The 65131-nt window shown below is 58.0% G+C and overlaps 1 protein-coding gene and 1 long non-coding RNA gene across 7 annotated transcripts; one reads left to right on the top strand and one right to left on the bottom strand.

The window, feature by feature from the left end:
• The first annotated feature begins 4494 nt into the window (after positions 1-4494).
• On the top strand, positions 4495-20909 carry LOC150010882 (uncharacterized). Its single transcript, XR_016510627.1, has 5 exons — positions 4495-4609; positions 18990-19101; positions 19430-19512; positions 19699-19775; positions 20742-20909. It is a non-coding gene; the product is annotated as an uncharacterized LOC150010882 (long non-coding RNA).
• Positions 20910-52760: 31851 nt separating this feature from the next.
• LOC150010881 (uncharacterized) lies at positions 52761-56499 on the bottom strand. 6 transcript variants are annotated; one of them, XM_090272260.1, is made up of 5 exons: positions 56003-56333; positions 55369-55517; positions 54977-55226; positions 53697-53950; positions 52761-53250 (listed from the first exon to the last, which is right to left on the bottom strand). In XM_090272260.1, exons 1-5 carry the CDS (start codon positions 56304-56306, stop codon positions 53206-53208), a joined length of 1002 nt encoding a protein of 333 aa, XP_090128386.1. In that variant the 5' UTR covers positions 56307-56333; the 3' UTR covers positions 52761-53205. The 6 variants fall into 6 exon arrangements, 3 of the variants coding, with proteins under 3 accessions (XP_090128386.1, XP_090128388.1, XP_090128385.1); XM_090272262.1 differs by having other exon boundaries at positions 52766-53504; XR_016510400.1 differs by adding an exon at positions 56434-56499 and having other exon boundaries at positions 52765-53950; positions 55314-56161.
• Between the last annotated feature and the right edge of the window lie 8632 nt (positions 56500-65131).

Genomic DNA, 65131 nt, shown 5'->3' with positions numbered 1-65131 from the left:
CACGCTGTCACTTTCCCCTCGGCCAGGCGGGTGACCTTCCTCCGATATGTCAGAGGCCCTCGCCCTGCCCCGAAGAGCAGCAGGACTGGTGTAGCCCCTGCTCTGTGGTCCTCGATTCAGCCCTGCCTCTGTGCCTTTTTCCTGCTGTTCCCCGGCTGCAATTCCTTTCCCTGTCCTTCCCACGGCCACTTATACCTTGACTCTGACCCCGACCTCCCGAGCCCTTAGGCTGGGGCGAGCCATCAAGCATGTGTGGCCTCCGCCCCCTAGATGCTTGTAACATGTGACAACCCATAGTGTCCCCAGATGTCTCATGTCCCCTGGGGGCAGAATTGGCCCTGCTTGAGGACCAGAGGTCTGAGCTATAAGGATTGGACTTCTGGGTATGCAGGAGGCAGGTTCTGTGTGTCCTCTGGTTTGGACGTCCCCAGGATGCGGCCTGGCCTGCCAGGATCTGGGACAGGGGGAGGGTCACAGCTGGGGTGCAGCCTCTGCGTCACTCTGGCTGTAGCCCAGTGACACCCCTGCTGCCCATGTCCCACTGACGCTGACCTGGCCCGTGGCCATGCCTGGGCGCAGGCCGAGCTGCTGGCTGGGACCAGCTCCCGCCGACAGGAGAGGTGGGCACACAGACCCCGCCCAGGGGAGAAGGGATAATGGCTCTTGGAGGAGAACTGGCAGCTGCTCACATCCCTTCAGGCTCCCATCCCTGCCCTGCGCCTCCCCCAACACTGCCTGACACCCCCTCACGCTGTCATTAGACTCTTACGGGCCCCTGTAGGGCTTTGATTCCACAGCTTCTGTCTGGAGGGTGCAGCCCTGGGTCCTTCTCTTAGTCCCGGGGCCTTGTGCCCACGGCCAGCTCCCCATCTTCCTGCCCAGTCACCCTGACCCACTGTATGCAGGCCCCCAGCAGACCATGCCTCTGGCTTTCACGCATGTTGCTGTTTTCTCTGCTTTAAATTTTCCTCCCGCTGTACCAGTTCGGATTTGGTTTGACTGTGTATTATAGCAAAACTCAGAACAGCAGTTGTTAAATAAGATCGATGTGTATTTTTCTTCCCCCTAAGAGATGACGAGCTATAGATAAACCAGGGCTGATATAGAGGCCCCACATGTCACCAGGGACCCAGGCTATGGCAGCTCATTGCTCTGCCCCCCAGAGCATGTGTTTCTTCCCCTCAGAGTCCAAGATGGCTGCTAGAGGTCTGCCATCACATCCACTTCCCAGGCTGCTGCGTAGAAAAAGGACCAAATAAGGGCATGTGTCTCCCCATTCCTGGGCACCCCCACTTAATTCTCATTGGCCAGGACTTGGTCACAGGCCCATACCTAGCTGCAAGGGAGGCTGGAAAATGTAATTTGTCAGCTGAGCAGAGCAACACAGCACCCAGCTAACGCTGGAGCTCTGTTACAAAGGTGGGTGAAGAGATGGAAATTGGGGCTTACGGTCACCAACTTCTCCCACCCCGTGATCTGCTCTGACGTCCCTGTCCTGGATCCACCCAGCCTGTGGGCAACTGATTATTCAGACCTCTTCTCTGGGGGCTCAGCTGGGCCCCAGCCTGCAACCAGGCCCGGAAAGGCTGTGCTGAAGGAAGAAAGGAGCAGGTAAACGCCCCAGCTCCCTGCCTCCCGTCGGCGCTGTTCATAGAAAGTGTGTCGTTGGGTCAGACCTTCTCCAGCTGAGCGGGAGAGGTGGTCGCGTCATGCAAACACTTCCTTTTCTCCGCCTCCTCACTCTGCCCTGCATTTAACTTCATGGACTTTTCATGCCTCTTAAGCCAAGTGTATTCTTTAGAAAGCAAGGCTGAGTCACTTGCCCTCCAGCCTCTCAGGGAATAACTGGCCAGCAAGTTGGGGCGGGGCGGGGGGGGGGGGCGGCTCATTTCTGAACCAGGTACTCAGTCTTCAGAAGCTGGATTAACTGTCTGAAAGGTAATTGCACCTGTGGCCATGATCCTGTTTGCCAGACTGATCCCCCAAAAGCAATGGGGCATCTGTTCTTTGTCTCAGACTCCAGGAGCCATGGCCCCAGGGCTGACAGTGCAGCGAAGCGTGGGAAGCTGCGTTCTGACCCCACACACGCGTGACCATGGACAACAAAGATTGACTCAGGGTCTAAGTGCCTGCTGGGAGCCCCTTGCTTTAGGGTGGGGAGACTGTAGCCCGGAGCAGAGGGACTGCCAGAGTCACCCAGTGGCCAAATAAGGATCGAAAGCCAAGCATGCTGGTCCCAGCCTCCGAGGGGGGCCCTCTGGGTTCCTGCCCCAAACCCTGTCCCATAGCTACAGCATCCAATGCATGGCCTGCGGTCCCCACTCCAGTCACATGGGCTTCCTTGCCTGCACCCATCCCCCACTGCAGAGGCCCAGGGAGGTGGGCTCACTGACCAGGACTCCTCGGGACCCCCTCCATGGGGCTCCTCATCTAGGCCTAAGACACAACGGCCACCAGAGGGCAGCCTCCAAGTGACAGGGGAGGCTCCAGGCCTGGCCCAGAAGATGCCTCTGGCTGGGCCTCAGCTCTGGGCCTCAGTTTGCTCAGCTGTGAAATGGGAGGTTGTCATTCACACTACCTCTCATCGGGGCAGCACCCCCATAATGGTGAGGGAAGGAGTAAATGAATGAGTGAACAAACGAGGTGATGGACCCGCCTTGGCCCCTGGGGCACTCCCTGCTGCCCACCCTTCCCCCTCCAGGCTCAGGGAGAGAACACAGGCTGGTCAGAGCCCTGTGCCCAAGCGCCCAGGGGACTCCAGGCCCTGAGAGCTGTTTGCACCGGTCTCTTCTCACGCTCCCTGTGGGGCTCAGGGAGCCTTGCCTCCCCGGGAACCTCAGCTGAGGGTTGGGGGCACTGGGGGGCTTAACTGGACGTGGTCTTCAGTACCATGTGTTGGAGCGGGCGGCAGCTCCACCGGCTGGCTTCTAGGTTCATGGTATAATCTGGGCACAGGGACCAGGGGCATCATGGTGGCTCTGTGACTCAGTCTCCCCTTGGTGAAACAGCAGCCTCCTCGCACACTGCCGGAAGCCTGACGCCCTTAGCTAGGGCCTGGCACACACCAAGTGCCAGCCAGCGGCAGCTGCACACACTAGGGCATTTCCCCGGCACTCGCAGTGTGGGAACTGCTCTGCCCCAGGATTGCCCTCTTCAGGGCAACTATGCCTACGGGAGGCAGGTGGCCGCTGGGCCTGCCCTCCTCCTCCAGGTGAGCAGCTGGGTTTCCTGCGGAGGGAGGAGGTGGATGCCGAGGGCAGTCTGGCCTCTGGGAAAGTGGGTCCTGCTGACATGTGCCCCCCCACCCCGCCCCCCCACCACCACCACAGCAGCTCCTGAGCACCTGGCTGCATTTCACTCTGTGCGTTTTTCACACCTCCTGGGCCCCCTCGGCGCCCCCTGTCCTCCCTGCCTGCCGCGATGCAAAGGTGCCGGCTCTGGAGGCCAAGTTCAACCCCCTCCCCCTTCCTTCCTTTGTGTGTGTGGGGGGAGCTTCCTCAGCCTCTCCCCAGGCACTGCAGACGACATGGGAAAGATTTTAGGGGCTGGAAATCAGCCCGGTGCAAACAAATGAGCCTCGCGCCTGCACACTCACCGACGCCCTGGCTGGGGGAAGCGTGGTCCCCTCCCAGCGCCGGGCGGGAGGGAGGAAACCGAGCCTGACGCCTGACCCAGGCGCTCCGAGCTCGGGAGTGGGTGGGCTGAAGGCCCGCCCGCTGGGCGCTGCATGGGAACGTCCTTGAATTATGTGGGCTCTTTGGCCCTGCCCAGGAGGACCCGAGGCTGCAGTCCTGGGGTGTTGTGGGGGCCCCGGGGTGGGGGAGGAATGGAAAGTTCCAGCCTCTGATCACGTGGTTGGTTCTTCCGGTGACCAACCCCCATCCCTTGGTGCTTTCCAAGTCACCCATTAACACAACAGAAGACACTGCTCACACTCTCAGCAGCGAGGAAATTCCAAGACCTGTAAGAGCCCTGTGCCAGTACCTGGGACAAAACCCAGATGTTTCCTAGGATCAGTCTCACAGTCCCAGCCTCGCAGCCCCGCCCCTCAGGCCAGGCTGCAGGGCTCAGCATCGGGGCTGGGCCGGGCAGCAGGGCAGGAAGGCCGCAGAGGCCTGGCCCTGGCTGGCAGAGCACAGTGCAGCACGGTGATGGCCCCGGCTCAGGGGGCAGAAGCAAGAGGGAGGACGTGAGTCCCTGAGGGATGCAGACAGGAGGCTGTTCTGGGCTGAGGGGCCGGGTGACACTTCCCTTCCTGGCCTATCCTTCCCAGCCGCACCGTGGGGAGAGGAACACCCTGAGAACCCAGAGGTCTGATTTGCTCTGTGCCCCGCCATACGCACCCTGCTCTGTGGGCAGGGCTCTGTCCCTGGGCAGCCCCTGGCCTCTGGCCCTTGACCTTGGGACCTGCCTGTCCAGTTCCTATAGCTCCTCCTCCGGGTCCCGGAAAACTCCCAATGTAACCACCAGAGGGCGCACGGCAGCCAGGAAAGATGTGGCCGAGGCACCAGCCAGGCGTGGGCAAGGGCGCTGGAGGGACAGACCCCGAAGGCTGTGTAACCCTGGTCCCCTTGCTTCGGCGTATCTGGGGGGCTGCAAGGAGGACACGGTGAGGACGGGGGATGTGCTTGGCCCGATGGCAGGAGGCGGGTCCTGGTGGGCTGAGTCGGGGCTGCATGACGGACCACATCCTGGGCGCCCTTCTGCCCGCGGGTGGCCGTTGTGATGGTGCTGCTGGGAGCACAGGGCAGGTCTCTGCCGGCGTCCCGCTCCCAATTCTCCTGGGGCACATTCACCCCGGGGGGGTGCAGGCCCCTAGTCTGCATTGAGCTTTTCGAGGTACCCCACGCTGTCACCCACAGCGCTGGCACCGCCGATGCTCCCACCCCAGGGTGCCCGTTTCCTCACCTCCTCACTTGCTGTTCTCCCGAGTGTTTCATTATTGCTGTGGGTATTTTTATTTTAGCCCCTGGTGGGTGGGGAGTGTATGCCATTGTACTCTGCACCTTTTTCTGGCTGAATAATCCCATGAGCCCAGTCAGGAGCCAACCTACACCCCGAGTGGGAAGGGCGGCCAGAGCAGCGGTCACAGGTGAGCCGGCCAGCAGAGCAGGTGTGGAGTCTGATGTGCTCCGGGCTGGGGACACCCAGGCAGTGGTGGACGCGTGGAGCGACCCTCTCTGATGGTGGCGGCGAGAGAGGGGGCAGGTAGGGGTGGGAGTTACACGTACACCCTGACACATGCGTACATGCACAAACATGCACGTCACATATACAGACAGAGACACAGGCGTACATGCACAAACATGCACATCACATATACAGACACACAGGCACATGCGTACATGCACAAACATGCACGTCACATATACAGACACCCAGAGACACATGCATACACCGCAGCACACACACAGACACAGGCGCACACCACAGAGACACGCGTGCACATGCGCACACACATGTGCATGACACACACACATACAGGCGCGCGCACACACCCTCTGTCTCTGAGGACCGGGGTCTGTGGTGTCATCACAGCTCGCTCGGCAGTATGTCGCCCAACAGGGGTTATTTTTTTAAAGCCTGGTTTTGCACTGAGATTTTGGAGGGACCGAGATGAGGGGTGCATCTAACATCTTCCCCTCGCAGAACAGAAACCGGAGCCAAATCTAGCAGGAGACACAGACCCTGTCAGAGTGCCCCCCCCCCCATGCCGGAGGGGGCATCAGGCTGTCCCGGTGTAGGGGTGAGGGTGAGGAACAGGCAGGATGCGCGCGGAGCTGCCACAGGTTATGGGGGTGACACTCAAAGTGCCGGCGCTGATGCTGGGCAGGAAGCAGGCCATGTGGCTGGGCTGGAGGACGTGGGGGAATGCTGTGGGCTGAGGGGGCACTGGCCTGGGGGCAGGGCCTGAGGCCTGGGCAGGAGCTGGGTCCTGGGCTGGGAAGTGGGGAGGGGGCAGGCAAGTCTGCCCCCCGCACAGGCCTGGGGCCCAGGCGGGCAGCCCCACCCTGTGGACCTCTGTGCTCTGTGCTCTGTGTGGACTTGTCGGCCCAGCACCTCCCAGTGAGCTCAGCGGGCGCCTCCTCTTCCACAGGCCACCCTGGGGTCTCCGAGGAAGGGGATGTCAGTGCTTTAACCCCAATGACTGTCCCTGGAGTGCCCAGCTCCGGCCCCCAGCTGCACCATGGGCGGGTGGTCTGTGGCGAGGAAGCAGAGGCCTGGGTCATGGGTGGCCCGCAGGCCGCTCCGCAGGGAGCTCGGCCCCGGCTGGGACAGGATGGGCTCCGGCAGTGCCCTGCCCTTCCGGGGCTGGCCAGTGGACAGCGCGTTGGCATCTGGTGTGGCAGAACAGCAGGTGGCCCAGACAGGCGGGTCCCAGCTTGTGTTGGGGACACCAGCACACAGGGGCACCGGACAGAGAGGCCTGTATTGCTAGGACGGACAGGCCGTGGTGACCATTGCAGCTGAGACCTGAAGGAGGCCCTGGTGGAGGGGCCTGGAGGGGCGGGCAGGCAAGGAGACCCCGAGGTCTGTAGTGCAAGGGCGAGGGCTGCAGGAGAGGCGCAGACGCGGGCTGAGATTTTCTAAAGGCCCCCCACCCCCACCCCCCACCAAGCAGGGTCCTAGGGCCCCTCGCCATTTTCAGGCTGAAAGGACGTTCATCAGTTTGATTCCACTGGAGGTGAACATGGCGCCCTAAACCACAGCGCTGGCGGCCGGTTCACTCCAGGACACGCCGTCTTCCTGTGTGGCTGGGCTGGAGGTGGGGGGGCCTGGCCCTGGGCCACCCCTCCCCTGCCGGCTCATTGTCTGCCCTGCTGCCGGAAGCGGCTCCTGCCCAGGACAGGCAGGGCGTGGGGAAGCCCAGGGCTCCAAGGCTGCGCAGAGGCCTCCAGGCCACAAGGCCCACCACACTCAGCCCACTGCTGGCCCGGACACCAGGGCCTGGGGACGGCCACCACCAGGGCCCCCAGGGCTGCCGCGAATGGTATGCAAGGAGGCTGGATGTGGCACGGGAGGCCTCTGCTTGCCAGCACAGCCACCCAGGCCAGGATCCCAACCCTGTCCTCCAACCCCCTCAAGGCCAAGGGGAGAAAAGCCAGGACCGAACTTACAAGTGAAAAGACTCCAGGACTGGGCGGCGCCTTCGCAGAGAAACTAGCCCAGCGTCCATGTTCCCACCAAGGCAACATCCAGAGGCCCAGCCTGGACTCCAGGGACAGACATCGGGCTTGGGGAGGGGATATGCCCTATGGCACCCGCCCTGGCCTGGGACGCCCCTGCCTGAGTCGACCCCCCACCCAGCCTCAGGGTCATGGAGCACCTTCCCCCAGAGTATCCTCGGGGACCAGTGGCTACGTCCAACTTGGGGACGTGGGCGTCACTCGTTCACAGCTGAATTTGTCCCTAGAGCTCCAGCTCTGGCAGACCCTGGTCAGCAGAAAGCCGAGTCCCCTCAGGTTCCTTTTCTCCTCCAGGGGCGTCTGACTCCTCCAGCTTCACCCCCAGGGCCTGGCCGGGGGCACCATCTGTCCAGGCAGGTGCCCACACGGTGTCCTTTTGTAAAATGTCCCTCACATGACCCCCTGCCGAGGGTGCTGTCTGCTTCCTGTGCACAGGGACCTTGCCGACCCAGAAGCCACACGGGAGAGATGTGTGCCCTGCGAGGTCAGCCCTGAGGTGGCCCGGTCTCCGCGGGGCTCCGGCCGAGGGCCAGGCACAGCCCTCTCCGGGGTGGCTTCCCCTTCCACCTCCCCCAGAGGAGCCCTGCTAGGAGAAGGCGCTGCCCAGTGCAGGGACAGGGCTGTGTGTTTTAACTCCAGAAAGACCAGGCCCCAGCGGGGGCGCCGGCGCCAACTCGGACAGCTGAATAAACAGCGCGCCCCGTCTGCAGGCCCCTGCAGCCCGGCCTCCCTGCGCTGGAGGCCATGCGAGGCCGAGAGAGGGGCTGCGCCCCCCTTCCCCGCTCCTGGTTGGCCCCATGGTGGGGAGGGTGGGGGTGGCTGGTGGACAGCAGTGGGGAGGAGGAGGGGTCAGCCCCAGATGGGACATTCAGACCCAGCAAACAGCGTTGGAGGCTCAGCTCTGCCCCTTGGCCCCGGGCCTGCCATGGGGGAAGGGACAGAAACACGCGCACCCCCGTCCCACGTGCCAGTAGTCAGCAGACAAGGCCATGGGTGTCGAAGGCAATGGGACTGGGGGCAGGGGCCGGGACCAGGCTGGGAAGACCTGAGGAGTACAGAGGAGACTTGGACTGTCCCCAAGGTGGGGGAGCCATGGCCGTCCCAAGGCAGGGCCCCATTGGAATTTTAAGAAAACTGCTTTGGGGGCCCGTGGTGGAAGGATGGGGGAGGGGAGGAAGGGAGGCCATGCAGGGCTGGGGCAGCGGTGCAGCCTGGCCTGGGGGCCGTGGCAGGCGGCCACCTGAGCTGGGGTTTGGAGGGTGGGACCCGCAGAGCCCAGGGCGGTGCCATGTGTCCTCACCACCCTGTTCCTGCTGGGCCAGACCTGGAGGCGGCATCACCCTCACATCCTGGAACTTGGGGACCCCACTTCCCAGGGCTTGGGGGGGCTCCATCCTGGGAACGTGCCCTTGAGGAGCCCCGGCTGTCACCTTGGGGAGATTGGTTTTGATTTAACCCCCCAAATAGTAACATCACAGCTTTCCTAATTGCATCTGGCCGTGCCGGCCCCAGGCGTTGTGGCAGTGGCCCTCCTGCCGCAGGGTCCCTGGCGTGGACCAGGCGCCGTGGGGACAAAGCTCCCTTGGTCCAGCCCACAGGGGCGTCAGGCCATCTGACGAGGGGACGAATGGACGGCCTTTCCAGCCACCGGCCTGAAGGCCGCTCACAGTGCTGGCTCGGACCCTGGGATCCTGCCCCCAGACCCTGGCCTCTCCTGCGCCCGCCAGCCTCCGGCCCTACCCAAGTCCCCCTGCCCTCTAAGTGTGCAGCTGGGCTTCAGCCCTGCACCCCCTACCTGGGGCGACCCACGGCTCTTCAGGGCCGAGCCCCCATCCCCAGGAATGAGCCCCTCCGTCCTGCTCCCAGCTGCCCAGGGTGACGGATGTCCGATTGGGAGACCCCCGCAAGCAGGGCCGCATCTTGTCCTCCCCAGACCCCCAGCCTGGGTCCAGCATGTCCGGAGCAACAACATGACCTAAGACCTACTCAGTGCTGCCAGGCGCTCCGGTGGCTTCTGTGGGCCAGGTCATGGCGCCCTGCCTGGGGCTGGGGGCCCTGGGTCGGGCACTGCGCCCTCCCTCCCCTGCACCCAGGAACTGGCCCCTGTCCTCCTTAGTCTCCCTCAGGTGGGTGGCCACCCCACCCCCGCACCAGAGGGAGCCCGCCTCCCCGTCTCCTCACCCCCCACAGGTGTCTGACTGCGAACTTCACGAGCCCCATGACCAAGCTCCCCGAAAGTCTGGCCCCCTGCCCCCCTGCCACCAGTCAGTCACGGTGACAGCTACCTGCGGGAGGACCGGAAAACTCGGTGCAACGATGCAGGTGGCACTCCCAGCCATGGCTCCTAGGGAGGGTGCCTACGACCTGTGGGTGGCCCCATGCGTGGGTGGTCCGGCCCTGTGGGTGCCCAGCGTTTTACAGATTGGGGCGCCGTGCACCGCTGCAGCCACCAGGGGGCAGCAGAGGGAGCAGTTCCGCGGTCGGGGGGGGTGTCGGGGGGGGGGTGTGGGGGGGTGCGGGGGGTGCAGGGCGGACGCCGAGTCTCTCCCGCCCAGAGCTGGCGCTTTGTGCAGGGGAAGCAGGCGGGGCCGGAGGAGGCCCAGCAGGGTCACTCGGGGCCAGCGCGGAGCCCGGGCTTGGATCCCGGCCTGTGCTAACTCCCGCGCGGCGGGGCCTGCCCGCCCCCGAGCAGGGGCGCTGCGCTGCGGTCCCGGGTTCCCTTCCAGCGCGGCCGGAGCGAGGCGGAGGGGCTTCCCCGCGCAGCCGCAGTCCCGGCCCGCAGACCGGGGCTCCTGGCGTCCGGCAGAGGCCCACCCCCGGCCCGCGCCTCTCGTCTGCAGATGGGGAAGTTGAGGCCCAGCCAGGAGCCGGGGCTTGGCCCATGTCCCACCGCAAATTCAAGGCGGAGGCGGGATCGGCTGGGCCTGCGGGCCCCGAGGCCTGCCCTCCTCGCTCTGCTCACCCCGGTGCCCCGGACTGCACCGCGTGCAGCGGTCCTGCTGGCCCGTCCTGGTCCTGGGGAGGCGGCCCCCCTGCAGCGCCCAGGGCCCTGTGCTTCCAGATGGCCCAGCCCGCCCTCCCGGGCTGCCGTTCCGGGGCTGCCCCAGTTGTGTGCCCCTCTGCCCACTGGTCAGTCGGGAGCTGCTGGGCCCTGCCAGTTCCCGTGTCCCTCGCGGGGCCTGGCAGGGAGCGGGGTGGGGGGCGGGGCGGGGAGGTGAGTCACCCCTTGGGACGCTTCCCGCTGAGTTCCTGGCCCTCACCAGCTTCCCCAGGCAGGTCCCTCTGCAGGGGGGCCTGGCAGGGAGCCCAGGAAGGGAGAGGTGCAGGGCTTTGCTGACTTGTTGTGGGGCCAGGAGGGCACCTGAGGGGCCCTGGGCGGGGACAGGCCGCAGGCGTGTCCTCCTGGCTGGGGCACAGGAAGGCGGCACCTGGGGGCTGTGTGGCTGGAAACCTCGTGTTCCAGGACTCCGCAGCTTGGTGGGTCGCAGCAGGCACCCCGCACGGCTCCTGACCCATCCATGCCGGGGGCCGGCCTCGCCCTCTGTCTCTGTGGGGCACTGATGCAGTCACAGGGCGGGGTCCCGAGGGTCCGTGTTATGAGTAAATGTCCAGGGCCCCCCAACTGTCCAAGGTGAGGCTGCTGTGAGCATCAGGCCAAGGCCTGCTCCCCGCCTGGCCCCCTGGCCCCCAGATCAGCAGCCACAGGGTGGGCAGGGCAGGAGGCCCGGTGGATGCCGGCCGAGCTGGGGCCTGGCCAGAGCGCTTCCCAGTGGCCGCCTCCCTTGCTCAGAGTGCATTACCTCATTGGGAAGCCATTCCGGAAAGGGGCCGCAGAGCCCCTGGGAGAGCAGGGGTGAGGAACGAATGGTCCAAGGGCCGTCCTGCCAGCCGCTGGTGCCAGACGAGGGCAGGCGTCACGCCTCTGGGTGTCTGCCTGCCCAGCAACCGCTGGGAGGGCAGCTGGCTTTTGTCAGCTTTTCGGGGTGACCAGGCTGCACTGGAGCGGGCTGGCAGTGTGGCACTGCCCGCAGCCGTCTGGCTACCAGGCGGGCAGGGGATTTATTTCAAGAGCTGGAACCGAGTGGCCGGACAGGAGGGGAAGCCAGGTGCAAGCTAATAGCACGAGCCAACCCCTCCCCTCTCTGGGCCTCAGCTTCCCCTCAGTCCAGCTCCCCTCCCCCCATAGTTCTTGCCCTCCCCCACCTTGGCCGCAAGGAGCAGTGGACATAAGTGAGCACGTGACCGCATCCCTGCTGCTTGCTGATGTAAACCAGAGGCCCAGCTGCCTGCAGCTGGCTCTGAATGGGCCTTTCTGGGCCATGTGGTCAGGGCTGAGAAGGGTGGGGTGCTGGGGGGAGAGGAAGAGCTTCTGCCCTGCCTGCGGTGGGTGTTGGGGGATGAGGATAAGAAAGCTCCCAGCCTGGCCCTGCACCCCGCCCCCCACTCCCCTGGCCCCGCTTGGATTCCAGAGAAGCCGCTTGGAACCTCAGTTTCTTCCTGTACCAAATGGGACTGACAACGCCTGCCCACCCCCCAACCCCAGGGAATGGTGGAAAGGACTCTTGAAACCATGTAAAAAAGAGAATAGGAGGCGAAGGCGGACAGGCATGAACCGGGTCTGTTTTGTGCGCGTCCCACTAAGGACCCACTGGCCCCAGGGTAAGTGGAACTCGTTCCTCCGGCCACACTGGAGGCACGTGCGGCCAGGTTCCCCAGACCTTTTTCTAAACTCTGTCTATCTGGAGAACTCCTACTCAACCTGCAAAGCTCCAGGCCAGATGCCCCGTCCTCTGAAACCTCCCGCAGGCTGGTGTGAGAACCCAGCAGGACACAAGCGTGAGCACACGGGAGCACGCTTCTGATGTGAGGAGTGTTGCGCTCATGGCTGTCCTTGTTATTGATCAGAAAGAGGTCATAGCTGAGGGCACATGGGGGCGGGGGCGGGAGGGATGCTGCGGGCTGGAGTCAGCAGGAATGTTCTCTGGCTCAGGATTGAAGCCCAGCCTTGGCAGACGGTAGAATTTTCAAAGAGGAGAGGAGGAAGCTGGAGGCGCAGAACAGTCAGTAATGCATCAGGTTTAAACATGGCTGCGAGCCCCTGGCCCCCCTCCCATGGAGAGGAGGACCCTGTCCTCTGCTCTTGGATCTGGGCAGGCTTGTGACCACGTCACCCGACTGAGTGTGACTGCGGCACTGCTAGGTACCTGCCACCGTGGAGTCTTTTCTTTCTTTAAGATTTTATTTACTTTTAGACCGAGGGGAAAGGAGGGAGAAAGGAAAGGGGAACACCAGTGTGAGAGAAACACATTGCTTAGTTGCTCTTGCACGGTCCCAAGGCGGGACCAAACCCACAACTTAGGCCTGTGCCCTGACCGCGAATCAAACTGGCGACCTTTTGCTAAGGTGGAGTCTTAAAGGCCGCACAGCCTCTGCCCTGGAGTCCTGAGTCACCTTGTAAAAGGGAAGCTCAAGGGCCCTGAGACCTCCACGCGGTGAGGAAGCCGAGGCGGCACAGAGAGGCCCCGGGGAGGCTTGCTGGCGGCCAGTCCCAGCCTCCAGGGCAGCTCCACGCAGACCCCAGCCACGTTGGCAGGGGTTGGGGGGGGGGGTGTCTCAGCAGTGGCTCTACCAGCTTCAGGGCTTGCAGCCCCTGCCATCAGAGCCCTTGCAGACGGGACGTCAGACATCACAGAGCAGGAGAGCGCGTCCCTCTGTGCCCTTTCAGGACCCCTGGCCCGCAGAACTTGCGAGCAGAATAACAGGTCGTTTTATGTTGCTGTTTGGAGGGGGTTTGTCACAGCCCTCGCTCACTAGACCATTCAAGAAGCTCAGAACTTCTAGGCCCTTCCAGCCAGCCCCGTGGCCCCGTGAAGCAAGGTGTCCTGTCCCTGGAATTCAGTCCCAGGCACAGGTCCCCCCCCACGCTCTTGGGGTTCTGCGGCCTGCTAGGCGACCAGGCCCGGGGCAGGTTCACTGAATGAATGCGCAATATCTGGTCTCTGTAGCCTGTCCGTGAGGTGTCCCTGACTCACTCCCCACACCCGGAGGGGGCCGCCCCTCCTCAGCACTCCCATGGGCCTTTGCAGCTTGAATAATCGTGGACCCAGGTCTCTGGGGCTTGTCTGTCCCTCTGTGTCTTGATGTTCGCACCCATGGAACAGGGTAATGGACTCCTAATCCGCCTGAGCGGGGGAGTTACTCACTCATGTGAGCATCCCCCCCGCCTGCCATAAAGGCGGGATCGTGACTGTGACCCCACTATTACATGCTCAGCGCCGGCCGCTGGCCTCACCCAGAGAATGGGCGGCCCTGATGTCTGGAACGAATGAATGAGGCCATGACCTCTTCCTGCGCCCGTTCATTCAGTCCATCCATGCCACACACTCCCAGCCAGGATCCCTACGGCAACTCCAGGAAGCTCCTCCTGTATGTCTCACGTGATGGGGAGCTCACCACCTTTCAAGATCGTCTCTTTCATTCTGGGGCATCACTGACCACAGAGCCTTTTCCTGAGCGGACCTTCTTCCTGGGCCCCAGGAGTGAGCGGCCAGAGGAGGGGGGCAGGGGCCTAGGCAGAGGAAGGACCTCAGGACCCAGGGTCCTCAGAGATTGCATCTCATGAGTGCTGGTGCTGGGGTGCGAGGACCCCAGAGTGCCAGAAACCCCTTGGCTCTCCCTGCACCACCCAGCTGAGGTCTGAGGGTGGGGTGGGGGAAGAGGGCAGCCAGCCGAGTTCTGCCCTGGGCCAGGGGGGCAGGGCCAGCACAGCAGGCGGCCTGCAGAGGCCAGGGAAGCGCTGGGTGGGAGGGGTAGTCCGTGTTGTTTCCCAGCTTCCGGCTTCGCCGCGTCCGACCGCCCAGCCGGCATGGCCTGGGAAAAACAAGCTGAGCCCTGAGCAAGCCAGGCCTGTGACCGCTGCCCAGGACAAAGCCTGGGCAGTTCGGGTGCTCAGGGCCGCCAACCGGGCCTGCCTGGCGGGGCCTCAGTGTGGACTAGGCCCGCAGCCTGCGCCTGGGGCCCCAGCAGAGCTGGGCTAAGGGCTGGGGTGGGGGGAGCGGGGCTAGGGTAACACCCCCCCCCCCAGCTCCGTCCTGTGGGCCTGCAGTTCCCTGGCCGAGCCCCTCAGAGACAGAAGGCAGCAGGAACTCCTTGGGTACAGAAATGGGGTTTCTCTCCCCATCTCTGGATGAGCTAACATGCTGGATGGAACCCCCCTTCCCAGGGGCACCCCAGAGAGTGACAAACATAGACCCACATGTCACGTTTGTTTCTGCTGCCTCGGGCCCTGAGCGAGGCAAAGCCAAAGTGCGGGGGCGGGGCTGCCAGAAGCAGGCCCAAGGCTGAGGGCGGAGGGAGCTGGTGGACGATGACCCTGCAGCGTGGGGACCGAGCCCTGTGTCCTCAGAGGTCACTTGCTTGATGACACGGGCTGTACTGACCTTGGAACGTGGAAGTGGGGCACCACATTGTCCCAGGAACTGGGACCCTGGGGGGCACTGAGGCCAGAAACCCAGGAAGGTGTAACCCAAGGGGTGCTCGGCTGTGCCCATAGGGAAGGGGGGGTTGGGTTCCAGGCATGAGGGCAGGGGGTCTGCCTAAAGAGCAGCTCCCCAGCCTCCAGGAGCCCCTCAGCCCCTCGCCTGTGGCTTCTCTCTACTGCCCTTCCTTCCCCACTTAGGGCTGGACCACCTGCGTGCTGGGATCCCGGCACCCACGGCTGAGAAGGGGCCGCGTGGGCTCCCCGGCTGTCAGTGAGGGACAGGCTGGGGTCCCCGCTGTGGCGGGAGGGGAAGGATGCAGGCGCGGGGCAGAGGAACCGGCTGGGCCTTCTCCGCCGTCTGCATTCATCACGGGGTGTGGCCAGCCCAGGGAGGCCAGGGCCTTGGGCCAGGCCGGTCTCTGCAGCTCGAGGCCAGCCCTGGAGGGGCCAGCCCGAAGGGCGGAGTGCTCTGGAGGGGCCCTGAGTGGGAGGGCCCCTCGCTGTCCCGCTGCCCCTGGGCTCCTGCAGGCCCGGCACCCTCAGCCTGCGCACTGAGCAATGAAGCCACCCTCCCACGGTGCCAGCTTGGCCTCCTCCTGCCCCTTTCCTGGGGGCCTGACCTCACAGGTCCCCAGCCTCCAAGCCCCAGCCAGGGTGACCTTCCCAAACACAGCCCCTGCCCCGGTCACCTCCACTCACACCTATTCCAGCGCCCACACGGCCTGCAGCCCTTGCCCTCATAACCCGCTCACCTGCGCCCTCACCCCTGAAACCCTGCCCACCCTTCCCCCGAGTCAGCCCTCAGCTGGGTCTTGGGAGGCCTGCCCTGGCCCGCGGCCAGCTCAGGGTTCTCAGCCTTGGACTGGCTTTGCTGCCGCAGGGGCAGGGCTGAGTCTTGTCCCCTCTAGGTAGTGTCCTGGGCCCAGCAGGTTCCCAGCGATACATGGAAAGATGAACAAATGAATGAATGAAGATAGATGCATGGATGAGTGAGTGAGTGACTGAGTGAGTGAGTGATGGGGGAGTGACGTCAGGGGGACTGCGAACGAGCTTTGTTACGCTGAGGACGGTGAAGGAGCCCTGGAGCCCCGTGAGCGTGAGCCCTGAGCTCAGAGGCCATGGGACCGGCTCAGAAAGCATCTTTGGACTCTGGGAGGAGGAAAGAAACCGCCCTTCACTGAGGACTGAGAAACATTCCGGAACGTTCCCAGGGGCAGGGCTGAGCAGCTTTGTGAGGCCAGCAGATGCCGCAGGACCCCTCCAGGTCCCCAGTGGCAACGCCCGCTGAGTCAGGGCCTGAGTCAGCCGCCACCGCCCGCCGGCCTCCCGCGGGGCCCGCTTGCCCTGCCCTGGTGTCCCTGCGCCGGCCGGCGAGGCCCGCAGCCCCGGGCCAGGGCTCAGCAGAGCTCTGGGTTGGAACACATCGGTTTCTGAACTCAGATGTCCCTCCAGCCGCCTTCCCACGGTGCTGCCACAGCCCGTCAGATTGTCCCACAGATAAGTCACCCTTGCAGGTGCTGGGCGGGGCGGGCGGCAGGGGGGTCAGGGAAGGCGGTCCCCTGGCCTCAGGGGGAGCCGCTGCCTCACCCACCCGCCTCTCGGGGGCATTCCGTCTCCCCCCCCCCCCCCAAACCCGGCTGTGCGGGCGCCCACGCCCTGCCCTCCGTGTCCCCACCTGCTCACCCAGGCCCCGGCCTGCCCTGCCCCCACCCAGCCTCCCAGGCAGCCTCCCTCTATCTCCGCGGCATCTGCCACCGCTCCCTGCCCTGCAGCACCCAGTGTGCTCTGCTCTCTCCCTGTTCAGGGAAAACACGCTCGCACCACACCCAGACAGGCCCCCCGCCCCCCTCCCACCACCACGCCCCTCCAGGCAGGACCCATCCTGCCACGCAGCCCAGCACGCTTCTCGCCCCCTCCAGCCGGGGGCCGCCGCCACGCACCCCTGAAATGGCCCTCATCAGGGTCCACGGTGAGCTCCATCTGGCCAGAACCAAGGTCGCCTGACTGCATCCCGGCCTGGGATGCGGAATGGAAAAGCCCTGTGCTTGGGCCTGGCGCGCCCTGTCCTCACGGGCACCCCTTCTCTGTGCTGTGGCTGCCCTTCTGTGCGACCTTAACCACTCCCAGGCTTCGAAGACCAAACACACGTCTTCAGCCCCGCGCCAGCCCTGAACCCCAACCCGCACCTTCCGTGCTTCTGCGGAGAAAGCCAGGCCTCGGTGGGCGGCGGCAGGCCTGGCCCGGGACTCCCTGACGCGAGGGGACGGGGCTCTGCCTGCGGGCGCCTCTGTCCTCTTGTGGCCGGGCCTCCCTGCCGCCAGCCCCCGAGCTCCCGCCGGCTCCCAGGGGCCTGCTGGGACCCTGAGCACCTGCCCAGGTGTCCTGACGCCCCACTCCACCTGGAGCCCCTCCCCTCCCACGACTCCTGACCTCCGAGCCCCTCTTTGACACAACAGAACGTTTCCTTCAGGTCCCAGGGCATAGACAGATGCCAGCTCCCGGGAGTGTCACTCCCAGATCCCCACCAGAGGCCCCGAGTCACCTGGAATTCCCAGGGCACTGTCTCTGCTGCCACCTGGATCCCTCACCTGGCCATGGCGGCGTCCCTGCAGTCCACCCGCCCACCACCTCGGAGACGAATCTGCCCCTGGCAGCCCCTCCCCAGCCCCAGGCCCCTCTCCCCACCAGTGACCGTGATTTCTGGCCAGTGGAAACCTGTGCTGAGTGAAAAATGGTACATTGTTGTTCTGATTTTACTTTCTCTGATTGCTAATGAGATTACTCCTCTGTTAAAAAAACTTCCCTCATTTTTAATTGGGTTTTTGTCTTTTTTTTTTTTAATGCACAGGAGCTCCTTTTGCACTTATATACTACATATTATGAATTCAAATTCTTGTTAAAAATAATTTTTAAAGACGTTAAATCATAATTCTCTTGCAAACAGAAAATGAATCCACCTAAGATTTTACTTAATTTTACTTAATCATTAATAAGAGAACCAATGAGATGTGAAAACCAGTCCAAAGGAGAAGTTGAAGGACAGACGTGTACGTAGGCCAGCGGGGAAAGCAGAATGAGTCCGCTCATCGGCCCCAAAATGTCCTGTAGGGCGACCAGTGCACGCTGTGGGGTTGGCTTCGCTCTAAGACAGAACCCGGCGGTGTGTCTGCGGCACCAAATCGCTGTGCATTGTTCCGGACGAGCGTGGTCTGCCCCTCTGTGCATTTTCTGCAGCTGCTGCTCTGGTAGAGCCGTGACTTAGACACTTTTATTGGTCCTTGGCGTCACAGATACTACTTTTGTTATTGTTTTGTAATTATAAACCCCTAGTAGTACAGTGATTGATAATTTTTCATAATTTTAGAATTTTTTTTCTCTCTCCCAGATGTCCTGAAACCCCGTTATCCTGTACGTTGGCGTCAAACGTGGAGGCTCCTCTTTCCATTCTCACAGTTATCTGCTCGGCCCACGGGCGTTTCCATTCCAGGGCTCGAAGCTTCCCGCGGGTCCAGGGAATTCCTGCGCACGTGCACCCAATATGGATTCCCTCGCTCCTCACTCATATCCGCTCTTGGGGCTCCCGGGCCTCCTCGGATTCACCTTATCACATCACGATTCCCCTTCACAGAGCAAGTTTGTGTCTTGGTTTCTCCTCTGAACCCTCTAAGGTTTTCCCTCCCGCTCCGGCTTTCAGAAGTCTAACGATGATTGTACCAGAAGTGGCTTTGCTTGTGTTTACCCTGCTTGGGGTTTGTCAGAGTCATAACTCAATGGTTTCCACAAATATTGGGACATTCTCAGCCATTTCCTCAAATTTTATGTCTCTTCCCTCTGTCTGGGACTTCGTTTACATGAAACTGGGCCGCTTGATATTGTCCTGCAGGCCTCCGAAGTCCTGTTCTTTTATCCTTCGGTCTTATTTCTCTTTTTTTCTCAGGGCTGAATACTTTCTGCTGATGTACCTTCAGGTTTACGTATCTTTTCTTCTGCCATCCAGAAATGGAGCCCATCTAATGAATTTATAAACTTCTAGTTATGGTCCTTGCAGCTCTAAAATGTCCGTGAAGAGTTCCCATGTGTCCATAGAGATTTCCTATCTGTGCACTCGTTGATACCATATTTTTACTTAATTCCTTGAACATATTTTCCTCTGAACAAATTTTCTTTAGTTCTTTGGACATGTTTATAGCAGCTGCTTTGAAGTAGGTAACTGCTAAATCTGAAATCTGGGCCCACTCAAAGTTCCTATCTCTTGACTTTCTTTGTGAGATATGCTTTTCTTATTTCTTTAAAAAATATTGTTTTATTATACTTACTTTTAGAGGGAAGGAAAGGGAAGGAGAGAGAGAGGGAGAGAAGCATTGATGGGAGAGTGAGACATTGATCAGCTGATTCTTCTACATGCCCAGACCAAGAACTGAATCCACAACCTAGGTACGTGCCCTGACTGGGATTCGAACCAGCGACTCCCGTCTTGAAGCCCAATGCCCAACCCGCTGACTCACACCGGTCAGGCACTTTCTTAGTTTTTATGGTCTAATACTTTGTGTTTGAAAACTGGCTATTGAAGAATACATTGTAGCAGCTATGAAGTCCAAAGTTGAGTCCAGGAAGATGAGCAGGGGCCGGAACTCCCAGGAGTCACGCGTGTAGGAGGCTAGGGGACAGCCCAGAACCCCTCAGAACTGTCACGTTGCCATTGCGTCCGCCCGGAATAGTTTCCCATGCTGTTCTCCTCATTAAACGCTTCTCATCCTGCCAGACTTGGTTTCAGAATCAGCCCCTGAAGAAAGTCTCCCCAACAATCCTGGCCACGTTAGAGCCCCTTGGGAAACACCCCAATAGGTACGTTCTACAACTGCAGGAATTACAGGCTTGTATGTGCTCTTTCTTCCTTCGTGTCTGTCCCCCAACGACACGGGCCGGGCCGTGGGAGCTGGGGCCGGAGGCATGTGGTCACCACGTGCCCGGCACGGAAGTAGTGCCGTAAATATTTGTTGAATGAATGAACGGTGCCCACTTTGCCTCCAGGACATTTTCCCACTCTGCCTCACCGGCGGCTCATGAGTATCCGTGGCCTGAACCCTCACTGGTACTTATAATCTTCTGTAAGTACTTTCTCTAATCTTCCTGTAAGCGTTTCCAATGGAATAGTTTAAAATTTACTCTCTGATTACTTTGCATCCTTTCAAATTAAACCTTTTCCATAGACATACTGAAAATGTGAACTTTCTCATCTGCAGGTTTTTTCCCCATTTCCTTTGCCAATATTTTGCCTTGTTGATTTGCAAGGGGATTCTGGTTATTGAGTTAGAACGACAGCTGACCCTTGAACAACATGGGGATTAGGGGTGCCGACCTCCCACGCAGTTGAACTTTTGACTCCCCTAATATTTCATTGTCCCTTGGTATCCGTGGGGAAGTGGTTCCGGGACCTCCCACTGATACCGACACCCACGAATGCTCCCGTCCCCTACATAACGTGGAGTAAATCAATGCCTCCAGGCAGGCCTGCTCATCTGCGGGTCCCCAGCTGTAGATGGAGACCAGTAGAGGAATTTCCTGGGGAAAAACAAATCCCCATATAAGCGGACCATGCAGTTTACACACATATTGTTCAGGGATCAGCTGTATTTTGTCTGGTACGTATTTCCTCCCTGTTTGTTGCTTGCCTTTCAGCTCTGGCCCTACCATTTCTTGCCATGTGGGATATTTATTTTGAGAGAGGGGAAGGAAGGGAGAAAGAGGGAAACATCCGTGTGAGAGAAACACTGATGGGTTGCCTCTTGCGTGCCCCCAACCGGGGACCTGGCCCGCAACCCAGGCCTGTGCCCTGACTGGGAATCGAACTGGCGACCTTTCCGGTTCACAAGCTGGCACTCAACCCACTGAGTCACACCAGCCAGGGCTCCATGTGGAAATTTTTATTTTCATAAAGCAAAAATTTCCATTATTTCAAAAATCTCCCCAATGTGGGTGTCATTGCTCAGCAGGACATTCATTCACCTCAAATTATGTGAATATTTATATTTTCTCACAATGTATTTATGGTTTCTTTTTTTTTCTATCTTAAGATTCTGAATCCATCTCAAGTTTATTTTGGTTCAAGAAGAGAAACACAGACCTAATGTCGTGTCCTTTTTCAGAAGGTAGCCAACTTCTCCACCCAATTAAAAAAAAATAACTGTATGCCCCATCCCTTCATTTCTTTCTACATTTTCTATTCTGTTTACTAATCCACTCATCCCTGCGATAGTCTTTTAAAAGTTTTTTAAATTATATTTTATTGATTATGCTATTATAGTTGTCTTGATTTTTCCCCCTTTGCCCCCCTCCACCCAGCATTCCCCACTCCCTCAGGCAGTCCGCCCACCTTGTTCACGTCCATGGTCATGTGTGTAAGTCCTTGGGCTGCTTCCTTTCCTGTGCTGCACTTCCCATCCCATGGCTCCTCTGTGACCACCTGTTTGTTCCTCTTAGTCCCCTTTCCTCTCCTCCCATCCCCCACCCCCTCCCACCTGGCAACCATCAGAATGCTCTCCGTATCCATGATTCTGTCTGTTCTTCTTATTTGCTTAGTTTGTTTTCTTAGATTCCATTGTTGATAGATAAGTATTTATTGCCATTTTATTGTTCATAGTTTTGATCTCCTTTTTCTTAAATAAACCCCTTAAACATTTCATATAATAATGTCTTGGTGATGATGAACTCCTTTAGCTTCACCTTGTCTGGGAAGCCCTTTATCTGCCCTTCCATTCTAAATGGTAGCTTTGCTGGATAGAGTGATCTTGGTTGTGGGTCCTTGCTTTTCATCACATAGAGTACTTCTTGCCAGTACATTCTTGCCCACAAAGTTTCTTTTGAGAAATCAGCTGACAGTCTTATGGGAACTCCTTTGTAGGTAACTAACTGCTTTTCTCTTGCTGCTTTTTAAGATTCTCTCTTTATCTTTCACCTTTGGTATTTTAATTATGATGTGTCTTGGTGTAGTCCTTTTGGGTCTAACTTGTTTGGGACTCTCTGTGCTTCCTGGACTTGTATGTCTATTTCCTTCACCAAATTTGGGAAGTTTTCCTTCATTATTTTCTCACATAAGTTTCCAATTTCTTGCTCTTCCTCTTCTCCTTCTGGCGCCCCTATAGTTTGGATATTGGCATGTTTAAAGTTGTCCCAGAGGTTCCTAAGCCTCTCCTTGTTTTTTACAATTCTTGTTTCCTCATTCTGTACTGGTTGACTGTTTTTTTATTCCTTATGTTTCAAATCATTGATTTTAAGCCCAGTTTTCTTCCCTTCACCATTGGTTTTGTGTGGATTTTCCTTTGTTTCACTTAGCACAGCCTTCACTTCTTCCCTTATGTGTTTGCCATACTTAAGCATGTCTGTCAAGCCTATGAGCATCTTTATCACCAGCGTTTTGAACTCTGCATTTGTTCAGTTAGCTATCTCCTCGTCACTTAGTTCTCCCACTGGAACCTTGATCTGTTCCCCCTTTGGGCCATACTTCTCTGTCTCCTCATCTTGACAGGCTCCTGTGTTTGTTTGTCTCTGTGTCTTAGGCAGAGCTGTTGCACCTGTTACGTTGTAAGGGGCAGAACCTTAGGGATTCCTCAGTCTAGGGCAACGGGTTTCACCATGTTTTGGCACTGTATGTGGTGGAGGGGTCTGAGAGGGAACAATGTCACCTGCCCAGCACTCGCCCCTTTTCCAGGCACTTCTCCCACTTTCGTATGGGACTGGGGCCCCTCTAGCTGTTGCCCCGGACGTCGTTCCCACAGTGGGTGGGTCTGCGGACATTCTAGGACTGTGGGGGCCCTTTAAACAAGCGGACTCTGCTGAGAGACCGGCAGTTTCTGCCTCTGCCCCAACCCCCACTCATCTGCACAGCCAGAAGCAATGAGGTTTTATTTTCCCTGGTGCTGGGACTCTGAGCTGTGTGGTCTGATGGGGAGCTAGGAACACTCCCCAGGTGTCTCTCCTACTTTTTAAAATGTGTGACTGTGCTTTCTGCCGGCCTGCTGTTGCCACCGCTGCTGCTGCCACCACACTGCGTCCTCTCTGCCCCGGCTCCGCCCCTCCTGCCTGTCTGGGTGAGTGTTTCTTCTTTATGTATTTGTTTGTTGGACTTCCATACAGATCGGTTTTCTGGAACTTCTGGTTGTCTCTAGTTTTGAGGTAGTTGGGTTCCTTCTTAGTTGTGGAGGGAGACCCAGCATGTCTGTCTAGGCCTCCATCTTGGACAGAAGTTCTGACTGGATCTTTTTTATGCTTCTGAGACCCTCACTAAGTTCCTTGAGCATCTTTATAACTCGTGTTTTGAACTCCGCACCTGACAGACTGCTTATCTCCATTTCATTTAGCTCTTTTTCTGGAGTTTGATCTGTTCTTTCAGTTGGGCCATGTTCTCTGTCTCCTCATCTTGGCAGCCTCCCTGTGTGTGCTTCTGTGTATTAGGTGGAGCTGCTCTGACTCTGTGTCTTGGTCGTGTGGCCTCATGTAGTGGGTGTCCTGTGGGGCCAGGGGCACAGCCTCCCCCCACCCCCCAAGCTGGGCACTCGAGGTGCGCCCTTCGTGTGGGCTGAGGACACCCTCCTCTTGTAGCTGAGCCTTGGTTGCTGTTGGCAGGTCAGTGGGAGGGGTTTACCCAGGCCAGGCAGCTGCAAGGCCTGGCTGTGACCACGGACCACCCACCTCCGCCCTCCGTGGAGGGTCCGCTGTGCAGGGCAGGGTGGTGGTGCTCTGGCGTGGTCTGTAGTGTCCACCGGGTGCGCTGGCCCTGGGGGTCCCCGGGTGGAGCAGGCCAAGGTCAGCCCCCACCTGTGTCTTGTCCGGGCCACCCTGCCTGAGCTGGAAAGCCGTCTGAGGTGGCTGCTGCTGGTGCTGGGCTTGGAGGTTCCCACGCGAAGCCAGGCTGTGAATCTAGGCAGGTGCTGCCAGTGCCGGGCCCGGGGCCTCTTAGCAAGAGGAACAGGGGCTGAGGCTCACTGAGGCCGCAGTTGCTCGTTTGAGAGGCCTTAGGACGTTGTGAAGCAGGAGCCGAGACAAACAATTCATATGGAAAAGCAGCTCGGGTGGGCCTCTGTGTTGGGTGGGATGGAGTCTCTGGGGTCTCCAAGGCAGGGCAAACAGTGTCAGCTGGGTTGATGGAGTCTCAGATATGGCACCAGCCTGCCAGTTCTGTGGCTCTGTGGGGGGAGGGTTCCGGAAAGGGACAATGGCCTCTGCCTGCCTTCCTGTCTGGAAAAAAACTGTCCCCCAACTCTCACCTTGATGCCAGACACTTCAGTTCCTCCCCGTATGTCACTGGTGTCTTTCAAGTGGCTACCAAGTGGCTACCCTGGTGCTGGAGCCCAGAGGGAGAGTCTGATAGGCGAGTCCATGTGTGGGCTCTTTAAGGGGAACTGCTCAGGCCTCCAAGCAGTTTCTTCCACCAACTCAATCCCCACTGTTTTTTGCGGCCAGAAGTTGTGGGGACTTATTTTCCTGGCCCTAGAACCCTGGGCTGGGGGCCCGGTGTGGGGCTGGGACTCCTCGCTCCAGAGATTTCCCTCCCGACATGCGGGTGTGGAGCCAGCCATTCCGCATCTGCGCCCCTCGTACCCGCCTGGCTGGATGTGGTTTCTTTAATTGCGTAGCTGTCAGACTTCCATGCGACTCCGTCTCCGAGGGCTCTGAGCGACGGCTGTCCTATATTGCAGTTGTCATGTTGATGTGGCTGGGCGAGGAGGCGAGCCGTGCTTCGTGACCGGAAGTTCCCCAGGGACAGCCTTACCCTGTTTTTGACAATGTTTGCTTTATCATACATTTTACTGATCTTAAATGCCACTCGAAATTACTTACTTTCTTCATTCTGCTAATATGTATCAAGCTCCTGTTTTGAGTTCCACCCTGTTCTGGTGACCATGGCAGACAAGAATTAGAATTCCTTTTTTATAGAGCTTACTTTCTCTTCAGACACCCATTGCTCATCCTTCAAAAGCTGGGGGACAGAAAGTGTCTTTCAGTGCCAGAGGGTAAGGGTTAAACATGGACCCATGGCACCGTGTCCCCAAGGATGGACTACGTTGGCCCAGGTTGGCTCCTCGGCCACCCCCACAACCTGAGACTTTGTTAAATTCAAGATCTTGGTCCCCACAGAGGAGGCTCTTCCACCCGGGAACAAACTAAACGTCCCACTCACCTTCAGGCCTCAGCTACACATTGATGATTGGGGCCTTCTCATGCTGGGGCACCAACAGATGAAAAATTAGTCAGCACTCTGGCAGGGTAATTGATCTGATCTTCAAGAGTATCTGGGTTCGGGGGCAAAGGCCGGAGCCAGCGGGGTTGCTGGACACCTCTTGCTGCTCCAAGGATGGTGACAGCAGGAGGAGGCAGCAGCGGTGACCACAGCCCAGCGAGGGCAATACCACGAAGGGACCCGCAGCGGCTCATGCCTGGGTGCCCTCACCGGCCAGGCAGCCGAGAGCAGCTGAGATGCCTGTGGAGGATGGAGAGGATGGGGACGGCTCACGGCCTCAGACCCGCGGCAGGGGTGGAGACCGCTGCTCGCCCCACTCATACCCTCGCTTCTAAAGCTGACAGGGCTTGCTGCTGGCCGGCAGCTCGGAGGGAACCGTGTGACACAGCAGACTTCATCACAGGCAGGAGTGACATGAGTTACGCTAGGGCGGACTGTGCAGGACACCTGTCGTGTGCCATTCCAGAGTCCTCCCAGCCCCACCGCTCACTCCGGCCCCCACTGCTGCTGATTTCCTAGTGGCTTCGGCCAGCTCTGCACAGGTGCCTCCAGACAGCAGCTTGCCTTGGGCCCTGGCTTCCTGTCCCGGTGCCCCTCTGAGAGTGTGAGTTAGGACCCCAGGGGCACCCATCCTGCACTTGCAGGCATACAACCCAGAGGTGCCAGGGAGCTACCAGACAAGTGCCCCGCCCCCTGGAGCCCCCGGGTGGACTGTTCTGAGAGAGGTCTCAGAAGTGCCCCAGAAGTTCCCGTAGGATCAGGTACCAGCCCTGGAAGCAGGGATCACCCTGACAAAGCATCTTGCATCGGCTTCCCCGGGATCCCATCCCCAACCAAACTGCCTGCAGCCACGCCCCCGTCTCAGGCCCTGCCTCCAGGGAAACCGGACTGGACACAATAGGTCGTTGTGGAGAGACAGTGACCCCACGTATGCTCACGCATCTGCAGGAGCGTCATCAACACTGTGAGCACTTATTGACACAGAGTGGCGGCACGAGGTCATACCTATGCTGTCAACATGGCAGCCGCAAGCCACGTGGAACGATCTTTGTGGCATTTGAATGAAGCAAAGTGAGACATTTAAAGTTCAGCTCCACAGTAGCCCCAAGCACGGGCAGGTGCGCCATGCTCCCGTGCGGCCGGGGGCTGCCGTAGGGGGCAGTTCCGCTAGAGAACCTATGGGCTGTCATGGACCGTTCTGTCAGGCAGTGTGGCTCTGGGTCATCTGCTCACTGCGGCTTTGTGCGACCTTGACTGTAAGCATGAAAATGACAGTCACCATTGTTGGCTTTACTATTTCCTGACACGGGGCCCAGCACAGGAGCAGGTACTAATAGAGTTTAGAGAGACAGGGAGAGGAAGGGAGAAAGGGGGGAGCCCAGCTTAGCCCTGGATACAGAGGGTGGTTTCCTGCCAGGTGAATGGGGACCAACACCTCTCTTTGCCAGCTCCCTCGGAGCCCTCACGCCGCTCTCAAAGCTCCAGTGTCTGAATCCGTTTGTCGCTGGTGGGGTGGGCAGGACAACGCGGCCCAGCAGGCTTTGCCTGGGCTCTGCTGTTGGGTCTTGGAGACTCAGGCTGCTTCTCTCCAGCTCCCAGCTCCTTCCGCCTGGAGCAGTTGGGGAGCTCAGGCCTCGGGGGCCGGAAGGAATGGGGAAGAAAGGACAGAACTGAGAGGATTCCACGACAGCATGGGGTGGAGGGAGTGTGTGATGAGTCCGGACGAGCAGCCCACAAATGCCAGCATGGACGGTGCGCTGACTTGGTACCAGGCACCACGCCACGGTTGCTGGCTTCACAGGGGAGGAAACTGAGGCCCGGGGAGGGGAAGTGGCCTCACCGGGCCCAGAAGTGAGCCAGGGTCGAGCCCAGGCAGGCCTGCTCCAGCGCGAGCTTCCTGGCCTGCGTGTCTGCCCAAGACAAGAGCAGAACACGCCACGGGACCAGAGCCGAGTGTCTGCGCTTCCTTCCTGCTCTCCTGGGCCGCTGAGGCCTTGCCATCACCCTCGGGCCAGCCCTGGCCTGCCCGACCAGCAGTCCCCTGATCCCCTCCGTCCAGGGCCTTGACAGCCAAGAAGAGGTCGGGGTCACCGCCAGATGGTGGCCTCTGGGGCTGACTTCACACCGGAGCCCCACCCATGATGTCAGCGCAGCCAAAGCGTCTTCCTTAAATGTCCCCCCAGGTGACATAACCCTGCTCCTCTGCACAATCTGGGGGGCGGGGAACCCACCATGTCCCAGGTGCTCACAGGAGCCAGGACGGAAACTATGACTCACTCCTTCCGCAGTGTGGGACTGCTTTTCCATTGCTAACTCCCGAGGAATCCGGTGAAGTAGTGGAAAGACCGAGAAGGCGGGAGACCGGGTTCTCCCCCTGGCCCTGTTGCCTTAGACCAGGGCCCCTAGGGCCTCAGTCTCCTCTTCAGCAGGTCACAAGCTGGGGGCCATGACGCGCAGGGCTGGGCTGGTCCGACTCCCCAGATGCCCCCGTTGGTGAGGTGCACGAGGGGTAAGGACAGCGGCAGCGGCCGTGCGGGTCGTACGGCCTTCCTGGGGTTTGTCTGTTTTCAAAATGTGTCTTTGGAAGTGAAGGCCAGTCAACCGTGACTTACCACTTTTATTGAAATCGTATTTTACTATTAGGAGTACAAAGCACTTGAGAATTCAAACGTGGCTCCCCTCCCCTCCCCCCAGCCACCCTCTGGAGGTCTCGGCTCCAGCCCTGGGGCAGCCAGATGTCGAGCAAGCTGTGGAGGGAGGGGCGGGGGCCTTTGGGCCTGGGGGCGCCCTGTGCTTGCTGTCTCATCCCCACCCACCCTGGGAGCTTTGGACCACGGTGATTGCCATTTTGCAGCCATTTTCCCTGCCAGAAGCAGATCAACTCTGCCATCGCTTCTTCTGGGAAGCCTTTCCTGACCCCCAAGTCCTGCCCAGGAGCTCTGCCAGGCGCCCTCCAGCCTCTTGGGCTGCGCGACCCCACCTCCGGTCTGTGCCCACGCTGACAGCTGCAGCCCCGGGCCCCGGCGCCCTGCACTGTGCCTGTGAGGCCCGAAGAGCCGCTGCTCGGTGCCGCAGGGACCCGGGGGTTGGGGCTGAGACGTGGGCCTCTGCTCTGAGGGCAGCGGGGGCCCCGCCTGCCTGGACTCCTGTTCAAGGCAAACAGCTCTTTCCTCCCTGCCCCTCCCCCACCCCAGCCCCCACGTCTCCCTGAGCTGGACCGACTCCATATTTCATTTTTACTTTGTGTTTGTAGCCCAGCTGCCCCTGCAGGGAAACCGCCCGGGGAAGGGATTTTCCTGGAGCGCGTTCCCTGCGTCCTCTGCCTTTCAGAACATTCCCTCCACCTGGAATGCTCCGGTCCCTGGAGTGGCCCCTCTGCCAGGAGCACCCCTGTGTCCTCAGAACTCCCTCCCGCCCCACAGTTGGCCCTCTGCCAGGTGCTCGGCAGCCCCCTCCCAAAAGCCTTCCTGGGCCCCTCTGTCCCCTCCTCCGTTCTCCTGCTCCGCCCGGCCCACCCCCCCAGGCGTTCTCCCTCACACTCTCCAGCTGCCTCCTTACCAGTCCCTGCCCACCCTCCGCCTCCAGCCAGGCTCTGAGCCCCCGGGGGGACAGGGACAGAGTTTCACGCCCTGAGGGGACTCTGTCCCAGTTTCCAGCCCGAGGAAGGCCGCGGTGGGCGCTGCCCGGGGTGGGGGGAGGACCCCGCAAAGGCAGCACGTGCAGGAGCCCTGTGCCCTCACCTGGCCTTTAAAGAGCGGTCCCACTGAGCCTCTTCCATCTACGCAGGCGGGAAGGCCCCTCAGAGGTCCTCTCTGCAGCCTGTCATTTAACTCCTGGGGAAACTGAGGCCACAGAGGGAGTGTCCTGACCAAGGTCACCTCCTCCGAACCTTTTGTCTTGTCCTGGGTCACTGCAGGGCAGAGCTGAGCCCCCGGCACCTTGGTGGGAATGAACGTATGTGTGCGCTCCCTGCATGCTTGCGCACACACATGCATGCATACATGCACACACGCACACCTCGCATACACGCGCACTCCCACACAACGTACACATGTAACCTCCTACACACACGTGGGTGCGTGTGCACACACATGCCCGCAGTGCCCTCCCCGCACACACATGTGCACACACAGGGGCTCCCTCACACCTGGCCCACCTTATGGGCCCAGAGGACCAACCCTCATGTCCTCTGCCTCTGTGAGATGGCCAGGCAGGTGCCAGACCCCTTATCAGATGAGGACACTGAGCCCCAGAGGGACCCATGACCGGTCACCAGCCGGCTCAGGGCTGGGACGTCTGGCTTGGCGTTGGGGCTCCATCTCCTATTTCCATTGTGTCCAATTCAAACTAGTGGAAGGTGCTAGAACCCCTTGGTCACATGCGTGTGTGCAGAAACCAGTCTAAGCTTCCCACGCGGCACGCGGGCTTCTGGATGAGCTGCTGCAGCCCCCTTGGTCACGCAGTAAAGACAGCACTGGGGCGCAGACCGAGGCCCTGCCACCCACCCGCGTTTCCGCCGTGGTATCACCTTTCTGGGCTCCATTTAGCGACGTGGCGAGGTCCCTCTTATCTTTCTTCCTTGTATGGCGACAAGGCTACTTATGGGGCTGATAGGATGCTGTCGGCAAGCTGTGGTCCCTGTGGTGGGGACACCTGGGGAAGCAGGGGCTAGGCTCAGCCAAGGAGAACAATCCCAGCAGCCTTTGAAAGGGACATCGGTGAAGGGTGTCCATGACAAAAGGAAAGGCTTGTGCTCAGTGACAAAGGCCAGATGCCGCACTGCAGGGAGAAGGAGTGAGCCCCATGGAAGGAGAAGGGGGCAGGAACATAGGTTCTCTGGGGGAGGCCGTTATTGGGGCGACATTTCCTTTGTCACCGGTCAATTAGAAGATTTTAAAAAATCATAAAACGAATAAAAGAAAGGAAGGCGGGAGGGAGAGACGGTCACCTAAAAGGGCCTAAGATCTTTGGGACATAGCCACCCAGGCCGCGGGCGCGGGCCCGAGGGTCAACCCCCACCCATGGGCGAGCCCGCATTGGCATTCCGCGCCTGGCTGCTGGGTGTGTGCCCGCACTGTTCCCCGCCCGCGGCGCCGCGCGGGGACAGTGGCGCATTGTTCACCCGGACACCCCGGGCGGCGCAGCGCCCTCGGGGCTTGGCGCGGCCCCGCCGTGATTTGCATGCGCTCCAGTCACAAAGGTTCAAGGTCAGGAGCGCTGGGCCGCCGAGCCCCGCCTGGCCCCGGCGCTATTCTTCGCCCCGGCGGCGGGAACTCCTCGCCGCACCGCCCCTGCGCGTGAATGGCCGAGCGCCGCCGCCGTCGGAGGCGCTTTGTGTCTCGGCCCGGCCAGCTGGGCCCGCGAGGGACGTGCCAGCGCCCCTCGCCCATGTTAATCAGCCTGGCAGAGCGTCTGGGCGGGCGGCCCGGCTGGGAGACCCCCACGTTTCCTGCCAGGAGCCCCTAATGTGCCCTGCTGCCGCGAGGCTCCAAGTCCCCTGCCAAGGCCCTCCCCCTACTCCCACCCCTCTCTGCCAGGTGCCTTCCCCCACTCCGGCCGGGAGCCCCCGCCCCGTGAGAAAGGCAGGGCCGTGGGGGGGGGGGGCGGAAGGGGGGGCAGACCTAGGACCCTGCTCCTGCTGGGCTGACCCCTCGGACCGCCCCTCCTTTCTCCCTCCGCTCCGCACCAACCAGCGCCTCCGGTGAGGCTCGGGCCAGACCCCACCTCCTCCAGGAAGCTGCCCAGTGACCCTTCCCCCTTCCCTCCTCGACCTGCCTGCCAAAGGCATTTGGTTGCAGCCCCAGGGAAGCAGGGAGCCCCGGCGGGTTTTCAGCAGGGACGAGCGGCGTGGCTCTGCCTGGGCCCCCGCGCGGAGGGCGCAGGGAAGGGCCCGCAGACATCTGGAATGCACAGACTGGTCGAATTTCAAAGGAAATATTGCAGGCCTCCTGAAAATCGCCAGCTTTCTGTTTTTCCATGTTGGAGCCTTTAGAATAATTACAATTTCCTTTTTTTTTTTTTTTGAAAGGATATTTTTAAACCTACTTTTTTAGTAGGAAGACCATCTCAAGATAAAGGCCACTTCTTCATGCTGAACGAACGCAGGGTTAGCATAATGCGGCCTGGCCTCCTGTGTCATTTCAGCCCCGCAGTCGCGAGAGTGGCAGTGGCAGCCAGGCCTCCACGCGGACGGGGGCCCACGCAGTGTCTCCCTCTCTGCACCGCAGCTTCCCTGACCCCCTGGACGGTGTGGGTCTCCTGCTGGGTCCCCTGGCTCACCTCTCACGTGGTGGCTGTCAGAGGCCTGCCCGGGGTACCTATCAGTCAGTGAAACATGAGGAGGGTCCATGCGGGTGGCTTGCAGCTGTGACCCGGGTCTCTCAGGCCACTAAGGTGAGAGAGTGTTTATGAGGACAGAGGAATGGGGACAAAGCACAGATGTCCCTCTGTCTGTCTCTCTCCGCATGAGATGAAGAATGAGCTGATAGGTCGACTGTGCACAGGGACGTTAGGCCCTCCTGCCACAGGCCAGCGAGTTCCCACCCTCGACGGGGCCACTGGGAGCACCGCGTGTGCCGGAACCCGGCTCCCCCTCAGTTCTGAGGGCAGGCTAGCCGTGGACACTTTGCTAATTGGAGGATGGGCACCATCAGGAATTGTCATTAAAAGTCTGTTCCCAGCCTCAGAGCTGGAAGTCCCTTGGTGATCACTGAAGGCGCTCGGTCCTGAAGAGGCCTGAGGCCCAGAGAGGGAGGACACTTGTCTGAGGTCACATAGCAGGGTTACACAGGAAAAACGATTGTTCTCTTAGGTAACTGGAAGGTGGATATTGTTTTTAGTTTTCCTTTCCTTTTTAATCCCTCTCCCTCAAGAACCAATTTCAAGCTTTTCTGTTTCCAGATGATTGCATGTTTGAAATGGGATGGTCTGAATTAATTTCCAACCAGCGCTCCTCTTCATATCAGTGCTTGGCTGCTTCAACCAGCCTGTGCTATTCTGGACATGCTTCCCCAAACAGGAGATGACGTGACATTGGCAGCAGGCCCTGGGCTGGGCCCTGAGGACCCTAAAGACTCAAGTCCTTGCTCTCCGGAAACTCACAGCCCAGTGGGGCTCCAATGCAAGGCTTGTTACCAAGGCTGGAATGTTTGGGCACTGCAGGAGTGGCTTATCATAGCCACAGGAGCAATCCTGGAAAGCTTCTTGGAGGAGGTGGTAGCTGAGCTGTGACTTATTCAGGTACTTGCACAATAACATTCACTACTTTGTTATAACAGTAGGAGTAAGGGGAGGAGAAGCTGGGAAGGCAATGCGGATGGGAAGAACATCCCCTTTGGAAGGAACAGCATGTGGCTGGAGAAATGGGAGGCAGTGATGGAGAAAGGGTGGGAGGTGAGGCGTGAGAGAGAAGCAGGGGGCCACCCTGGAGCAGTGGAGCATCAGAGGGTTTTAAGGAGGGTAGGGAAAGGCAGCAGGTAGGGAGGTGACTAGCAGGCTGAGCAAAGGCTGTGACCCAGGGGAGGGGAGGCTGGGCTGATCATGAGGACAGGGCCTTGAAGGAAGGATGGCCAGGACTTTGTGTCCCTGGTGTCCCTGGTGGTTTTGCTCATAGCAGGATGGACGATGTGGAGAGGACGCCCCCAGCCCGCCCCAGAGCAGTGACCACCAGAGGGTCACACGAGACCCCTGCACTGACGTGCTGGGGGCCCTGACGGAGGGAGGCTTGCGGTGGTGGGGTGGGTCTTGGTGGTGACTGCTTGATGTAGGAGTCCTGCTTATGAGTCCAAGACTGCTGACCCTGCAGTGGGGGACCGTCCTCCAAGCTGGGCCTGGTGGAAAGTCAGAGGGCTTTTCACACCCCGCACCTGGGAAATGTCCCAACCGCCCCGACAGTGCGAGCCGACAAGCAGTGGGCTTCGGGGGCCAGTAGCGGCCAGCCTTCCCCAGGGTCGGGTCAGGGCAGAGCTCAGAGCCGGGTCCTCCCTGCCCCGCGCTCCTCCGGCTGTTGAGGAAAGGTGAAAACAGGGGTCCACCGTGGGGCGACCAGGAACAGTGGTCAGGCTAAGACGTCTCTGTGTAAAAAGCACACCTTCACACTGTCCCGAGCTGCTGGTGCTGGAAGAATTCTTTTACCCTTCCCGGAGCGCCAATTGGTCATATATTCAAGAGCCTTTAAAAAGCAAACACTCTGTGGCATTACAGTCACTCCCCTAGGGGCTCCTTAGGGAATGGCTAGAGCTGGGCCCGGCGGCTGGTAGCACAGGAAGTCACCTAGACAGCCGGCCAGGGAGAGCTGGGCAAGGAGGTTCAGTAGGGGACATCAGAGCTACGGGTTCTCTCTCCTGCAGCTCTTAAAAAGCAGGCTGTAGAGCCCTGGCTGGTGCGGCTCAGCTGGTTGGAGCACCGTCCCGTAACCAAAAGGTTGTGGGTTCGATTCTCAGTCAGGGCACATACCTAGGTTTTGGGTTCGATCCCCAGTCCCAGCAATGGGGCTCACAACCCCCTGACCCACCACCACCGCCTGGAGGCGCGCAATCCCCGGTCCTCCCCAGTCTGGGCACGTACTGGAGGCAAAATGTCCTCGGGGAGGATAAAAAAAGTGGGCTATGGGGACATATTTGAAGGCAAGGTGAATTGTTCTCTGCGTATTCGTGAAAGTGCGGACGCTAAAATATGGTGTGTGGCCACAGGACTGCAGGAAATAGCAGGTGTAGAGGAGAAAGGCTGGACAAACCAAAATACAGCCCCCCAATGCCGGCTGCGGCTGCTCCGAGCTGGGGTTCTCTGTATTCGTTTTCTCATGGTTGCTTTTCTGTGTTGGCAACGGTGTTGACAATGAACATGTATTATGTTCGCAATTAAGGAAAAAGTCTGTGTGTGTGTGTGTGGTGTGTGTGGTATGTGGTGGTGTGTGTGTGGTATGTGGTGTGAGTGTGTGTGGTATGTGGTGTGTGTGGCGTGTGTGTGGTATGTGGTGGTGTGTGTGGTATGTGGTGCTGTGTGGTGTGTGTGGTGTGGTGTGTGCATGGTATGTGGTGTGTGTGTGGTATGTGTGTGTTGTGTGTGTGTTGTGTGTGTGTGGTATGTGGTATGTGTGTGTGGTGTGTGTGTGAGGTATGTGGTGTGTGTGGCATGTGTGTGTGGCATGTGTGGTATATGTTGTGTGTGTGTGTGTGGTATGTGGTGCTGTCTGTGTGGTGTGTGTGTGGTATGTGTGTGGTATGTGTGTGTGGTGTGTGTGTGGTGTGTGTGTGTGGTGTGTGTGTGGTATGTGGTGCTGTCTGTGTGGTGTGTGTGTGGTATGTGTGTGGTGTGTGTGTGTGGTGTGTGTGTGGTATGTGGTGGTGTGTGTGTGGTATGTGGTGTGTGAGTGTGTGTGGTATGTGGTGTGTGTGGCGTGTGTGTGGTATGTGGTGGTGTGTGTGGTATGTGTTGTATGTGTGTGTGTGGTATGTGGTGCTGTGTGGTGTGTGTGGTGTGTGGTGTGTGGTGTGTGCATGGTATGTGGTGTGTGTGGTATGTGTGTGGTGTGTGTGTGTGTGGTATGTGGTATGTGTGTGTGGTGTGTGTGTGAGGTATGTGGTGTGTGTGGCATGTGTGTGTGGTATGTGGTGTGTGAGTGTGTGTGGTATGTGGTGTGTGTGGCATGTGTGTGTGGTATGTGGTGGTGTGTGTGGTATGTGTTGTATGTGTGTGTGTGGTATGTGGTGCTGTGTGATGTGTGTGTGTGTGGTATGTGGTATGTGTGTGTGGTGTGTGTGTGAGGTATGTGGTGTGTGTGGCATGTGTGTGTGGTATGTGGTGGTGTGTGTGGTATATGTTGTGTGTGTGTGGTATGTGGTGCTGTCTGTGTGGTGTGTGTGTGGTATGTGTGTGGTGTGTGTGTGGTGTGTGTGAGTGTGTGTGTGCGGTGTGTGTGTGGTATGTGGTGTGTGTGTGGCGTGTGTGTGGCATGTGGTGGTGTGTGTGGTATGTGTTGTATGTGTGTGTGGTATGTGGTGCTGTGTGGTGTGTGTGGTGTGTGGTGTGTGGTGTGTGCATGGTATGTGGTGTGTGTGTGGTGTGTGGTATGTGTGTGTGGTGTGTGTGTGAGGTATGTGGTGTGTGTGGCATGTGTGTGTGGTATGTGGTGGTGTGTGTGGTATATGTTGTGTGTGTGTGTGGTATGTGGTGCTGTCTGTGTGGTGTGTGTGTGGTATGTGTGTGGTGTGTGTGGTATGTGTGTGGTGTGTGTGTGTGGTGTGTGTGTGAGTGTGTGTGGTATGTGGTGTGTATGTGGTGTGTGTGGTGTGTGTGTGAGTGTGTGTGTGGGATGTGTGTGGTATGTGTGGTGTGTGGTATGTGGTGGTGTGTATGTGGTGTGTGTGTGTCTGGTGTGTGTGTGTGGTTATGTGTGTGCGTGGTGTGTGTGTGGTGTATGTGTGTGGCGGAGGGTGCGTGTGTTTCAATGGCCCAGAAAGAAAAGATCAAGTTCTGATAAAAGATCCACAGTGACTCACTGCTTCCTCAAAGCAGGTTTCTCTCTCACAGCTTGGAAATTATCATGGAAAATGCTGGATGGGGAAGGTCTGGCTGGGCCTGCTTCCCCAGGGCAGGGTTCCCCAGAAGGGCTGTCCCTGATCTGGGCAGGGTCACCCCCAGAGCTTGCTACATGTACAGGCCTTGTTTCACTCGACAGGAATCTAGGAGAGATCTTTGCTCCTACAGGGGTGTCTTTCTTGTGAGTGGTAAAATGTACATAACACAATCTTACCATTTCAGCCGCATTAAATACATTCACCACTCTGTTGCCCAACTTTTCCATCCCCTCAAACTGAAACTCTGTACCCACTAAACACTAACCCTCCTTTTCCTTTTTAAAGATTTTATTTATTTTTAGATAGAGGGGAAGGGAGGGAAAAAGAGAGGGAGAGAAACATCGATTGGTTGCTTCTTGTACGCCCCCAACCGGGGACCTGGCCCACGCCCCAGGCCTGTGCCCTGACCAGGATTCAAACCGGCGACCTCTTGGTTCACAGGCCGGCGTTCAACCCACTGAGCCACAGCAGCTGGGGGTCACTGCCCACTCTTCCGTCCCTCCCACCCCTGGAAACCACCATTCCCCTTTTTGTCTCTGTGAGTTTGAATTTGACTGACCTAGGTACTTCATATAAGTGGAATCACATGATACTTATCTTTCTGTGTCTAGTTTATCTCATCAGTTTTCAGGGTTCATCCACGTTGTAGCATGTATCAGAATTTCATTCCTTTTAAAGGCTGAATAATATTCTATTTACGTATAGACCACATTGTGTTTATTCATCTGTTGACAGACATTTGAGTTGTTCCCACCCTTCGTTTAGCGTGAATAATTCTACTATGAACACGGATGCATAACTATCTGTTAAAGTTGCTGCTTTCATTTCTTTTGGATCCATAGTTAGGAGTGGAATTGTTGAGTTATATGGTAATTCTGTGTTTAATTCTTTGAGGAACTGCCATACTGTTTCCACAGCAGCTGCACCGTTTTACCTGCCCATTAGCAATGCGTGAGGGTCCTAATTTCTTTACATCCTCGACAATACATATTCTTTTGTTTAATGTTAATCGCCTTCTTAATAGGCGTGCGGTGGTATTTCATTGTTCTGGTTAGCATTTCCTTAACGATTAGTGATGTTGTGCATCTTTCCATGTGTTTACTGGCCATTTGTATATCACCTTTGGAGAAATGTCTATGTGAGTCCTTTGCCCACTTTTTAATTGGGTTAGTCAGTAAGCTGTAGGAGTTCTTTATATAATTTGCATATGTTTTGTATTCTTCGGTCATATCATTTAAAACATTTATTACTTTTTAAATTTGGAAAACACATAAAAAACAGGGGACAAGAAGCATTAGTGATTATATTCTTGGACTCAGCAATTCCACACCCGCTGATCTCTAAGGAATTTTCACGAACGTGCGCAAATATTTAGCTACCAGGACGTTCATCATAAAAGGACAGAAGAGATGGACACGGTGAACACCAGTGTGCAGTCACAGCAGATAAGTGCCACGGGCCTGCGTGACTGCAGATGACACCGTGCGTGAGCACTCCGTGATGGCGGACGTCCGGGACCCGGCCGAGCGCGAAGGGGGACCGGAGCCATCTTTGTTCCAAGGATGTTACTGCGTAAAGAAGAAAAGCGCCTGGCACTGCATTCGTAGTTTTAAGGCATCACGTTTATGTTCAGTGTTACCTAAAAATCTGTCTAGTTACAAAACCAAAAACCAAAAACACACTCAAGCACAGAGCCCACGCTGAGCCGACGGCCTGGACTTGTGCTGTGAGATTCTGAATATTTTCTCAGTTTTATTTGTCCATCCCTAGGTTTTCCAAATTGACTACGGCTTGGTTAACCAGTTGCGGAGGAAGGAAAAATAAGTCTGAAACCTTAAAACATGGCAGTCAAAAGTAATGAAAGTCTAAATTAGAAAAAAATTTAGCTCAAACATCTCTGGTAGGCGAGCAAAGACCTGGCGGCTCAGGACAGAGGGCGGAGGGCGGGACACAAAACCTGAAGTCAAAGTCGCCTCGTGGGCCACACAGAGGCCCCGCCCGGGCCCTGTCCCTAGCACGGCAGCCACAGTGCCTGCCCGGAGCTCCTGAGCCACCTGCGCGGAGGCCCCGCCCATGGCCCCGCCCCTTGGGCAGCGACGCTACTTCCGCACGGCCCGCCACCAGAGGCCACGCCCCCTGCCACGCCACGCCCCCTTTCCCTTGGGGCTTCGCCCCTGCGCTGGAGTGGTTAGCCCCTGCTTCCGGAGCCCACAGTGCGAGGCCCCGCCCCCGTGTACGTAAGGCCCCGCCCCCTCGCCACCACGCTGCGTCCTCGCCACCACGCTGCGTCCCGCTGCCTGGCTTCCGGAGCTGAACGGAAGGGCGGGAAGCCTGCAAGGTCAAGGCTACGGAGCGCGAGCGCCGCTGCGGAAGGGCGCGGTGCCATTTGGAGGTCCTGCGCGCACTTCCTCCTGTCTTCCTCATTCCTGTCCCCCCACCCACCTCCCGTCCCCAGGTTCCCGGGACGCAGAGGCCGCGTCGGAGACCTCACATCCGGGGGAGGCGGGGCCGCGGGAACGCACGCTGCAGGCCTGCGTGCCGCTGACAAAAGGCGTGCTGAGCGGAGAGCGCTGTGCAGGCCCTGCCCTTCCCAGTGGCAGGCGGGACGCGGGGCCCCTTGACGCCTCGGTGTGTGCTGTCCCCCTGCTGTTACCCGGAGGAAGCCGGGCCCAGCGAGCCACGGTGCTCCAGGCTCCGGCCCCCTTGTCCTGCTGGCAGTGACCGGGCCTAGCCTGGGGGCCCCGCACCAAGGGAGTTTGGAGTCCCAGAAATCGGGGGCTGAAAACCAGCGCCAGAGGCCTGGGGCGTTAAGTCACCTTTCACAGGTGCGGGGGCTGAGACCGGAGCCGGCTTGGCCAGGGCCACTCGGGAGGGGGGCACCTCCTGCCCTTGGACCCAGGTCCCCCATTCTGCGCCTCAGGGCCCACCTGGCGACGCGATAATGCTCCCCTTCGGTGGGTCAGGCGCTGCTGCTCCATTCTCCGCAGGAAGACCTTCCCACCCAACCCCGACTCTGGAGGTGCCCGGCACCCCGTGAGCTCTACTGCCAGGAGTCCGGAGATCTTCGCCAAATGGGCGCCCACGCGTGTGTTCCCGGGGTCCCTTTGCTCAAGTGCCTTGGGAAAAGACACCGTTCATGCAGGCAGCATCTGACAAGAGGGGACAGTGAGTCATTCCGGGGTGGCTGCTTTGTTGGACCAAGTGGGTCGTGCTAGCGACGCAAGGCCAGGAAGTGCGCGAGCACGCGGGCCCCACACACGCAGACGCGCACGGAATGTGGAAGAACGCGAACCCCAGCTGCACACAGGCCCCCCGCCTCTCCCGTCCCCACCCTCTGCCCCCTGGGAGGCCCGGGGAGGCATGTGGCTTCCCACGTGGCTCCCCAGGTGGGTGGACAAAGGTCAGGTGACGCTGTATGTTGGCAGCACACGGGGCGGAGGCCTTGACCAGGCCAGCTCGAGGCCCAGCGCAGTGTCCCCGCAACAGCCCGGCGTTTTCGGCTCCAAAGGGACCTCAGAGAGGAAGCTGCACATTGCGTTTTTTTTTTTCTCTTGGCTCCATATTAAAGAACAAAGCATGGGAACTGGATGGGCCCCTCTGTAAACAGAAAACACATGTTTTCTGCAAGAATGGGCTCTTCCTTTCCTGGTTTCTTCTGCGGACAAAGGCCTCCTTAGGCCTCCTGGCTTCAAGAGCAGGGAGGCCTGAGACCCAGGGCTGAGAGGAGGTGATTCTTAGGTCCGACTCAGGGAACGACGCTGCCTTCTTCAATGGAAGAAGGAATGGGTCTGCTCAGCAGTGCGGTGGGCCTGGGGTGTGGTCCCTGGAAGAACCTGGCAGGATTTGGGCAGTGGGGAGGGAGAGTCTGGACTGCTCGTATCCTCCAAGCATTTGAGCATCATCTTGGACTCTCCTCGAACTAGCTTCCTTGGGGCGTGCTAACCACACACAGGGCAGAGTTCTAAGTCTGCAAAGAGCTGTGTGACCTCAGAAAGGTTCTTAACCTCTCTGAGCTTTTGGTTTCCCATCTGTAAAATGGGGGTATCAATATCTGGCTGTTGAGGATTCAATAAGATATGGGTACAGCCCTGTCTGACAATTGATAAGTGGGTGCAATCCAACTGTGTTTCAGTTTTCAATGCCGCGCTGTTTCACGGCCCCAGAGTGGCCTCGGAGAGCTCTACAGATATCTTGGCCTCCCGTACTCCGCCGAGCACCTCTGCTTCCCCATCCTCTTCTGGGCTCTGGACAAGTGCCAGGGCCCAGCCACCCCACACTGGCTGCAGCTCTTCTTTGGGAGCAGCCGTCGCGGGATCGGATCATTCTTTTGTATCACCCAGCAGCCCGGTCTTTGTCCTCGAGGGGAGATTTGGTTTTGGGAAATAATAAGACGTCCTCTGGGCCAAGTCTGCTGAGTAGATGTGGGGAAGCCAAGCCAGGGCCCCTGCAGCTCCTGGCTCAGCTCCGAAGGGGGTTCGGAGGGAGCATGTGGGCCCGATCATCCAGACTGGCCTGCTCTGGTGTTGGTGGGTGTGAGTGCCAGTGTGCGTGTGTGTAGACACCCCCCCCCCCCAGATCACACACACCCAAGCTCAGCGGATGACCCAGAGCAAAGCCAGACTAATGAACACGAGGCCGCCTTTCGTCTGCCAGCCCACAGTTTGATTTTCACGGAAATCTGTGGGAAAATTCAGAGCGTTTCTGATACAGGCAGATGCGTAAGGGTGAGGCAGGAAGCTGTTCTGGGAGAGCACCGGACTTAGAGGCTGGGTTCCTCCTAACTGTCCCTTGCCAGCTGTGTGGCCAGGGGCCGGTCACGTCAGCCCTTGGCATTCCCATCTGAACAACGGGGATCACAAAGGCTAGGAGGAGCGAATGCAGAAGGATGGGTCTGAACATACCTAAAGTCCTGGCCCTACGTGGCGTGGGCCTTGCCAACGTGGACACCCTTTAACCGGGCACTTCTGTTTCTGGAAGTTCATCCTCAGGAAAGTAGTTCAGCCACTCGAGAGTATCAGCATAAAGCTGCTCCAGGCAGCATTATTCCCAACAGCAGCACCTCCTAATGGGACCACGCGTCTGACAACAGTAACAGGAGCTCCTATCCATCCATGGGATGGGCTGCCCCGTGGCTCTCACGCGCTCCAGGTGGGAAATACCCAGGCCACGCCCCCTGGGTGGCTGCACCTCAGCCTGTGCCAGCGATATTGCTGGTTTAAAAAAAAATTTTATTAGCATTCCCAAACCTCTCTGTTCACGATAGCCGAAACACCGGAAACAACCCCACTGTCTGCCAGCAGAGGAGCAGGTAAACTGAGGCAGGCATAGGATGGGCTATCATAAATCAATACCAGAGACACTTGATAGACTCGGCCACATCGACTGTCACCTCCTGAGTAAGAGTTCATGGTCTATGACCCCATGTGCAGTACATGAAATAAAGAGATGGGATGCAGATCACTGGGCCCCGGGCCTGGGAGGTGGGGACGCTGGGGGGTGACCGTTGCTTGCTTTCTTGACTGTGGTGGTGATCACAGGTTGTGTACATTTGTCAAAGTCCACCAAACAGCCCAAGTGAAAGGGATCTCACTCCATGGAAATTATTCCTCAATGAAGTTGATTTTGAAAATCGATTGGTGTTTAAATTTTATTTTTCAGATCCTGTAGAGAATAATTAATGACATAAATGCTCACAACATATTAGATTCTGAAATAAGCCAGAGCACAGTCACACACACACACACACACACACACAGCACCTATACACACACGACTATACACACATGATTTGGAAATCGTATCAGAAGGACTTCCAACAAAATGTACCCAGTAATTATCTCATGGATAATTTTTTCCCTTTTTCTTCTTTTCTGTATTTCTAAATTTTCTATAACAAACACTTTTCTTTTTATAAACAAATGAAATAAAGGCAAACATATCTCTTTTCCTTTCTTCCAGCCAGAGACTCAGGACTGGACTCCAGGATAGGACTGCCAGGGTCCAAAGAAAGGGACTGTCGAAAGGGGCTGTGGGGGCGTGAGGGGGCGCTCCCTGCCTGGTCCTTTGGCCTGTTCTTGGGGTTTCTGTGTGCAGAGTTAGTTTCAGGGGCTGCCAGGCCTACTGGGCCAGCTCGGGTGGTCCCGTTTGGAGTGCTGGGACCCTGGGGCTCCCTGCACCCCTCAGGAATGTACCAGTCTCCTCCCTGCCCTGGTTCAGGGGTGGGGCATCTTTCTTTCCCAGCCAGAGGAGACCCCCTTGGTGAGACTTGCAGGGACTGGCGGGCGGCGGGGGGGTGGGGGGCGGACCCCGGGCACTTCTGAACTACAACCATCGCCTGCCAGCATGGCCCAGGAGGTTGGGGCTACGGTTACCACCACCACACTCCCCAAATTTGGGGAAAGAGAGAAGTAACTCGCTCAGAGCCACTCAGCTGGTAGCCACTGAAGCTCAGACTTGACCCCAGGCCCGGATTCCCCCTGCTTGCAAGCTTCAGTGCCTGGGAGCTTCTGAGCTCCAAACAGCTCATTACGGCAGTGTGGATGTGGGGGTCACGGGCTGGGTTTTTCCTTTGCCTGCTGTCTGCTCGGGGTTCTGGTGCGATTTAGAATCTCCTGCACATTCAGGGCACCCATCAGCTGGGATCAGCGGCTGAGCCAAGAGGGCTGCTCTGTGAACACAGGGCTCCCTGCCTGGGCGTGGAGCCGCTGGGACCCCGGCATCAGCCCGCTCCCGCCGGGCCTCTTCCCTCCAGCCAGCTGGCCTCGAAGGTGCCGTAGAGGAGGCCTGATGGGTATGGTTTCTTTCCCCTCCCTGACTGAGCAGATTCTACAACAGACTGTGGACATTAAAACAAGAGCGCCAAACTGTTAAAATATATATTTTTTAACCAAGACACAAATGGGAAAGATGAGGTGGCCGCAGGTTAAGGAGACTGTGTTTTTATCAGTGGCACTTCCGTGACAGTAAATGTCATAAGTTTATGGTCCTTGTGAACAGGTGGTGGAGGCAGGGGTTTATAGCTGCGTGTGATGCTGCAGTCCAGGGATGGCCGCTTGGAATTAGTTTGCAACCTGGGCGGTCATTAGTCATGCTCAGATTGTCCTGCGTTCTCACCAGGACATTTAAAAAATAAGTCAATGATGTAAAAGCAAAATGCTTTAAAAATGTGAGGGATTTGTAGGCCTATTTCTATGGCTGTAAAAAGCAAACTGTAGTTTGCCCGGCCGCAGGCTTCGGAGCAAAGGGACTAAGAAGGAAATGCTTTCTCCCTCCCTCCTTCTCTATTCTCCAAATGTTCTAGAACATCGTGTATTACTTTCATAATGAGAAGAAATTAAATGCACTTCTATTAAAAGGAGTCAATCTGTACCTGAACCTTCACGCCAAACGACAATCTTGATGACCAAGAGTACTTTTTATTGAGTACCTGGTCCATATATGCTCCACTCTCCCACCATCCTGGCTCCTCAGAGGACCCCGGCAGGTGGACGCTGTCCCCCTGCACCCGGGAACCGAGGCCCTGAGGTGGCCGGCACGTGGCACCCACGCGGCGGAGCTGGGGACTGAGTGTGGATGATTCTGACTCAGAACTGTACTAGTATTTCCATAACAACTTCCTGCCTCTTCAGGGTGAACATTTTTCCTAAAAGCAGTGATCTTCAATGAAAACATTTTATCTTGTTTACATAGAATCTGAAATTATTTCTGTAGACACATTAGTAAAAAAAAAAAAAATATATATATATATATATATATATATATATAAAAATCATATATTTTTAAACTTTATGATCCTGTTAACCAATGGCCAAAGTAAGGTTCAGCTACATAATTTTGGGGGCTCAGGGAAAAATGAGAAAGCAGGGTCCCTTGTTTGGGAAGAACTAGAAATTTTAAGACGACAGCAAGGCACTGGGCAGGGAGTGGGTGACAGGCCCTCGATGGTTTTATATACAAGTAAGGTGATGTCCCTCTTTGGGACAAGCTGAGCACCGGAGTGGAGCCCTGGGGACGATGCTCCAGGAGCAAGCAGACAGGCTTCCCTTCCCGGGATGGGGCCAGGCCCCTGTGATGGGCTCTCCTTGCAATGAGGGGCACTAATCGCGTGCGCCCCTGGAGGCTCAGCCAGCCCAGGTCTTGGGAGAAAGGAGATGAGCTGACACCCACGCTTCCTCCCATGGGAACACAGTGAGAACCTCTCTGGGAAAGCACTGGCAGGTGGGTCTTCCCTCAGGTGAGGCCCGCTGTGGGCACCGGGACGTCAGCCTGTGCAGGTGAGCTGACCAATAGCCGAGGCTTCGAAAACCAGCCCCATGTGCTGCTCCCGCCAGCCCTAGGCAAGAGCTGCCCACCTCCATTTCTGTGTCCTCAACCCCATGCCAGGCTCCAGAAGTTGCCAGGAGGATTAGCAGTACCATCAGCTTTGCCTCTTGTATGAACCACACGTGGGAGACCAGGACCAACTCCAGAAGGAGTCTCACTGGGGAAGTCATTTGAAGGGAAAATCTGTACCCACTTTAGGGAGAGTTTCTCCAGTGCTCTAAGGCATCATCCCCTTTTTTTGGAACGAGAAGCAACATTGCCCCCGCTCTACTGTACCCCCACCCTGGCCTCCCCAGCCCCCTTGTTCATTTTTCTTTAAAAAACAAACGGTCCCACTCTCCCGGCCTGAAACAGCCACTGGAGCCGGGCCCGGCCCCCAGTGTTTTCTCCATAAACATGTCTTGCAGGGAAGGATGGACAGACAAACGGATACACAGGCCCGGATAGGAGCCTCCCAAGGCTGATGGGCAGCCGGATACCCTGCGCCCCCCAGTTCCTGATGCAGAGCTTGAAGGGTCCTCACAGTCTCTGTACTGGACTCGGCCCCCACGCAGATTCATTTGGCTGGATCCTCACTACGTGTCCCCAGGACCCCCGCCGTCCCTCACTCTGGAACAGGAACCCAAGGTAGTCACTCCTCCAAGTGGCTGAGCCAAGCCCGCGGTGTGGGTGTGTCGAGGGCATGAGACCAGAGGGAGCCCTGGGCCGGCGGCCACTGCACTGGGGATCAGCCCGAGTGCCAACCACCTTTCAGGGAGCATCTTAGGGCCACTTTCCCCCCACCCCTCAAAAACAACTGCCCTAGAGCTTTGGCGTGAGTTATAACTCAGGCAGGTGCCAGAGAAGAGGGCCGCAGCAGTGGACAGAGCACGAGGACGGCCCAATCCGAGTGGGGTGGTTGTTTACCCCCAAATAAAAAAACAAGCCCCCAAGCTCCTGGGCGGAATTCCCAGTCCGTGGGACGCCGGAGCGGCCGGCCCTGTCCCCACCGTCTCTCTGTCTCCGCTCCCCTCTCCCAGCTGCGCCCGCTCTCGGTTGCCAAGCTCAGACGTCGCCGCTGAAACCCAGCCCAGCGCCCGCGAAGCCCGGAAACTTCCAGCTCCGCGACCGTGCGCAAAGTTGGGGTGGCGAGGCCGAGGTGACAGCGGCGCCGCGGGGCTGAGCGGCGGTGACCCGGGGCCGCGACCTCTCGCGGCCTCGCGCTGTCCGGCCGCCCCCCCGGACCTCGGGCCGTCCGTGGGCCAGACGTGAACTTGGCTCGCGCCCGCCAGCGGGCCACGGGGCGCTCCGGGATGACCTGGTAAGTGGCGCCCGCTCGCCCGCCCTCGCCCTGGGCGCCCGCCGTCGCCGGCGGGTCGGGGTCCGGGGTTCGGAGCTCGGGCCGGGAGGGGGCGCCCGGAGGCGAGCGCGCCGGCCTCCTCCGAACAAAGACTCGGGAAGTTCGGGAGGGCGTCTGCCCCACGTTTTCCCTCCCCTGGGCTGCTGGGCTGGGCGGTGGCCATCGGGGCTCTTAAAGGGGAAAGAAGCTCGCTGCGGCTTTCTTCTCTCCCCTTTTTTCACGCTCCCCCTTTGGCTGGAGGGAAGGAGGGGGCACCGCTGCCAAGCGGCTCTCAGGTGGGAACCATCGGAGGCCCTGGGGCTCCACTCGATGAGGCCCAGGGCCTGCCAGGGAGAGGGACCCAGGACCTGCTGCCCATGCACATTGCTTCTCCTCTGCTCCACGTGCCTGCGTGGCTTCCCCAAAGATATCGATCGTGGGGACCCTTCTGAGCAGAGCCCCCCGGTGACCACCTCCCCATCACTCTGCCTGGGGCAAGTGTGCCAGGGAAGCCCAGCCCCAAGCCACCATGACTGGTGCTTGGGGACACAACATGGCAGCTGTGCGCAGTGCCTGGGGAGGGCAGGGAGCCCAGCACTGTGGGCCCTGTCCCCGGAGAGCAGTGACGGGGACATCGGTGCCTCCCATGGCCTCTGCCCACGGCCCAGGCTCAGCCCGCCCCCTCAGCTGGTTTCTCTACGCCCGCCTCCCTCCCTTTGCCTGAGGCAAGGCCTCTCTGCCCCTGTGTCTGGCCTGGTCCCTGGGCTCCGCCCTGGTGTAGGGAAGCCACCCGACCAGGGTGGTGGCAGAGCCTCGGGAACTCCCAGGGTGCTGCTCTGGGCCTGGGCCTGGGGATCTGAGCTTAACCGGGTGGCCCCCGAACACAGCAGGGACTGCCTGGCTGGCAGCGGCTGGGCTCTCAGCCTTCCAGAAGGCGTCCCTAGCTGCCGCCATCCCCAGGGCCCCGAACTCAGGGCACCTGCTCGGTGAGAGGCTGTCGTGGTGAGGGAAGGAGCGCCCACACAGGAGTGAGAAGGCGTGGGCCAGCGGGGCCCTGGGCAGGTCGCCCACTCCAGCAGGGGCCTCACACAGGCAACCTACAGGGACAGGGGGGCCAGCAGAGCGTTTGCAGGACTGTGGGGACAGAGTCCAGTCCCTCAGGGGACCCCACACGTCTGCTCCTGCCAGTTGCCACCAAGAGGGTGAAGACCTATGGTCCCAGAGTTTAGGTCTCCAGGGGAAGGAAACCCAGATTTGCCAAAACTGAAAACACCGCATGGCAGAGGAAACGCATCCTGGGGTGGAACCCAGGTGGTGGTGCCCCGGGTGATGACCCCTCGGGCCAGGTGTGTCTCAAGCCCACGCTTGAGGAGGAAGCCCCGTAGATGCGGGGCCCAGGGAGTGAGCGGAGCAGGCGCCTCCTGTCCCCGCGTCCGGGGAATGCTGGCTCCTGCACACTGAATTCTCCAGGGGGCTGGAGCTGGGCTTAGCTGGCCTCTTTCAGACCAGACCTGCTCACTGAAGCTGATTGGAAGTTAGAATCTGAGGTGTCCAGTTGCTCCATCTGCAGGGCCTCTGGGAAGTGTCTGGTGCCCGCGGGGCTCGTATGGAAGAGGAAAGATGGGACGCAGTGAACCCTTCTGCCCCTCCCGGGAGGTGCGGTTGCTGCTCGTTCTGAGAGCCTGGGCTTATCCTGGTACCGAAGGGCCGCTCCGCAGGGAGCCAGGCCTGTGCCCCAACCCTCGCGCGTGGGCCTGGGACAGTGACCTCACCCCTCCGAGGCCTCAACCGCCTCACTCCAGCCAAACTGCTGGGAGGACCGTGAGACCTGTGTGAACGCTCAGCGTGGTGCTCGCACACAGTAGGCCCTCAGTAACGGTTCGCTGCTGCTGTCCTACTGGGGTCCGGGCGCACCGCGGCCCCCGGCTCCCGGAATACATCACCAGCTTCTGGGGCAGCTCAGGAACTTCTCTCTCGCATCGCAGGTCAGCTCCCAGCGGCTTGCCCCTCCGCACCGTGCGGTTCCTTTCTTACCCTAAAAGAGAGCCACCGGGCCTCGCCCCTCTGCCTGGAGGCCTGTGCCGAGCACTGAGACGGACAGTTAAGGCCGCCCTGGCCCTTCCGCGCGGGGCTGCCGGGTGCCCCGCCAACGTACAACACCAGGGTGAGGGGCTCTGAGTCTGTTCACCATTCAGAGATGCTCTTTCCTGCACGGTGCTCCTGCTGTCGGGTGTGCGGTCTCTGTTGAATGCCCCCAGAGACGAGCAGCTCACTCCCCCCTGCTGGCAGTGTTGCTGCAGAAGCCGTAGGAGGCAGCCTTCCAGGGACGCCCAAGCCTTCACTGGGAGGACCAGATGCAGGACAGGGCCCCAGGAGTACCATCTGGCTTTGCCGGGGGAAGCACATACCTGGGAAGAAGGTCCTAAAAACTTGGCGAGGGGCTGATTTCAGACTCCAGGAGAAGGGCTGCAAGTAACCGAAGGATGTGTTTACAAAACAGCCCCGTTTCCCGCTTTCGCCGACAGTCCATGTAGCAAGGAGGAGAAGAGAAGGAATCTCTGAGTGGGAACGAAAACACACCAAATACCAAAAGCTGGTGCTACGTTTAGGAAACTGGAAAGCCGGGCTGTGGCGTGCAGAGCCCCGGGCTCTGGGCCGGACCAGCTACATAAGTTACAGGGCCCTATGCAAACTAAAAATGCGGGCTCTTTTGATGCTTAATCAAAAATGATCAAGAATTTCAAAACGATTACAACAGAGCATTCAACCAAGCTCGGCGCTTCTGAGGGCAGGGCCTCGCTGTGTGCAGACCCTGTGTGGCCGCCAGGTCCCAGAGCCAGCACGCTGGCCCTGTCCCCTCGCACGTGTCCCTGCCACGTGCCCAGGCCTGGGAGCACTGCGGGCAGCTCCACGGAGGAAGCATGACCATTCTTTTGCACAGATTTTTTTCCCCCATTACTGATGTCACATGCTAATTTTAGGACATTTTTAAGCCTCATAAAAAGAAGGAAGAAGTTGTCGTTCACCTGTGTAACCGCCCTCAGAAACAGGTCGCCTGCAGGGACGCTTCACCCAGCTCCTCTGCAAAGCATGATTTGAAACAAGAATGAGCATCTTACCATCTTATTATATGTAACATTGTATCTTCGGCCGGTCCTGCTAAATGCTCCATCACCACGCGTTCCCTAAGCCAGAAGGTACCGGTCTATGCGTTGATTTTTAATGACTATTTAATATTCCGTTGGATGGAGGTCCTTGACCATCTCCTTGCCGGTGGACACAGGTCATTGCCATGATTCCCAGCTCTCCCTGTTATAAACAGCACGTTGAGGAACGGCTGTGTGCACATTTCTGCTTATTTCCTAAGGGAGGGAAGGCTGTTAGGGAGACCTCTGGGTTCCAGAGGCTCCTTGCGTTTGTTCTGAAGTCCCCCTGAGCCCGGGGCCCAGCCTCTTGCGCAGTGACAGTACTGAAAGAACGGTCCTGCCTGACACCTTTTATTTAATCTTCACCCGAGGACACGTTTATTGATCTTAGAGAGAGGGGAAGAGAAGCATTGACGTGAGAGAGAAACATCAATCCGTTGCCTCTTGTCACGCCCTGACCGGGAATTGAACCTGCGACCTTTCCGCTTACAGGATGATGCTCCAGCCAACTGGGCGACACTGGCCTGGGCTTTCGGGCATCTGTTTAGTTTTAGGGAAAAGCCCAACCTTCCCGCAGCTGCCCTTACTGGGGTGGAGTGATTACTGACTGCACACGCAGCTCTGGCTGGCCACGCTCGCAGCCGCCCTCAGAGCTGCTGACCCAAGGACCCCAGCCTGTCCTGTGTGGGAAGGACGCACTCATAATGACGAAACACAGGACGGCCCCGCATCCCACTAAACTATGGGCAGGATGGGGGGATCAGGCTGCCTCGACCATCAGGCTGGGGGTGGAATGAGATCATCCTTAGCATGGTGCCACTCATAGGGGACACCCAATAGCCGTGGCAAGGAGACGTGGGAGGAGAGGGGAAGGGAGGGAGGCTAGGGTCCCCTTGGGAGCGGAGGGATCTGCAGGGAATCTGGCCACCTGATCTAAGACTCCTGGGGGCAGGGAGGAGGGCTGCGGACTCCAGCCCAGGGCCACCCGCTGCGACCAGCAACGGGGGTGAAGCCCAGAGGGGGCAGGCCGAGCCCCGCAGCCTCCTGCAGAGGCCTCTGGCTTATCGTGGGCAGGGGTGGGGGCCTGCTCAGTCACTGTTGCTGCCTTCCCAAAGCCCACTGACTCAGTGGCCCCAAAGTGCAAGTTTGTTATCATACAGTCATGGAGGCTGGAAGTCTGGATGTCTTACGGCTAAAATCAAGGTGCTGGCTGACTCCTTCTGCAGGCTCCGGGGCAGAGCCCGTTTTCTGGCCTTTCCCAGCTTCTTGGGGCGCCCTCCCTCCTTGGCTCATGGCCCCGCCCTCCATCCTCAGTGAGGTTTGCGTGTCTCTTTCTCTGACCACAGCGGGAAAAGGGTCTCCCCTGGTGGGGACGCGCGTGATTAGATTGGACCCACCTGGGTCCTCCAGGCCCCTCTTCCTCCAGGCCCTTAACTTAATCCACCTGCAAAGGGAATGCGGCCCGTTCTGAGGAACTTCCGGCCAGAGGCCCCGGGGGCCCCCACCCTTGGCTCATCTTAAGGGCAGAGGTCCTGGGAACTCAGGCAGATTCTCTGCTCACCCAGGAGCTGCTCTTCCTCACCGCAGCCCCACGGGGCAGGCGCAGTGGGCAGTGTTATCCTCATTTTACAGGTGGGCAAACCGAGGCCCAGAAAGGCCGGATAACTTGTTCAAGGCCACACAGCTGGTGAGGCGGCAGGGCCTAGGCTTGGTTGTGGCTGGACCCTAAGTCCAGGGCTCCATGGCCCGCTGCCTGCCTCTAGCGATGCCATCTGTCCTGGCTCTCAGTTGGCCACAGTCTTTCCAGAAGGGCGGCAGGCCTTCCTGCCCTGTTCCCAGACCAGGCCTAGTGATCCCGGCGACAGAGGGCCGTGGCGCAGCCCTCGGCAGGGGCTTGCGTGAGTGTGGAGGGGTCTGGGAGCCTTGCCGGAGCAGGGCCTTGTGGCAGCTTGCACACTGGGGGGGTGTGAAGGTGAGGGCGCAAGGACGGTTCTGTCCCAGCGGGAGTGGGATGTCTCTTTCCCAACACCGCCCAGCTCTTGTGAGCAGCTCCAAATAAGGAAACCAGGACAGGAGTGTTCCTGAGGTGGCATTTGAAGCTGGGGTGGCACTGGATACATGAAGGCGGGCAAGGGTGTGCACCCCAAGGCTGGGCTCTGCAGGGGGCAGGGTTCGTGCTCCCTCCAAGCCAGCCCCTGCCGCCCCCATGCCCGGCAGGAAGGAGTTAAGCTTCAGCGGGCACCTTGGCACCGTGCGCTGCCCAGAACATCCGGCCCTCCACCCCCACCACTTCTCTTCCTTTTTGCCTTTTTCCTCCTTAATTAATCATACGCTGCTGCCCAATTTAAATATGGAAATGCCCAGGCCGGGAGTCACAATTATCCCTGCGCCCAGCGGCCGTCCAGGCTCGGGAGGCGGGCGCACCGTGGCACCCCTCCTTTCTGCTGTGTGTGAAATTATGTGCACAAAGGCAGCTCCTTATCTGAGTGTGTGAACTAAATAAATAAATAAGGGCTTTTGTTGGGGCTCCGGCTCCCGCACATGACTGTTTTGACTAAACCGCCCATGTTGTCTGTGCCTTTATGGGACTCAGGAGACGGGAGGCGGGGGGGCCCCTGGGCCGGCTGGGCATCTGGGCCGCTCCCTCCCCGGGCACCGCCACACCCCTCCCCCCGCCCGGGCCGGGCTCCCAGGCAGCCTGGCACGATGCCAGGCTCGCCGCCGCGCGCGGGCAGCAGGGTGGGGCGAGCGGCGGCAGCGCCGAGGACGTGGCCGGGCGCCCTGGGCTCATGCGGCGCCCCAGCCGGGAGGCCGGGGACCAGAAGGTGAGGGCACCCCGGCGGGCACAGGGTGGGCCCCGGGCGGGCGGCAGGTGGTGAGGCGGGGCGGGCAGGCCTGCAGGGGCAGAGCGGCCGCAAGGAGGGGCACAGAGCGGGGCAGTGCCAGGCCCGGCTGCTACCTCCCGGCTGGCCTCCCCCGCCCGCCCGCCCGCCCTCCCTCTGGACCGGCGGAGGGGAGGCCCGGGGAGCAGGCGTGGGGCCCAGGCAGGAACGCAGACACGGAGCTGCGGCCGTGGGCGGAGGGAGGCCCAGCGAGGCGGGCGGGGCCCGGGGCTGTCAAGGAGAAAAACATCCCAAGGCCTGCAAATTGCTGCTCTCAGCTCTTTTTTTTTTTTTTTTTTTTTTTAACTCCTCCTGCTTGGGAGGAAAAAAAAGCAGTGCTTCCTCTAGAGGCGGATGCAAAAAGGATGCAGAATGTTAACCATCTCCTGCCCCGGGGTTTCCCCAGCAGGGTCTGGGCCCAGGCCTGGCACGCTGGTGCCACCGAGGGGACGGGCCAGAGCTCCCGAGGCCTCTTTCTGGGACCTGCCGGAGAGCCAGGCCGCCTTGGCAGCCTGGTCCAGAGGCCGGGCCCGAGGCGGGCATGTGAGGCTGGCGGTCGGGCCGGCCCAGGGCCTGCACGGAGCTGGCACATGCCGGGCCACTGGCACCGTACCATCTCTCCTGCTGCTGTCAGGCGTGCTCGGCGGGCTTGTCTTTCGGTGCTGAATGTGGGGCCTGGGCGTCCGGTTGGGGACCCCAGCGCTGTGCTTGGGAGATCTGGTTCTCACTGACGCTGAGCCTCCGGCCAGGCCGGGATCCTGGGCCTTGCTCGGGACGGATTTGGGCGGTTAAACAATAGTACGGGCAGTGTCTGGTGTCTGGCAGAGGCTTTGCGTAGTGCACACTCAGGGCAGGGCTTGAGGAATAGATTCTAGAGGGAGGAAGGTCATCTGGTCACTGGAGGAAAGGCAGACAAGTCCCAAATGCAGAGGGGAGGCCGAGCCCCTCTCTGGGTGAGGATGCAGACCAGGCCGCGGGTGCGCGTGCGTGGCAGGACGGCTGGCGAGGCCCAGGGCCCGGGGCTCATGCATGTGTTTTAATATTCCCGTCTCTTAAAACCAGAAGATAAAATGACCACAACCGTAATGAACATGCAATGATGAGTCCAGCCCGGGCTGCCGCTCTCTTTACACCAGTGCAGTCAGGGGCGGCTCTGACGCCTCTGGACGCAGGAGGGACTCAGGCAGAAGTGCCTGGTTCGCAAAAGTGGTGACGGGGTCTCAGGCTGGTCCCGTCTGTCCTCTGGGGGCCTCCTGGGGACCCTGTGCGTGTGGCTTCTCTGAAGGCCGGCAGGGCTGGCTGACACAGGGCCCGCGCCTGTGTGTGTTCCTGTGCACACACGTGTGCATCCCAAAGGATTCCTAGACATGTGGCGTGCAAGCCTCAGGTTCTGAGATGAGGCTGAGGGCACGTATGGCCACGAGGGCTTCGTATTGCTGGCCCTTGGGGGAGGGTTGTCATGGGGGGGGCGGTGCATGGTGACATCTTCCAACCCCCTTCTCCCAGGTGGAACGCAGGCTGTGAGGCCCATTCACAGCCCCCAGCGCCCACCGCCCAGCACAGCTCTGCGCGACAGAAACACGACAGGGCCCGCACGCCGCACTGGTGATTTTTCAAAACATTTTATTTATTTACTTTTTAGAGAAGCGGGAAGGGAAGGAGAAAGAGAGGGAGCAACACATTGATGTGAGAGAGAAACATCGATCGGTTGCCTCTCATTTGTGCCCCGTCTGGGGACCGTACCTGCACCCAGGCCTGTGCCCTGACCTGGGATCGAACCGGCGACCTTTTGCTTGGCGGATGAGGCCCAGCCCACCGAGCCACAGCGGTCAGGGCTGGCGTCTGTAATTTAACATGTGCCAGCAGCCGCAGTTTTTGAAAAGTAAAAATAGGTGAAATTCACTCTCGGAATACCATTTATTGAATCGAATGTATATTTCAGTAGGTAATTAAAAGAAAATTATCGATGAGAGATTTTACACGTTTTTCATACCACGCCTTTGAGGCCCCGAGTGCGTTTCAGACGTTCATCTCAGTGGGTCACGGACCCCGCATTTCAAAGGCTCAGGGGCCCTGCGTGGCTCTGGCTCCTGGAGAGACACTGCGGGGCGGTGCAGGCTTAGGGTCCCCTTGGCCCTCCAGGGTGGGGACACTGTTTTTTCTGCTCCTTTTCTGCTTGTGGCCCTTTGGGGCCAGGGTGAAGCATGCTCCCCCTGGCCAGGAGGCCCCCCCGCAGCCCTCCCTGGGAGCTGAACGGGTGGCTGTAGAGGCTGCAAGTTTCCAGGACGAGGGCGCACGGCTGCAAAGGCTTCTTCACCGGCGCCCAGACGCCGGGGGACGGGTACAAAGGGCTGGCTTCAGGGTACAATAGTGGGGCGGTTAGTCACAGTGCGGGGCAGCGAGCAGGGAGACAGAGCTCCCTGTGTCTGCGCCCGGTCGGGCTGGGCCCTGCAGCCCCGCTTCCCCTGCTGGCTTCCCATCGCTGCCCGGCTTTTTGTCTGCACCCCTCCCCACTGGGCGCTTAACCCCCTGCTGCCCACTGCCTACCTGGCACCCCTGCCGGCTCTGGTTTCCATCAGCCATGCTGGCGAGAGGCAGGCTCCTTCCAGAAGCCGGGCTCGCGCCTGCAAGCTCTCCCGGGCCCCTCTCGGGACGCAGGCGCTGGCGCGGGCGCGTCCCCATGCCTGTTCCTGCGGCTTGAGGAAGGGCTTTCGGATGAGCTGGAGAGAGGCGAGTTTGCTGGGCTTGCGGCTCCCAGACCGCGGCAGCGTTTGAGTCTTCCCCGCGCGCGCTGTGCATTTCTGGAAACAATGAGAAGCCCAAACTGTGAAAGTTAAGGAGGGGCCCTGGAGCTGGTGCCTGCACTGCCTGTTTTAAAGTGAACAGACTGATATAAATATTTTAATCCTGTGCCTAGATAGACAGAGAAGATAAAATAAATTAGTCATGTCCCAGCCCCGTCTGGGGACACTTGGAAAGCCGGACTCCTGTCCGCATTTGCCGTTCAGCAGTTACAATTAAAATCTCCCCTTCTGCATCGCAGTCCAGAGGCGGAATTAGCTGTTTGTTGTGATTTGACAGTTAAATTATTAACACGTGGAGAAGGTAACTGCCCCACAAAAGGTATAAAACTCAGCTAACAGTCTCTCTCTTCCTCTCTCTCTTTCGTTTCAAAATTATCTGTGCAGATTCTGCACTTCGGCTTTTCTTTGCTAAATTAAAGCAGCGTGTGTTTTTACTTTAGAAGGCGGGGGTGGTGTGCCGTGCCCTGTGTGAGGGGGCAAACAAAATACAGGACTTTTAAAAAAGTGCCTCCCTACTCACAGCTGAAAAATTCCGAGGGCCAGACATTTTTCTGGGCGGCAATAAATGTCTCCAATTTATTTATCTTACCTGTTGATTACATTTTATAATTATTTAGTTTATAATTTAATCCTTGTCTAAAACTAAAGGGGTCCTGGGAGTCTACAAAGCTTAGGTCTGTTTGCCGCCTGGACGCTACACCTCCCTGTTCAGAACTGTCGGGCGCGAGTCTGGGGCCGGCCTGTGCCCTCGCCCGCGGCGGAACGCGGTCTGTCGGCAGCGGAACACGGCCGTCTGCAGAGGACGGGTGATGGGAGACATATGCTCGGCTCACGTTGTTTTGTTCTGATTTATTTTAAACCAGTTAAGATGCTTTCAGCACAAAGAGTGGTGTATCTTCCTGGCATTCCGAGAGCCCTTGGATTTTCAAGCTGGAGGACAAATTCCACCTCCCCCCCAAAACCCAAATTTAGAAATTGCCTTTTAGAGTAGAAAACTGCCTGTTGGCTCGCCTTTTAACTCACTTTTAAAGAAGGAGACTTCAGACCAAGTGCATTTGATTTGTAGGTTTGTTCCCGTCTGTTGTGACCAAGAGGCTGTAAATGGCCCACTTTTAAAAAATAAGAAAAGGACAGGCGTGTTCCCACCCAGGCACACGCATTCTTCTGGGGTGGATTTGAGCTGAGAGGTTCCACAGACGTGTGTACGAGTCCCCGTCCTCTGTGTGCTGGCGGTTCCCTCCCAGGATGTGTGGCATTCGGCTCTCATGTCACCCTGTGGGAAAGACGGTCCCTGCCTGGCTGAGGGACCATCACACTGCAGCAGGGCCGCTTCCCAGGGCACCTGGACTCTGCAGCATACCTGGCAAGTGATCCCTGGACCCTGAGCAAATAGCATTGTTTTCCAGCAAACTCACCAAAGTCTTCACTCCCTGCAGTTCCACCCTGGCTGCAGGCACCACCGCCAGGAATGGAAAAAACATTTTTGGAATGTGAGGAAGTGAGCTCGCTCCCCGGGGGAATGTCTCCCGGGCGGGAAGGTGCCAGGACGGGGGTCTCCATGCTGCTGTGGGGACATGAGAGACTCAGAGCCTCCCTTCAAGTCCTGGGACCCTTAACTCAGGTCCCCAGATTTCAAGGGAGAAGAAAAGTGTCCATCCCAGCCCCAAACCAGGGTTTTTGCAGGAATATTACAGGGACAGCCAATATTTGCAGAGCAAAGCTGCCCGGTTTCATTTTCTATTTGAAAGTGTTTTTCTAAAACATAAAGTGCTAGAGACACGTAAACTACCACTATCATCTTTATAACTTTCCTGGTGATATGTAATTATAATTATTTATGTAAACTCATTAACACTAATTCATTTTATTCTTGTAAGGAATTAGATCTATTTGACTTATAAGAAATATAGTTGTATCACTAATATGATCATTTTCTAATTATAAAAGCCACATATACCCCTAGAAAATTTGGAAAATGCAGAAAAATGCATGTGAGGGAAACATTGTTCATCCTCCTCCCGGTAACGCTCAGGTCCCATATGCACATACTGCCTTCAGCTTTCCTCTCTGCCCTGTTGATTCTCGTAGCATCTGTTTCCGGAAGGCTCCAGGATGCTTTCGGCTGTGTCCTCCTGCCCCGGACTGGCAGATGCTCCTCGGGGGCCCGCAGGCCGCCTCCTCCAGGCAGGCAGGGGCAGGCCCTGGTGCCTGTGGGGAAGAGCCCGGGCGGGCAGCATGAGGCACAAAGGCAGCACAGCCCCACGGCAGGGCCCAGCCTGGAGGCCGCTCCGGGCGCGGGGGAGAAGGGCACGCGTGGCAGGGCCTGAGCATGCACGCCGGGCTTGCCCCACATAGCACAGGGCAGGGAGGTGGGAGGACAGCCGGGACCCTGCCGCTCAGGGAAAAGCAAGTCTAAGGCTTAAGCTCAGCAAAGAAAGGCTCTGAGGCCCAATCAAAAGCACCACGTCTTAGCCGGGCACCGTTTCATCGGAACGGCCGAGCTCCTGTTCCCAGGTGTCCAGCCTCACGGTCCGGGCCTGAGCGGTGGGGGCAGAGGTCGGCCAGCGTGGCTCCCAAACGCTGTGTCGCAATCAGGCATGTGCCTCAGCCGGCCCCGCAGATCCACATCCCTGGGCCTCTTGCGGGGAGCAAACTGACGTCCGTGTTGCGTTCTGAACTCAGTGTGAGCCGAGGGGGATTCCAGAATTTCCAAGTTCATTTTTTTATAGGAAAAGGGGAGACTGCGGGGTCTGCAGTGGCTTCAACATCCTTTTTTAATTTTTTAATTTTTCATTTTTAAGGATTCTATTTATGTATTTTTAGAGAGAGGGAAAGGGAGGGAGAAAGAGTAGGAGAGAAACATCCATGTGCAAGAGAAACATCGATCATGGCGTCTCGCACACCACACGTGGTCCGCTACCCAGGCCTGTGCCCTGACGGGGAATTGAACCGGCGACCTTTCGGTTCACAGGCCAGGGTTCAATCCACGGAGCCACACCAGCCAGGGCAGTAACATTCCGGACAACAGACATCATTACAGACAAAGTTCACAGGCGAGACCATTGGTTGTTGTGTTCGTTAGAGCAGAGAAATATTTTCAAGAAATGAAATTTAGAATAATAGGGAACACGGTGGTAAATTTCACGTAACAAAGTAATGGAATATTGTGTCGCTGTTCAGTGCTGTTGACAAAGCATTTGTAACACGGGGATAGAGTATTTCACAAACAGTAAATTATGTAATTGTGTGCCTATGTGGACTGTTGGGGAGGAAATACAATAGAATATTATTTCTGGATAATGGCATATAGGTGAAATTTCCTTTTTCCATGTATTGAGTTATTTATATTTTACACTTACTAGTTAAATGGTCTCTAAAATTTCTATCTTTATATTTTACTCCTAAATTACTTATACTTTAGACTTAGCCGTGCCTTCTCTAAACACATGGCTTTTGTTATAAGCAGGAAAACATCCTCTTTAAAGGCTTGTGAGGAGAAATCTAGATAAATGGCATCTTTTCCTTCAGGAGTTGCAGATGGATGGCGTGTAGCAGAAATATTCGTTAGGCCAACAAATATATATAGTACGTAAGTACTATTAGTTTTTTTGTAAAAGATTTGTACAATGTAGCTTATTAATAAACATTACGTGGGTTCCCTAAACAAACATACGTACTTGCACAACCCTGGCATAAAAATCTCAAGATTTATTGTGAACTTAAGGAGAAGTATTTTTGTCCCCTAAACAACTGAGAAAGAAAAAAGAAGAAGAAGAAAAGCCTCTCTTTTTCAGATACTCAGTCGGGTGGCCACCCGGCCCTGGTTAGACTCTGCGCCTGATTGTGAGTTTGTGCTTTCTGCGTCGGCGGCTCGGTTTTTAAGGGCAATTTAAAAGCTCCTGCGAGTTCCTATCGCAGAAGTATATAGATCTTGAATTCATAATGCAAAATGATAAACTGCGGTCTTTGGGTGGAAATCTTAGTGGTTTATTTATATGCATCGTTTGCTTTCTTTAAAAAAGAGAGGGAAAGAAAGAAAAAAAAAGAAAGAAAAACCAATTTTTCCCTTAGTGGTACTTCTCAGGACTTCTGTACACAAAATATTGTTCTGCACCGTTACGTTACCTGATGATTCACAGGGGTGCATGGCGTGTGTCACGTAAAAGGCGGGAATTTTCTTTTTTTAACCACAGTGGTGCAGGGTTTTGTGATATGGAAAAATCTGTGTTTCCACGTAAACTATTTTAGCCTTCAAGCAAGCGGTGTTCGCTTTCCTGTGAAATTAGTTTCCAGGACCCACAGCTTTGGGAAGGGCACAATCTTTAAAAAATGAGTCGTCGGGAAATAGCATCATATTCCGGTTGGCTTAAAAGGCCCGGCGGGAGACTCTCCGAGTACGCGGCTCGCCGCCAAGCGGCGCAGGTGAGCCGGGCTGGGGCCCTCGGTCTCCGCGCCGCCCGGAGGTCCCGGGTCTGCCCCGGCAGGCGCCCGGCTGGGAGGTCCCGAGGCCTCCAGGGCGCGACCCTCTAATCCGCTTTAGTCACTATATTGTGCGCTTCGCTCGGCAAAGTAAACAGTGCGGCGAACAAAGCGGCGGCCACCGGTCCGCGACTCCCTGACCCGGGGTCGCGCCCTTTGTTCGCCTCAATGGGGCCGCCTGCCTGCGGCTAATTGGGGCGCGTGCCGCCCGCCGCCTTGGACTTGGACCTGGACACGGACTGGAACCTGGACACGGACGGCGACTCCGACTCGGACATGGACGCGGACTCGGGTACGGGCCCCGAACCCGGACACAGTATCGGACGCGGACCCCCAGCCCGGACTGCGGCTAATTGTGGCGCGTGGCGCCGCCGCGGACTCAGACGCGGATGGTGGCTCGGACCGCGGCTCCGCCCTGGACACAGACACGGACACGGACTCGGCTTCGGACCCGGACACGAACTCCGGGACGGACCCCCGGCCGGGACTGCGGCGAATCGCGGCGCCGCCATGCCGGCGGAATCGGACCCGGACGCGCACTTGGGCTCCGACCCCACTCTGCCGTGGACGCAGCGGCGGACCCCGACCATGGCGTGCCCCGCGGGACACGGACACGGACTCGGACACGAAGCGCAGCCACGAACGCGGACACGCACTGCAGCCCGGGCCCGCGGGCTCGGCCCCAGCGCGGGGCGCGTCGGCACGGGGCTCGGAGCGCAGCTGGTCGGCATGCGTGCCGCCGCCGCCGCGGACTCGCACGCGGGCTCGGATCCCGAGCTCTGACCGCGGACGCGGACTCCGAAACGGACCGCAGCTCAGACGCGCGCTCTGCCCTGGACCGAGACCCGGACGCAGACCCATCCGGGCCCTGGACCCCCGCTCGGCGCAGGACTCAGGTTCGGACTCGGGCTCTCGGCTTGAGGAGCGATCCCGCCGACGCGCCCCGGCGGACCCCGGTTCTCTCTCGGGTTCCCAACCAGCCGCCCCGCAGACCCGACCCCGACCGCGGGCGCGGCCTCGGACCCGGACCCCGGCTCTGCCCCGATCCCAGACCTGGACGCAGACCCATCCGGACCCTGGACACCCGCTCGGCGCACGATTCAGGTTCGGACTCGGGCTCCCGGCTCGAGGCGCGATCCCGCCGGCGCGCCCCGGCGGACCCTGGTTCTCTCGCGGGTCCCCAACCAGCCGCGCCGCAGACCTGACCCCGACCCCGACACGGCCTAGACCCGAACACGGGCTCGGAGTCAGGGTCCGAAACGGACCGCGGCTCGGACCCCGGCTCCTCCTTGGCCGCGTACCCGGCCTCCTACCTTGTATCCGAGCTCTGCCCGGGACTCGGACTCGGACCCCAAGCCCAGGCTGCAGATTCGGTCTCTGACCCCGAAACGGACCGCAGGTCGGACCCCGGTTCTGCCCGGGACCCTGACTGGGACGCAGACTCACCCCGACCCCAGACCCCGGCTCGGCGCAGGACTCAGGTTCGGACTCGGGCCCGCGGCGCGGACCGCGATCTCTGCCTGGTGCGCCCAGACGCACTGCGGGTCTCGGTTCTCTCTCGGGCCCCCCAACCAGCCGCCCTGCAGACCCGACCCCGGACACTGCCTCGGAACCGTGCCCGCTGCCCCGGACCCCGGGTCCGCCTGGGACCCTGCCGTGCATGCGGACTCCGATCCCAGCCTTGGACGCGGGCTCGGCTCGGACTGATTCCGTCCCGAGCCCCCACAGGGCTCCACCGCCAACCCCACACGGGCCCGCGGGGGCCAACCCGCGCACTCGGACTTCAGACCCCGCCCTGGGCGGACCCCAGACCTGACGCCGACCGGACCGCCCCGATCGCTGCCGCGGCCTCAGCTCCGCAGACCCGCGCACAGCTCTGCGCGGCGAGCCCGGGGCAGCCTGGCGGAGCCGCGCCGAGTCCTCGCGCCTGCAGAGCGGCGGCGGCCCCCGCGAGCCTCCTGTCGCGGGAAGAGGTGCAGAGAGGAGAGGTCTACTGTCGCTTGTTTTTCTTTCTGCGGGGAATCCTGCAAATAGGAGAGGAGAGCAGAACTCTCAGTCTCCTGCGAGCGAAACCAGGAGAACCTCAGGCTCTTCCGCAGCGGGCTCTCTTCGCCTAGGGCTTCTCTCGCTCCCAATCGCCACCTTTCCAGAATCCGGGGAACTTGTAGGTGCCACCAGACGCCCAGGTGTGATGAAGGCAGCTGACCCTAAATTCAGGCCTTCACCATGCCATGTCCTGTGTTCTTCGTTTTTTCCTCAAACACTGGAAAAGGTTATAGTTTTTACCCCAAGAAGCTTTGGAGACTTAGCATCTTTTAACTTATTTTAACGGTTTTTAAAAACGTTCTCTTGTAATTAGGTTCAAAAAGGAAAAGAAAAGGAGCCTTGGCCTTGGAGGATGGACAGAGGGGCTTCTTGGCCAGACCTCTGGTCTGCTCCTCACATACTTCCTAGTTTTGTTCACCTGGGAGACTTTTTATTTTATGTATTTTTTATTTTTTGATTTTAGGGAGAGAGAGACATCAATTCGTTGTTCCACTTATTTCTTGTACGGGCCCTGACCAAGGGACTCAGACCTGCAACCTTGGCATACCAGGACAACACTCTAACCAACTGAGCTACCTGGCCAGAGCCCACCAGGGAGACTTCTTAAATGTGAAGTTTGTTCCTGGGCTCAGCGGGGTGGAACATCCTGCTGCGGAACTTGGCCTGGGGAAGACTCGGAGTTGTGGAGTGGAGGGGCCGTGCCTTACCGTAATGAGGATGGAGCTGGGGTGAGGGTCCTGCGTGTACCTTAGGGGGAGGCAGATGCTTGGTAGATTTCAAGGCGTGGTAGGGACTTCTGCAGGAAAGGGAAGCCCTGCAGAGCCAAGCCCTGGTGTCACCACCGACCACGGGACTGTTTCCCAAACAACCCCTTTCTCTTCCCCTGACAGCTGCAGCACCGACCCTCCCTTCCGCTCTGCGGAGGGTCAATAACTTGATATCTGATGGCACATATATGCCCCTGTAGAATGCTGAAGTCCAGGCTTGGGAGTCTGGCCGCCCCTCCAGGAGGGAACCCCCACCGTGAGCCTCTCCCCAGGGGGCCGTCCTCAGGGCTGGTGGGACACTGAGATTTTTGTAGGCCGTTCTGGTTACCTGCCTGGCCTTTTGTGTTGAGACCACAGACAGGAGCCTGCCAGATTCACAGAGGACCGCAAGCAGGGGGCAGGCTCAGGGGGCCTCTGAACCACTCTGGCTGCCAGGCCAGCGAGCCCCTGGTTGCAGGGTGCTGGCACCCCAGCAGGAAGGGCGATGCACGGAAGAGTGCGTTGTGACCCCGCAGTGCCGGCGAGGCGGCTTTGTGAGGACGGCCCTGGCTGGCCCGGCAGGGAGCCTGTGCCTGTGGTCCTGCACCGGAGGCCCCTGCTTCCCGGCCCCGTGCTGGGGGGGTGATCAGGATGCACCTGGCGGGGGAGGGAGGACGCCTCAGATGACTGGAGCCGGCTGTGGGGGAGGGGGTCACAAAAGCTGGCCAGCATTCGGCCCTTCTGGGACCCAGATTTCAACGAGGCTCTGTTTTTCCTGGGAACTGTTCTTACCTATAAAATAAGCCTATGTGTGTAGGAGTGCAAAGAGGGGGGTGGTGATGTTTTTCTTTTTAAAAAAAGCGAAAATAAAAAATTAACAAAGCGGCGTGTGTGCGTGCAGTGGCTGGAGGCCCCTGGTCTGGGCAGTATCAGCCAAGTCACGCGGCCTCAGTTCTCCTGGTCTTTAAGGCGGCATGACGACGCCGGTTCTGTCCCCCTCTTGGGTTCAGGGTGAGGGGCACCGGCCGTGGGCATCCAAGGCGCGGCCTCGCCGCCTGGGAAGAGCCGGCCGCTGTGGCGTGGGTTTATGATGAAAATGTCAGCGGCTCCCCTGGTACCTGGCACTTACGGGACGCGTGGTGTGTCTGCGTTGACTTGAACTGGGCCGAAAGCCTCTGCAGTGGCCACAGGAGGGTGTGGGCCAAGTACAGTGAGAAAATGGGCAAGAGAAAGAGCCCCCGAGTCCCGTCGGGCCTTTGAGTTTGACAACAAGATGGCCCCTGATTGGGGGGGCTGTATTCGATGGCTTGGAGCCCCTCCGCCTCCTGGCTTGTTCCCCAGAGAGCCCAGGGCCCATGGCTGGACTCTGTCTGCCGGGGGCCCAGCCTGGCCTGGGGCAGGGTCTGCAGGGTTCAAACCATAGCTCAGTCCACAGCTCAGTCCACGCAATTTGTTCTTCCCTCCCGAGGGGTTCGGAGCTGCCAGGTGGAGAGCCCGCAGACTACCCTCGCCCGGGCTCACCCCCCAGCACCGGCCTGCCTGCGTTTGTCCGACCGACAGTGAAGGAGGGGGGAGGGTTTTCACTGAGGTTGGTCCTTGCTATCCACAGCAGCAGGTTATGTTTTCATTAGCTTTGGGTGTTTGCGCGCATGGAATGACAAAGGGAGTGACCCACCCTGGCCAGTGTGTCTCAGTTGGTTGGGACAATGTCCCCTAGAACAAAGGATCTCGAGTTCGAATCCCGGTCAGGGCGCATACCCAGGTTGCGGGTTTGATCCCTGGTTGGGGCACGTACAAGAACGCAACCAATCAGTGTTTCTCTCTCACATTGATGTTTCTCTCTCTCTGTCTCTCTGAAAACAATGAAAAAATATCCTCAGGTGAGGATTTTAAAAAAGAAAAGAAACTGAAAAAAGGAGTGACCCAAAGAGAACACAGATGGGGCCTGCCTCTCACCTGGGTCAGGGCTCCATCACGTCCCCAAGTTGGCTTCACACTGAAAGGCAGCAAAAGGGTTATTTCTACACACATACAGGCATATGCACACATGCATGCACCCACACACGCATGTGCACGCACGCACATATGGACGTGTGCATATTTGAGTGCGTGCACACATAACCCAGGATGCTTTTCTCGTGCTGCTAACATTTAACGCTCTAATATTAAAGTTTAAGGCCCCAACAGGCTGTCTTAAAAGGCTCATTCAGCCTGTCTGCCTTGGAGCTGTTTTATTTATGTCTTCTTGTCCTGCACGTCAAAGAACTCTGTGTTTCTTGCAGACTGTGCTCGGGCAGTTGAGTGTTTTGGTTTTTGGCTACAGCTGGTTAATTTTTCCGAGTCTGTAGATCCAGGTGTGTGTTGAGAAGCTTTTTCCCAGCATGAGAAGTTTCCCAGTGAGGCTTGGAGTCCTCCTAGAAATTTCCGGCGTCCTCCGTGTGAGAGACTGCCAGGCTCAGAGGAGCGGGAGAGCGGGGGACAGACCGTGCCTGCGTGCGCGGCCCCTCCTCGGCAAGGAGGCTGAGAAGGGCCCACTCTGGAGGCAGGATTTTTAGAATACAGAGCTGAAAAACTGGCTAACAGATAAGATATTAGCAGAAGTGCAAACGCTGATGGCAGTTAAAAATTCCTGCCCGTGCGAATCCTCGAAAAGCAAGCCCAGGAGTGGAAGTGGCTGTCCGCGGCTCTTGTTTTGAAACACGTCTTTCAAATACATGCTCATGATGTAAAAATTATGTAGGCTTTTATTTTCAAAGTTAATGTCACCCCTTGTTGGATTATTTACATCGCCACCATTTTTGGTTTAAAAAAAAAAAGAACTTCAGGTTCTTTTAATTTTAGGAATCATAGCAAAAGTTGCTCCGTGCACAGCAAGGAACAAAACAGAAGGAAAGCATTGCTTTCTTTTCTGGCTTTTTTTGTAGTCATTGAATATTACCTCGTCTTGCAGTAATAAATTCAGTTAAGGCATTTCTTTACTTTTTGTAGAAAGGGCATGTATGAAAAATCTGACCTTAACTTCGCCTTTCTGTTAACTGGATCTAAAAGCTGTGATATTTAGACAGAGTCCGGAAAATGAAACTGTCGGGATACATAAAGCAAACTCCTTACCTGTGTTGTGTGGAATCACATTAGATTTACAAAAAAAAAAATGGGAGTATTTTAATAAATAAGACCAGCGTGGTTAAATTTCAAACAACTTGTAACTGATGTCCCCCCCACCTCACCCCCAGCATGTGTCGGTTTTGCAGGCAGCTTGGGTTTTATTGCGGTCATTTTAAAGAAGTCATCTGTGGGGCCTCGTGTTTTGTTTTTTTTAAAGTTCTTGCTGTCCCTTGCAATTTAACAATGAGCTATTTGAGTTCTAAATCAGGGTTTATCCACCCCCCCCCCCCCATTTAATTCTAGAGGGCTTATAATTTACCTATTTCACTGAAGAACGTTATGGCTAAGAAATGATACTCAAATGCTCATTTCATCTATGGGGAAGAAAATTTTCAACTGACTTTCACGAGGATTTCAGCATTATTTAACATTTTTTAAAAAATAAACATTTGACAGTTTTTAAAGTTTAAAATTGCTTTAAATTTTTAATAGTCACATTCTCCTTAGATGTGATTTAAAAAGCATATGTGATCATTAAAATAATGACTATTTCAGACCCCTATAAAGGATTAATAAGATCTAAAAATACTTCAAATAAATCGAGGCTTTTTGACTGTGAAAGGAAGGCATTCCTCGGACATTTGGGGAAGGAAATTCTTTTCAAGTTTCCTGATGTCCTTTCACTTCTGTGGAGATCGCTACCTTCTTCGACCAGAAACTGTTAAACTCCACACTCTAAAATATCTTTAATTGCTCATAAAAATTTACTGTAAGTGGCACAATGAGTTCCTGAGAAAAATGT

This window comes from Furipterus horrens, unplaced genomic scaffold, assembly GCF_987537825.1.
Source record: "Furipterus horrens unplaced genomic scaffold, mFurHor1.1.pri manual_scaffold_4, whole genome shotgun sequence".
NCBI lineage: Eukaryota > Metazoa > Chordata > Mammalia > Chiroptera > Furipteridae > Furipterus > Furipterus horrens.
The sequence above is the reverse complement of the archived record's forward strand: the minus strand, read 5'-3'. Positions and strand labels throughout refer to the sequence as shown.

Bases quoted from the DNA above. Each gene is read 5' to 3' on its own strand.
- LOC150010881 (XM_090272259.1), bottom strand. From the start codon at position 56,306: ATGTGGGGCAAGCCCGGCGTGCATGCTCAGGCCCTGCCACGCGTGCCC. The intron at 55,518-56,002 runs GTATGTGCATAT...ATGTCCCCACAG, and splicing joins AGAGAGGAAAGCTGAAGGCA to CAGCATGGAGACCCCCGTCC. The intron at 55,227-55,368 runs GTGAGTTTGCTG...TCTTTCCCACAG, and splicing joins TGCAGGGAGTGAAGACTTTG to GGTGACATGAGAGCCGAATG.